This window comes from Monodelphis domestica, chromosome 3, assembly GCF_027887165.1.
Source record: "Monodelphis domestica isolate mMonDom1 chromosome 3, mMonDom1.pri, whole genome shotgun sequence".
In the NCBI taxonomy this organism is placed as follows: Eukaryota; Metazoa; Chordata; class Mammalia; order Didelphimorphia; family Didelphidae; genus Monodelphis; species Monodelphis domestica.
In genome coordinates this window covers 407,345,765-407,417,853 of record NC_077229.1, presented here as the reverse complement: position 1 = coordinate 407,417,853, position 72,089 = coordinate 407,345,765, and the positions used below count along the sequence as shown (strand labels likewise).

The 72,089-nt window shown below is 34.6% G+C and overlaps 1 long non-coding RNA gene across 1 annotated transcript; it reads left to right on the top strand.

Annotated features, from left to right (window-relative positions):
• The first annotated feature begins 31,399 nt into the window (after positions 1 to 31,399).
• LOC130458481 (uncharacterized) lies at positions 31,400 to 53,713 on the top strand. Its single transcript, XR_008917822.1, has 3 exons — positions 31,400 to 31,700; positions 42,913 to 43,086; positions 53,578 to 53,713. It is a non-coding gene; the product is annotated as an uncharacterized LOC130458481 (long non-coding RNA).
• The last annotated feature ends 18,376 nt before the right edge of the window (positions 53,714 to 72,089 follow it).

The window sequence follows — 72,089 nt, the reverse complement described above, 5'->3', positions numbered from 1 at the left end:
TCAGGAACGTAGTACACACTAACCATCAACTCTTTTCTGTTTATATTCACTAATCAATAGTTTTCATTTACCTCTGAGCATTCCTTGCTTAACTTAGGAGAAAATGTCTATTATTTAAGCCTTCCAAATAAAATTGAGAGGAAAGAAAAAAGAATAAAAAGAGAGGGGAAAATATTTTCATTCCCATTTTGGCAAATATCCAACTGGCAATAACCTGAAGATTTAATATTATTACATGCACAAAAAATAAAGCCTAATGCTCATCCAAGCATATTTCAATCAAGAACTCTCTCTGGGAACCTTCCTACTTACAATACAATTTTGAGTAAAATAAACAATAAGATGCAAAAACTACAGTAAGCAGTTTAGGAAATTACATATCAAATATCTTCCAAAGAGCCTGGGGGTCTTATGAGCAGAAGTTTTGCCTTACAGGTCTCATTGCATATGCAGATTTAAATAATTTACTTGTTGAAGAAATCTCCTATTCTCTATTTATTCAAGAATTTGCAGTGGTGGGCTGTCGCCAGCAGCCATGCCAGGAGTCAAGGGGGAAGGGGTTCTTTTTTCATTTAGAAAAATTGTGAAAATAAGTATCAGGGTCTAGAAGGGAGGAAGAGGTAAACAGGTAATGGTATCTTCTGTCTCAAACTGACCTCTGTAGTATGGACTCAGGAAAACAAAAATAAAATAAAATTATAAAAGGGTGCCTGTATGTCTAGATTTAAATTATTCACTCTTTGAATACAGTGAATAAATGTGTGGGCTCTCATGTATTCAAGGATTTTCTGTGATGATTTTGCAGGCAGTAATTTTTTTAAAAGGAAAAAACACTACAGGAAGATGGCAACAACAAACTAAGCCAGCTTCTTTTTAAAAAGAAGGAATTAGCCAATCAATGGCACACAGGTGCAAACCTTAGGTGTGGAAGTCCTTTCAGAAACAGCTTAATTGCTACAATAGACAGCCTTTTAAAAATCTATTTTATATTTCCATTCCCCAACCCCCACCCTCACCCAATGCTTTCATCAAATGCTCTTTCAGGGAGTTTATAACCACCTCCCTCTATTGGTCCCCCACCACCATTTCCCTCCTCTCTTCTAATCAAAGTGATAAGGCTTTGGAGCATCTGAGCATTATTTGTAAAATGAAAGCATTATATCAATAAGGGTTTTGGCAACTGTTGCCTCATTTAAGTGTTTTTTCTTTCTTTTTTTTTAATTTATGGTGGGGGGAGTCTTCATCAAGCCCCACTGATGATCAAATTGCTCCTTTATGTCACTTTATGGAGTTAACAATTTATATGTTCTTTTGCTTAAGTTTTTAGTCACTAGTATGAATTGTTTATGATGTTAAGTCTGTGGCAGTTATGAAAAAGACTTGACTTTTTCCTTGTATATGATCTAGTTGAAAAAAATATGTATAGCTGCAGAATCGCCGTATAATAAACAATAATTATTATAAATGTTTAGAATAAAAAAAGGCAATATGGGCTGAAGAAGTAAAGGAAGGTTTCTTAGAGATGATGTTTAGATGTTGAAAGAGGGACAGAATTTGGATAGATAAAGACACAAAAGCACAAAGGAGGCAGGAGAATGGCAGGAGCAAAGACTAAGAGGAAAGAATATACATGAAATGTAATTAACTCTGAGGGTAGCTATCTTTTCATCTAAGGGTATAAAGTGTTCCAGTTACATGGAATTTGTTCCTCAGTGACTTAGTGGATTTCTGAAGCCAAAGACAGTACCAAAGACAGACCCCTTACCCTAAATCTCTCTCTCTCTCTCTCTTTCTCTCTCTCTCTCTCTCTCTCTCTCTCTCTCTCTCTCTCTCTATATATATATATATATATATATATATATATATAAACATATATATGTACCCATATTTATGTTTATACATACATATGTGTGTAATATAAATGATGGATTAAGAAACTTGCTTAAACCCACATGGTCAGAAAATGTAAGCGCCAAGACTTCATCAGAGAGTCATCTAGAGGAATAGTGTATAGAATATTGGGCATAGAATCAAGAAGACCTGTATTTAAATACTATCTCAGACATTTGTTAACTGCAGGACTTTGGACAAGGTACATAACTTCTTATTGTATCACTTTTCCGTAACTGAAAAAATGCAGATAATTGTAATAACAAACTTGTAGGATTGTTATGAGCGTTAAATGTGATATTTTAAAAAACAATTAGTACAATGTCTTGTAAATAATAGGTACTGTTTAAATGTTTACTTCCTACCTTAAATTCCAGTTCTTTATTCATTATACTATTTACACCTTATTATTTATTCTGCCTTAGAAAGGCTTATATCTATATCTATCTATCTTCTATTGGTCTATCTTTCTATCTTGTCTCTCTAAGATTGTACAATTTTATACTTAACTAATCTCTCTAAGACTATATAATCTTTAAAGTTAAAAAAAAAATCTTTCTCTGTCTCCCAAAGAGATTTTAAAAAGGAAAGAGAACCCATTTGTCCAAAATTATTTATTGCAACTCTTTTTGGGGTAGCTAAGAATTAGAAATTCAGGGGTTGCTCATCAATTGGGAAATGGTTGATCAAGTTGTAAAATATTATTGTGATAGAATATTATTGTGTTATAGGAAATGTTAAGCAGTATGATATCAGAAGAATCTACAAAGACTTAGAGGAACTGATACAAATTGAAGTGAGCAGAACCAGAACATTGTACACAATGACAGAAATTTATAAACAACCCTGAATGGCAAGTTATTCTCAGCAATGCTAAAAATACAATCTCAGAGAGTAATGATAAATACTGCCATCTCCCTTCAGAATAAAAAGTGAAGAAGTCTGAAGACTATATTTTATATCAATATAAAGACTATATTTCATGAGCAGAACCAGGACAACACTGTACACAGAAACTGAAACATTGTGGGATGATCACATCTAATATACTTTGCTTCTAGTAGTAATGCAATGATCCGGGATAATCCTGAGAGATTTATGTGAAAGAATGCTGTGGTTGGGACACTAATGCATTGCTGGTGGAATTGTGAATTGATCCAACCATTTTGGAAGGTGTAAGGGGGAAAATGGGTTAATTTTTAAAGGGTTGGACTTGATTATTTAAGAGTGTAGTCACACTGAATTTAATTAATTCCAAAGATATTTTATTTACAATTTATTTTCAAAATGTAGAAAGAGTGAAGTAAGAAATCAGAGGGAGGATAAGGTAAATTATCTAGTCTGAGCACTAATTATTTATTCCGTGCCCCTCCGGGTAGGGAAAATTAGTTTCAGCTGGCCTCAGCAAAGCCGAGGACCTGGGAAGTGTCTCTCAAGTGTAGGTCTCTCCAGAGGAGAGATTTTTTTTAACATTATTTTATTTGGTCATTTTCTAACGTTATTCATTAGAAACAAAGATCACCTTTTTTTCCCCCTCTCCCTCACCCCACCCCTCCCATTGGCAAAGCTTGATTCCTCTGGGTGTCACATGCATCCTCAACCCAAGCCCATTTCCATGTTATTGGTTTCCTTAGTAGGGTGTTCATTCAGAGTCTCTCCTAGATCATATCCCCTCCACCCCTATAGTCAAGCTGTTGTCCTTCCTCGGTATTTTTACTCCCACTGTTTGTCCTCTGCTTGTGGGTAGTGTTTTTTTCTCCTTGGTACCTGCAGGTTGTTCAGGGACATTGCCTTGAGACTAATGGAGAAGTCCATTACGTTTGATTGTACCACAGTGTATCAGTCTCTGTGTACAATGTTTTCTTGGTTCTGCTCCTTTCGCTCTGCATCACTTCCTGGAGGTTGTTCCAGTCTCCATGGAATTCCTCCACTTTATTATTCCTTTGAGCACAATAGTATTCCATCACCAACATATACCACAATTTGTTCAGCCATTCCCCAATTGACGGGCATCCCCTCATTTTCCAATTTTTTGCCATCACAAAGAGCGCAGCTATGAATATTCTTGTACAAGTCTTTTTCCTTATTGTCTCTTTGGGGTACAAACCCAGCTGGATCAAACTATGGCTGGATCAAAGGGCAAACAGTCTTTTATCGCCCTTTGGGCAGTGTTCCAAATAGCCCTCCAGAATGGTTGGATCAATTCACAACTCCACCAGCAATGAATTAATGTCCCTACTTTGCCACATCCCCTCCAGCATTCATTACTTTCCTTTGCTATCATGTTAGCCAATCTGCTAGGTGTGAGGTGATACCTCAGAGTTGTTTTGATTTGCATCTCTGATTATCAGGGATTTAGAACACTTTTTCATGTGTGTATTAATAGTATTGATTTCTTTGGCTGAAAACTGCCTATTCATGTCCCTTGCCCATTTATCAATTGGAGAATGGCTTGATTTTTTGTACAATTGTTTTAGCTCTTTATAAATTTGAGTAATTAGACCTTTGTCTGAGGTTTTTGTTATGATGATTGATTCCCAATTTGTTGCTTCCCTTCTAATTTTGGTTACGTTGGTTTTGTTTGTACAAAAACTTTTAAATTTGATGTATTCCAGATTATTTATTTTGCATGTTGTGACTCTTTCTAAGTCTTGCTTGGTTTTAAAGTCTTTCCCTTCCCAAAGGTCTGACATGTATACTATTCTGTGTTCACCTAATTTACTTATAGTTTCTTTCTTTATGTTCAGGTCATTCACCCATTCTGAGTTTATCTTGGTGTAGGGTGTGAGGTGTTGATGCAGACCTAATCTCTCCCACACTGTCTTCCAATTTTCCCAGAAATTTTTGTCAAATAGTAGATTTTTGTCCCAAAAGCTGGGGTCTTTGGGTTTGTCATAGAATGTCTTGCTGAGGTCACTTATCCCAAGTCTATTCCACTGATCCTCCTTTCTGTCTCTTAGCCAGTACCAAATTGTTTTGATGACCACTGCTTTATAGTATAGTTTGAGATCTGGGACTGTAAGGCCACCTTCCTTTGTTTTTTTTTTCATTATTTCCCTGGATATCCTTGATCCTTTGTCCTTCCAAATGAACTTTGTTATGGATAGATTTTTTTTTTCAGAAAAATCCAAAAGTTAAGAGTCAGCCTTTCACTCACCACATGCCAGTTCAGTAAGCAGATTCTTCATCAGTCTCACCAGGAAAACAAGGGTTTTAGCTCTACTCAGGAGATCCTTCTGTCACTTCACCAGCCTTAACTCAAAAGCATGAAGAAGTCCTCCAGTCTCCACATCCAAAAAATGAAGAACTCCCCTCTCACAGGAGGCTCCACTCCAAGTGTCCCAGTTCCAAGGCAAACTCCACTTTCAAGACACTTTTTCTTGCATCACTTTCTTTAATTCCATGTCTACTGATCACAGCTGATGCTCTGCTCTAGGACTGCCCAGAAGGCAGTTAGTTGATTTGTTACCTACTATCTCTCACATGGGTCACAGATTTCCCACTTCATGATTAAGTGGTATATTTGCCCTTTTGGTGATTAAATTTGAATGGGCATATCTTCATACTTAACTTTTAAGTACTGTGTTTACACTTTTTTAATTGAATCTAAAAATAGGCAGATTTCCATACTTAATTTTTAAGTAGGGTATTTATACTTATGGGGATTGCAATCTAAAAATAGACATGAGTTACAAGTTAAATCTTCACAATCAGGGAAGAGCTAAGTAACTTCATTGTTAAAATCAGGGGAGAGCCAAATCCAAGCTTCACAAAGGCAGAGATGATAAGGAAAAAGACTTGTACAAAAAATTTATGGTTACACTCTTTGTGGTGGCAAAAAATTGGAAAATGAGGAGATGCCCTTAGATTAGGGAATGGCTGAACAAATTGTGGTATCTGTTGGTAATGGAATTCTATTGTGCTGAAAAGAATAATGAACTGGAGGAATTCCATGTGAACTGAAATGACTTCCAGAAATTGATGCAGAGTGAAAGGAGCAGAAGCAGGAGAACATTGTACACAGAGAAGGATACACTGTGGCACAACTGAATGTAATAGACTTCTCTACTAAAAGCAATGCAATGAACCTGGACAATTCTAAGGGACTTATAAGAAAGAACACTATCCACATCTAAAGAAAGAACTGTGGGAGTAGAAACACAGGAGAAAAACATTTGCTTGATCACATGGGTCAATGGGGATATGACTGGGGATGTAGACTCTAAATGTTCACTGTATTACAAATATTAATAATATAGAAATAGGTTTTGATCAGTGATACATGGAAAACACAGTGGAATTTTATGGGAAGGAGAGGGAGGGAAAGAACATGAGTCATGTGACCATGGAAAAATATTCTAAATTAATCAAATAAATAAATAAAAATTTAAAAAAGAAAGAACAGTGGGAATAGAAATGCCAAGGAAAAATATATAATTTGTCTCTTGCTTATATGAGTATATATTTTGGGGTTTTGGTTTTTAAAAAATACTTTAGTACAAAAATAAATAATATGGAAATATGTATCAAATGATAATACATGTATAACCCAGGGGAATTGCTTGTTAGCTCTGGGTGGGAGAGAGAAAAGGAGAGGGAGAGAACATGACTCATGTAACAATGGAAAAATATTTTTAAAATAAATAAATAATTTAAAAAACAAACCAAATTTTACTTTCTTCCTTTTTTTTTTGTTGTTTGAGATCTCTTCCACAAGATGATTAATATGGGAAAATGTCTTACATGATTGTACATGTAAAATCTATATCAGGTAACTTACAATTTCAGGCAAGGAGGAGGGTTTGGAAGGAAGGAAGTGTTGGGATTCAGGCCCATCCCACCTGGGTGAAAGGCCCAAAGTTAAATCTGCCAACTAGTATACATAGAGTCAGATTCCACAGATATATCTTTAAAAAGGGTAATGATCTTATGAATATTTCTTCTCAGAATGGGCAACCAGAGTTTTCATCTTTTAGAAGATCTCCTTCATTAGAAAATTCAGGTCTTTTTTTCTCTATTCTATAAAGTCCATTCCATACATGATAAAATCAAGGTCATTCTTATAGCTTCAAAGCCAACTGAGATACCATAATGTCTGGACACATTCCAGAACACTGGAGACATTAAAAATTCCCCTTGGCAAGAATGTTTTTGCAAGACACTTCAAGGAATTTTCCTTGTTATTTTATTCACAATTTTATGATTATTGTTTAACCTACATAGTCAATTAATTACTAATTGGGATTATTCCTTACATGTTGTCACCAAAATACTGATTTCAAAAGTATAAAATAATGAATATAAACTGAAACTGTTTAATTAAATTAACTTTAATAGTCCCCGACATCAAGGAGTTTACATTCTAGTAATAGAAGAAAACACATAGATAGAAATGTTCTGTGAGGATTATTTATTTTATTTATTTATTGAGTTGGTGATTTTATAAGGATTGTGATGAGTCGATTTTTATCACCTTTTCAAAAATAACATTTTGATTAGTTACTGTTTCCAAAATTAAAGGGATATTTTTGAGAGGAGGGGACCATAGAAAGAATCTACTGGTGTAGCTTGTCATGAAGATGGCTAGAGATCATCACGGTAGTTGATCTGGCTCAGGCTGTTTATTTGAAGAACTTTTACCATTTTGTGCACAGGGTAGTAGTGAGGAAGTTAGAGGCAGAAGGCTATTATGAAGTGTGAGAGAGGCTGGCATTAGAGAAAAAAGTTCCAGGCTGAAGAGTATGTGAAATTGGTAACCTCGACAGGGGAGGGGCCCCAGGAGTGAAATCAGGAGGAAGAGTAGAGTTGGACTGGGAGAGCAGTGAGGTCCCTCTGTCTTGAGAAGCTGAAGGGAGAAGTTGGGAAAAAGACTTTCTCCTGAGGGTTACCCACTTTTCCTGCTAGTGAATGGAAATCTTTCCCCCAACACTTCCCAATTGAAGGGACTTTCTGAAGAGAAAGCTGTGCAGACTTTACCTTGGCTCCTGTTGCCTAGGGGTGAGTCAACCTGACTTTCTCTCAGGGGGCTCAGGCTGCCAAGGCCTGGGTTCCCCTCAAACTGGAGGAGGGATGGGAAAGGGATTAGAGACAGGGACCCCTTTTCCCCACATTCCTTTTCCCATTCTTCCCTGCCCATTATTCCTTTTGTATTACCTGATTGAGTTAACATTAAAAGTTATCTGTTCTCCAAGGTGAATGTGAATGAATGGATCAAGGGTAGACCTTTTGGTCTCGAGTAGTGGAGGGGACAAGAGGAACAAGAGTGAATCTGGGAGAGTGGCTTTAGCTAAGGAGGGAAGGCAAAAGGGGGAAAACCTTCAAATTCTGTCTCTTGTCTCTGAGCCAACTCATTATATCTGCTTTCTCCCATGAACCCCACTTTAAGAAAGGAGTTCTCCTCTCTTTCCCCTTCTCCATACTGAAAGTACAAGCTTCCCTTGGGGCACAAACTTGCCCTCTTTTTAACTTTTTTTTAATACAGAAGATAGCAGAGAACACTTTGACTAGTTACAGAAAATTCTTACTAACTAGAGTATAGGACCAAAAGGCAGAAGTTGTAGAGCACTGCAGCTGGTAGGAAGCCCTCTATTATATTAGGAACAATAGTTCTAATTTTTTAGTTAATTACTGAGAGAGAACTTCACCAATCATTTTGGAAGACCTCCAAGAAAGACCTGGAATGTGGACTTTTGGAAAGGAAAAATCTCCAAAGATAGTAGTGGTCAAGAAAGGTTTCATGATAGAATTGAAACTTTACTTCAGTCTTACTTACAAAAAAAGAAGTACAATTTGAATAGTTAGAGGAAAGTGATGAGGAATTTCTAAAAAGAATAAATAGCAAGACCAAAGGTTTTGATGTTAGAAATAGTAGGGAATATTTGAGTAACATTCACTACCATGCATTAGTTAATTCATTTATTCAACAAATATTTACTGTGTATATACTAAATGCAAAGTTTTGTATTAGTTGTTAAAGGAGATTAAGGTGAAACAAACTGGAGAAAAAATTCTACATGGATTTAATGATCCACATTCCATGCAGCTTTATTTAACAACTAATAAATGTTTTATTGGAAAGTTACTATTCAATTAAATTAAAAAAGAATATGGGTAGGACAATATAGTAGATACTGAGGATACAAAGATAAAGTAAGGATCAGATATTACCCTCAAGGAACCAGACTCAGCTGCTTCACTACCATCCTATTATTCTATTCTCATTGACAGCTTATTTCATTGCTCACATCTTCCAAACTTTTTAGGCTCTTCTTAAATCTCTGTCCTTATCTTTTCTTTTCCCGTCTCTACACCTACCTCTAGCATAGTGTGTGAGTCATGGAGTAACTTTAAATCATTTTTTAAAGAGTAATTTTGCTTCTCTGGATGGACTTTTTTCTCCTCATCAGTAAAATGAGAGGTCTGGACTTGATGTGGAACATACGCCATTCTGTATGACATAGTTCTAGTTTAGTTTATTCCAGAGGCAAAAGTATAGACAAGAACCCCCCCCCCCCAAGTTTCTTCATAAGATTATGTTCAAGATAACTTGAAAAGCTTTAATTCATGGCTTTTATTTTAATAGTTTTTTTAATTCAACTGCTAAATTCTTTGAGTCTTGAACCTTACTTCTAATATATATATAGTTAAAACTGAATTGGTGATTGTTGTTGTTTATGCTCTATTTTCAAAGAGGATCAGTGACATCAAAGACTGGTTTTTCATGACTTGGATTTAAGTGAGGTAGAGTTGAGCTAAGTCATCAGCCTCCTCCTTTTCTCTTCCAGTCATTGAAGTCCAGTGGCAAAACAAAAGTCTAGACAATTGGTGATATTGCAGGATGAAGTGGATGACTTTGGATTCTTTGATGTCTGTCTGTCTGATGTAGGGTCTGCTTCTGCTCCTTCCATGACCCTTGGAATACACTGATATAATTTCCCAGACAATGGAATTAGCTTTGTGGTCCATTGGTTACCTGCAGGCTAATTTAGCCTATCTGCCAAAATAGTTTACCAGGGTGCAGCCACTGCATATGTTACAGCTAATTGGAGCCAGAGATAAGAGTTGAGATCTAGGTGGATGCCAAAGATTTATGAAAATCCCTAAGAAGCACTCAGCATGACTTCTCATCAGAAATGCTAATCTTTCTTGAATACTGTGAATTTTAAAATCTCCATCTTGCTTGGTCTAGCACCCAGGATTGTGCACACCTACACGACACAGGCATGTGCTAGTCAATGACAAATCAGAAATAACTAACTGCCCACCGGGGCTGTCCTAAGCCAAGCTTGAGCCACCATTGGCACTTGTGAGGCACAGGAAGTGAGGTAGGGAACAGCCTCTGGAATTCTCTCACTTCCTGTGGACAGAGCTAGGTGCCAGTTCATGCTAGGAGCTTGAACAGGGAGGAGGCCCACAGATAGCTTTTCTTCAGATTGGTCACATGAGTCAAGGACTGATTCTCTTCTCTACCTTGGCTTTTGGGCCTAAACTCCCTCTGGCTCTGCCAGAAGGTTGAGTTAACCTTTTTCCCTTTTCTCCTCTCTCCTTCTCTCCCTCTCCATTTTCCTACTCCCATTGTGATTAAACCACCATAAACTCCATTCTGACTTGAGTGTTTCATTTTAGGAATTTCACAAGTAAATTCCTTGGTGACCATAAATTAATATTATAACAATATTTAAAGGTGATTTTTACCATAACAATACCCATATAGCCCATAGATATGTATAGGGAATAATGGAAAATCAAATTTAATGAGAGAATGAATTACCACTAAGTAGACTGATTCTTCTTTCATTTGTTAACTGTACCATGGATGAATGAGATATTGAATTTTGACTCTGCAGATCATTCAGTGACTGCACTCTGAGGGATACTTTTGTTTTATGGCTCAGACTTGTCCCAAAACAACATTGTGGGAACTGTTATATTCCTCTGCTGTTAGAAGTCATAGGGCAGGATGTGGAACCAAAATGGCAGAAAGAGGTAGTTATTCACTATTATCCCTGAAAACCTTCTCCAATTAACCTTAAAATAATGCTTCAAAATGAATACCAGAGTGACAGAATCAACAAAGGGATGATATGACGCGATTTTCCCACAGAAGACCACTTGGAAGGTAGAAAGAAAAGGTCTTGTTCACTGAGTTGAAAGGTGATTGCAATATATAAGGCTGAACCAACAGCACAGGCCAATAGCCAGGCACTCCTCCAGTACCATTGCTAGAGGTTCTGAACCAAGGCACAAGGCAATGGCAAGAACCCGCTACCCTTTCTAAGTCAACAGCACAGAAACTTCATGCCACTCTATAAAGTTCCAAGAGTGAAACCCACCAGAAAGTCTGGCTGGAGCCCTAAAATATATCTGACTTTGCCAATTAACAGCATGCCCTGTGACAGCCTGAATCATCAGAGGGAGATTTCTTCCAGACTTCTCAAACCAAAAGCCATTTTACTACTAGAAATGAAACTTTCAGATACCCAGAACTAGACCTGAGGGTAGGTCTGGGAAGAAAATACTGAAGTTCAAGAGAGTACCCCCTTTACTTTAAGAATAGAGCTACCTTTGAAATAAAAAAGAAAGTCACAAAAATTGCTGGGAAAATGGGGAAATGTTAAAAAAGCATAACCAGAGAAAATTATTATGTTGACAGGATAGATCAAGACACAAATCTAGATCAAAACAGCTTTGTGCAAAATGTCAAAGAAAAATGAGAACTGATCTTATGATTCAGTAGAGCTCAAAATTTTTTCAAAAACCAAATAAGAAAGACAAAAGAAAAATAGGGAAGAGAAATTAAAGTGATGCAAGAAGAAAATAAACCTTTAAAAGGAAGAATTGACCAAATAGTATAGGACTCTCAAAAATCCACTGAAGAAAAGAATTATTTAAAAAGCATAATTGGTTAAATTGAAAAAGAGACAACCCCCCCCCCCACAATAAAAAAGAGCTTGTTAAAAAAGCAGAATTGGCCAAATGGAAAAGAAGGTATAAAGGCTTACTTAAGAAAATAATTACTTAAAAATTAGAACTTGACAAGTGGAAGCTAATGGCATCATGAGGCATCAGGAAATAATAAAACAAATTCAAATGAATGAAAAAAACTAGAAAAAAGCATGAAATATCTAATTAGAAAAACAATTGATTCAGAAAATATATCCAGAATAGATAATCTAAGAATTATTGGATTACCTAAAAATCATGAGAAAAAGGATAGACTTATTACAAGAAATTATAAAAAAACTGCCCTGATATTCTTGAAACAGAAGGCTAAATGCACATGTGAAGAATCCATCAATGATCTCCTAAAAGAGATCTACAAAGAAAAATTTCTATGAATATTATAACCAGGTAATGGAACTACTTGGTCAATGAGAAAATACAGTAAGCAGCGAGGAAAACAAAAACAAAAACAAGTCCAATATCATGGAACCACAGTTACAATTACTCAGGACTTAGAAGATTCTACCTGAAAGGATCAGGGGACTTGGAATATAGTATCCATCAAGGAAAAGAAGCTAGGTTTACAACCAAAAATCACCTATCCAACAAAACTGAGTATATCCTGTGAGGGATTAAATGGTCATTAAGTGAAATAGATGATATCCAAGAATTTCTGAAGAAAAGACCAGACCTGAACAGAAAATTTGATGTTCAAATGCAGGACTCAGGTAAAACACAAAAAGGTAAACAAATAATTGAAGGAGTTCAAACTTTTTACATTACTATTTGGAAAGATGATATTTGTAATTCTTAAGTATTTTATTACTATTAGTGCAATTAGAAGGAATACATACATGGGAATAAGTTTACTATGATGATATGATATGCAAAAGAAAAAAAATATCCAAGGGTGAAAAAGAGGGTTTCGCTGGAAAAAAAGGGAATGAAGAAGAGTTCAAGTGAGGTAAATTATCTCATGGATTGTATCCAATAGAACATAAGACAGTGTATATCCCTTGATGCAATAATGTCAGCCACTAGTAGTTGTATACACCAAATTTTTTTTTTATAAAGGAAAAAAATTGTACAAAAAAGGCTCATAGCAGCTCTTTTTGAGGTGACAAAAGAAATGTAAATTGAAGGGATGTCCATCAATTTGAAAATGGCTGGACAAATTATGGTATATGAATATTTTGGAATACTATTATGCTGTAAGAAATGATGAGCAGGATGATTTCAGAAAAACTAGAAAAAACTGCATGAACTGATGCAGAGTGAAGTGAGCAGAACTAGAAACATTGTACACAGTGTCACCAATATTGTTAGATGATCATCTGTGAATGAGTTAGCTATTCTGAGAAATACAATGATCCAAGACATTTCTGAAGAACTTATGAAAAAGAAAACTATTTACCTCCAGAGAAAGAACTGATGGAGTCTGAATGCAGAGTGAAATGTACTAATTGTTTTAATTTATTTGTGGGAGCTTTTATTTTTGGATATTGGTTTTATATGTTTTCTCTAACAGCATGACCAATATGGAAGAATGTTTTGTAATATCACACAATGTATATAACCCAGATCAAATTGCTTACCATGTCAGGAAGGGGGAAAGAAAGAAGAGATGGCCAAAATGTTGATATTGTAATTTTGGAAAATGTCTAAAATGTTGTTATTCTTTGTACTTGGGAAAACAAAATATTAAATTAAAATTTTGTAGTCTTAAGAGATCCTAGACTTAGTTTATTTTGTTAACTCCTGTGTTCCCTAAGAGGAGTTTCATAATTAATAGGTTGTTTTGTAGAAATAGGTCTCTATTAGGATGATTCCTTTGCTCCCTGTGCAAAGAATTTACTCTTAGTCATTAGTATTAATCAGGCATAGCTCTGATAAAGAATAATCTGTGAACATAACTAATATAGAGGTATGTTTTTCATGACTGCACATGCATAGCCTATATGAAATTGCTTACCAGCTTAGGAGAGGAATAAGGGAGAGAATTTGGAACTCAAAATTAAAAGAAATGAATGTTAGAAATAGCTTTTACATGAAATAGGAAAAAAAATCAAAAAGAATGTAAATCACAGATTCATCAGTGAGCAGCCTTGGTCCTGTGTAAAGAATCTGGCACCTGGCTTGGATGCCAGGCAATGTGGTAGGAAATAAAGACATACTCTTGTGAAATATAAGATAGAGCAGCTTTCCCTGACTCAAATGAAATAACAAGTGGGAGGAAGGGGTTCTAGCTTAGCTATTTTATAGGAATACAGTATCTACCACTGAGTTCTTATTTTTATATTTCCACCTGCAGAGCAGAACTGCTATGGGCTCAGCAGGGCTATGTATGCCTTTGGTGAGACACACTTAATTCCCTAGAAACTCTATTGCCCCTGCTCTCTGGACTATACTACACTCCTCACCTCAGCTTGCTTTTTTCCTTTAACCAGGATAAAGAATAATGTATAGTGATACACCCTTTCTTATACTTTTTCAATGATAGAGAACCATTGTCTGTCTCTTTAAGAGAGCTGGATGAGAAAGAAGCCTTATTTTCGGATTAGCAGGCATCTGAGACCACTAGTCCTCTCCTCTAAGACCAGAATCCGTGGTTCCTAAAAAATAGCTTATTTGCTATTAAATGTCATTAATGCTTGCATTTATGTTTATATTGGCGTGTTGATGTCAGGGTTCCAATGCTGAGGAAAAAAGGGAGGAAAAGAGAGAAAGAGAGTTACAAAAGTAGGACCAGATAGAGGCTATGCATAAACTCTGTTTATTATGACAAAGAGGTAAGATTTTATAGAAAGAGCTCTTTTAGGCAATTAGATCCATATGTCAAGATACACATATATTGGTGAGACATCTGCCTGTGAAATGACATAAAGATTTTTTGTTTATGGAGGGTTGGTACAAGAGGTCTAAAATTTCCCAGAGAGAGAACAAAAACATCTCTAGAGGCTTACAATAACACTTCAGTAGTCTTGAACATGTCCCAGATAAGACACTTGCAGCTCATCGTAACAGCTCATCTTTGTACATGATCTTTGGCAGAGAGTAGCAATGTTTCTCTCTGTGAGATTTGCTTATGGCTTCTTTTCTGGGTCAGACAGCCCCTTATGTTGGCTTAATTTGCTTTAACCTCCAGAGAGGTTTGAATGTAAAGAACCTACTAATCGTATCTAAGCATCATTGTGAGCGATAATTACTTATTGCTTCTTGAATTTTCTTCTCTTTTATATTCTCCTGTCTTTCCAATAGCCCTCTCTCTCCTTTCACCTACTCTTTTTCCTGCCCACTGATATGTACATGTTGCTCAAAATTCTATCCTTTGGTATTTTCTAGTTATCTTTTCTCCCAGGGATGTTTCTTATTGTTTCAACTGTTGGGTCTAAGTAGATAACTCTTAGATCTATCCCTACAATTCAAACTTTTTCCCCTGATCTTTCAGTCTATATTTTCATTTCTCTGTGGTACATGACCTTTTAGAATGACAAAGTCAAAATGTTAAAAATTGACTTTACCAATTTTTCCAGACCTACTTCCTGTTGACTCCTCCATTAATATTATTGTTACTGGAATTCTCCTTTTATACTCACTTTCTTCCTTGACCACAAGAAGTAATAATTTGTCAAGTCTCATTGACTCTGTGAAATCTCTCTCCAATTCTCCTTTTCCTTTTCACTTATTTCCATTTCTTTAGTTCCGTTCCTTTAACTATATTCAAGGCCACAGTTTTAATGGTCTTCTAATAGACTATAGGATCTTTAGTCTCTTCCCCTTCTAGTCTATTCTGCTTCAAAGTTAAACTTATAAACAAAGAACAGTGAGGCTTTTAGGACATCGAAGAGGGAAAAAAGTTGACATATAAGTAGATAGGGATATATAGATAGGGCATTTATTTCCCACAATGTGTTAGATATTGAGCTTAGATTTAGAGATTCAAATATAAGGAGAAAAAATATCTAGCAATCAAAACCAACAAAAAAAGGGTGTGTTTGAGGGAGGTAGGATCCCATTCACTGAACAACTTTAACTAAGTACTGTGTAATTGCTTATTGCAAGTGTAATATAATGAATTCTTATTTATATACAGATTGGACTAGATAGCTTCCAATATTATCTCTGGAGACATAGATGATTCCCTATGGATGGTTTCCCATATGATTGGAAGTTCTTTGGCTCAGTAAACAATTATGTTTTCAGTCCTTTTCAGTCCTTAAAATTGAGGATAATTAAGAGATGTGTTAACAAAGATAACATTTATATAGTACTTTAAGAATATAAGAACTTTCCATGTATTATCTCATCTGATTTTGACAATTGCCCTGTTAAGTAAGTTCTACAAATATTATCTCTGTTTTATAGATGGAGACTGGAAATGAGTGATATCCAGTGTCATAAAAAATTAAAAGTCTGAGAGAGTATTCAAATCTAGGTCTCCTGGTATGGTACTGTCCATTACCACAGAAAAACTGTCAGTTCTAAGTAAATTAATGAAGCTGACAATTAAAAAAAATTCCAGATTTCCATTTCTATATCTATTTCTCCTTCCTTAAATTACCCTTCTATTTACCCTTTATCTAGTCTTGGGAATATATTTTCTTTCTCTTAATTTGTTATCAAAACCTGATCTCTAAATAAACTCCAAAGTGAGTCAAACTAAATTTAAATAACTGAGCACATAAAAGATAAATGAAAATTGAATTTTAAAAGAGAGAAAACCCCACAAACTAAATATAAATTGCTAGATTTTAAGTTCCCTGTGGGCACAGCTTTAATTACGTTTCATCTTTAGTATCAAACATTCAACAAGTATTTATTAAGCACCTACTATATGACAGGGATAATTTTTACCCCTAGGGATACAAAAAGGGTCAAAGGACTGCCTGTGTAAGAGCTTACTATGTAATAAGGGAAAGAATATGCAAACAGATAGATAGAAAACAAGCTATATACATGACTAGGACCTAAATAGAGTGAATGCACCAGAAGTAAAAAGTATTGGGAAAGGGTTCCTATAGGAGGTGGAATTGTTTTTTTTTTCTTTTGAAAATTTTATTTAATTAGATGGTTTAGAATATTTTTACATGGAAAGAAAAACTCATGTTCTTTCCCTCCCCTCCCGTGACTCACTCCTGTATCTGATGCACAATTCCAGTGGGTTTAACATGTGTCATTGATCAAGACCTATTTACTATTATTGATATTTACACTAGGGTGATCTTTTAAAGTCTACTTCCCTAGTCACAACCCTATCGACCCATGTGATCAAGCAGTTGTTTTTCTTCTGTGTCTCTTTTTCCACAGATCTTCCTCTGGATGTGGATAGCTTTCTTTCTCATATGTCCCTCCAAATAGTTATGGGTCATTGCATTGCTACTAGTAGAGAAGTCCATTACATTTGATTGTACCACAGTGTATCAGTCTCTGTGTACAATATTCCCCTGGTTCTGCTCCTCTCGCTCTGCATCACTTCCTGGAGGTTGTTCCAGTCTCCATGGAATTCCTCCACTTCATTATTCCTTTGAGCACAATAGTATTCCATCACCAACATATACCACAATGTGTTCAGCCATTCCCCAATTGAAGGGCATCCCCTTGTTTTCCAATTTTTTGCCACCACAAACAGTGCAGCTATGAATATTCTTGTACAAGTCTTTTTGTCCATTATCTCTTTGGGATACAGACCCAGCAGTGCTATGGGTGGATTAAAGGGCAGACAGTCTTTTAGCGCCCTTTGGGCATAGTTCCAAATTGCCTTCCAGAATGGTTGGATCAATTCACAGCTCCACCAGCAATGAATTAATGTAGGAGGTGAAATTTAACTGGTACTTATGGAAGCCAGGGAGAACAGTAGTAAGGGCAGAGGAGGTAGAGCATTCTAGGCATGGGGAATAATTGAACAAAAAACTAATAAGTGAGAGGTGCAGTACCTGAGAGTGTCTTATTTGAGGGACAGTCAGGAGGCCAGGATCGTTGGATCAAAGAATACATGTGTTCCAGAACTTAAGATACTAGAAGACTGAGAAGGTAGGAGAAGACTAGGTTGTAAAAGACCTTGAAGGTCACAAAAAGCATTTTGTCTTTTCTCTTCAAGCTACTTGCATCTATAGAGATAAGAGATTCATGATCATATTGGTGCGTTGGAAAAATCACTTTATTGGTTGAATGGAGGATGGCTTAGAGAGGTGAGAGCCTGAAAAAAAGCTGACCTAGCAGGCTATTGCCATAGTGAAGTAATAGGGGACTATGCCACGTTGGTGACACTTAGAGAAGAGAATGGGGCATAGTTAAGAGATGTGGCAAAGGTGAAATTGATAGGTCTTAGCAACAAATTGAACATGAGGTGGGGGTGCCTGAGATTCTAGGTGAGGACTCTGGGATGACTCCTAGCCTGAGGGACCAGGAGAATGGTGTTGCTCTCTGCTGTAGTAGGGAAAGTAGCAGGGAGGGAGGGTTTAAGGATAGTTCAGTAATGAGAAATATCAAGTTTAAGATGTTTACTGGACATTCAGTTTGAAATATCTGAAAAGCAGGTGGAGATTGGAGATTGGAGTTTAGCTGAGAGTTCGAGAAAGACAGGGAGATTTGAAATTTGAGCACAGAGGTGGTAATTAAATCCACTGGAGGTTATGAGATTAGCAAGTTTTATAAAAGGAGAAGAGAAGCAATGCCAAGATTGAACCCTAAGGGATATCTATGTTTAGAGGACATGATCTGGAAGAGAATCTGGGAAAAGAAGCAGAAAGGCAATTTTCACATGTACAATGTCCCTCAAAGATTGAGTTAAGGGAAGCATTTACTGGTTTGAATATCCACCTTCATGTTTCATCACAACATAACTTCTCCATTTCATTTAGGTCCCCAGGTTTTCTCTGTGTTCTTAATATGCAATATTAAATCCTATTTTTTAGACTTTGTGATGTCATTGCATCCCTTTCCTCATTATCTATTCCCAATTATCTTTTGATTGCCCACTCATTGGTTATCTTCTCCATGTTTACCTCAGGCAGCTTACTTTGTTTTAGAGCTTATTTCTCATGCACCTTTTCCTAAAGGTTTGCAAGCAACAATATTTGTTAGAATTACTCAACCACCTGATGAGAGCTACTAACCAATAAAAAGCAAACATATTTTTTTCAGTAATATCTTGCATTTGTCCATTGAGGAAACCTTGGATTGTAAACTTCCTACTCTATCAAGAATTGAATTCTCCCAGTTTCATGATTAATACATTTTTTCCCCAAACAGGATGTTTAAGTGAGACTACAAGTTTCCCCATGAAATAATCAAATAAACCAACAAAGAAAATAGCATCGGTCTAATACCAATGTGCTTTTTTTTCTTGTGAAGCTTTATGGCTGTAATTGGAATGTTGCAATCTCCAAAAATTAAAAAGTTGAGGGAATCAGCAGGACAAAATAGAAACATGTTGAGACCATAAAGATATTTCAAACCCCAAAATAAAAAAATAAAAGAGAGAAAAGTGCACTAATATGGTATTCACTTTCAGATGAGATCACTAAAATATTAATTTTGATAAATGACCTTACTATGTTACAATATAACTCTCTGAAAGCGAGAATAATTTGTAAATATTTGTAATGTAAAACAAAGCATTAATAGAACAAATATAAATATTAAAAATAGAAAACAATATCATAACAGAAAAGTACAAAACTGTGAAAGGAGGTGGCAAGACCATATTGCACTGTGAGGGAAAATTGATGGGAAAGATATGAATACCTTTAGTGAAGTCTTCCAGAGAGTTGAATAAGTGGACTGAGAAAGATATAAAAAAATGGTAACATAAACAAGGATCACAGAGAATGAAAAGGTGTTGTTGAGTTACAATCTGTTCCCTTGAAATATCTGCCATTTTTGAGATCACAATTCTAAAACAAACAAAAGAAAAAAATGTCCTTTGCCTTGAAAATTTTGTTTGGAATAAAAATTCTTGAACCCAGATTTAATCCAGTCACCAGTGGACATCTGCTCAAACCAAATGACCATTGGGAGAAAATATAGCTACAGTATCTAGTATCAGCAATCTTCAAGTGTTTGAAGAGCTGTGATATAGAAGAGGAATTTAACTTGTTCTACTTATCCCCAGAGGGCAGAACTAGATGTATGCATCGGAGTGGAAGAAAGGCAAATTTATGCTTGATGTTAGAAGAAGCTTCCTGACAATTAGAGCCATTGTCAAGCAGAATGGGTTCCCCAAGGAAGTAGTGAGTTTGTCCCCCCTTATCAGAGGTCATTAATCAAAAGCTATATGCACAGAAAGCTTAGTGGCTATGATGACATGTAAGCCCTTTTCTTGGCATTTAAAGACCTTTACAATTTTACTATGATCAAAATTTCCATGTAAATGCCTCATTTATTAACCCTTCATTTACCATGACCATATATTTTGTGTTCAAATCAAATTGGTTTACTTGCTTCCCCCCATTAGAAGGCATTCTTTGCTGTTTCACAGGCTATATCCTGTGCCACAGTCTACTATGTTTCATGCACTGTGCTAAGAACTAAGAATAAAAGTAAAATAAAGGCAAAAATATAGTCTCTGTCCTCCAGGACTTCACTCCCTGATGGGGAGAGATAACATGCAAATAGCTATGCATAAACAAGATGAATACAGGATAAATCAGAGATATTTTAAGGGTTAGATACTAACATGAAGGCAGATGAGGGAAGGTTACTTTCAGAAAGTAGGATTTTAGCTGAGACACCAAGAAAGCCAGGGAAATCAGGAGAATAAAATGGGAGTATAAAACAATTCAGCCTTAGAGGTAAGCCAATGAAGATATATAGAGTTGAATTAAGGAGTGATCAAAAGATTGACACAGGATCTTAGAATATGAAGAGAGGAGAAAGGTTTAGCACTAGAAAGCTCTGACTGGCCATTTTATGAATGAATGTGAAAGCCAAACAGAGGATTTTGTCTTTGATCCTGGAGACATTAGATAATGCTGAATTTTTTTCTCTAGTCATCTCTTTCCCCTACCCCATTCTGCTTCCATATTTGTTCAAAGTTCAGCTGAAGTGCCACAACTTTAATAATGACTTTTCTAATTTCCCTCAGTATTTTAATGTCTCCTCTAATACTATTTTGTTTTTAAAATATATTAGATAAATATTAAATATACATTAATATGCATTTTAAACATATATATATATATATATATATATACATATATATATATATATATATATATACATGCACATGAATTTTTTTTCTCCAATAGAAGGTAAGCTTGTTGAGGGCTGAGTTTTGCCTTTGAAACTTTAGCACTGAACACAGAGCCTGTCATATAGTAGGTGAGATACTTAGTAAATCAAATGTTGTAGAGGGTATTTTTATCCATATTTGACCTACATAGACTTTAATGTGCTTTCTGTCATATCATCTGATTATAGAAATCTCATAAACCAACCAGTATTATGGAAATGTTGGCAAGCTCATAAAAATAGGACCGTTTGCTTTCATAGATGATATTGACACTTCCATGGCATGAATTGAAGAATATTGGGAATCTTTTTTTCTTCAGGACCTCTTTGCCCAGGCAACAGAAAGAATAAGACATCTTCCCACATACTGTGGTCTATAGATCTCCACCACTGTCAATGTATTCTTTTAAGTTACAAATTTTCAGGATCAAGAATCTCCTATTAAAAATGTCATCCTTTGGGGTAAAGTACATTAAGTGATCATCTATTAGCACTTTAAGAGAGAATAGTTTATTAAATGACTTTTAACATCATAATTATCATCATCATTATATCTGGTACTTATACATTGCCTTTCATATGCCAGACATTGCATTAAGTACTTCACTAGCATTATGTCATTTGATCTTAACAATAACCTTGTGAGGTAAATAATGCTATTTCCCCATTTTAGTAATGAAAAAAAAAAACTGACAAAAATAGTGTAAGTGACTTGTCCAAGATCATGCAGTCATTTTGAAGGCAAGTTTAGGTATTTCACAAGGATAGTTAGCTGAGAGGAATGAATGAACAAATGAATGAATGAATGAATGAATGACAAAGTATTTATTAAATACTTAGAGTGTTCCAAGCATTATTCCAAGGGAAAGATGAAGAAGTCCAAAGACAAAAGTGAGCTAATCCTTGCTCTCATGGAGTTTATTATTCTATTCTTTGCATTTAAAAAGATTAATAGTTTTCCCCAAATTACATTTTGATACAATTTTAATGTATTATGTATATATGTATGTTAGTTACATATATATACATATATATATTTGTTTTCTGACACTTTTCTATGCATGTTCTCTTTTTCCCTTCCACCCTTCTCTCCAACCCAAGACACCAGACAATATATTGTACATAGAATATGTGCTATCAAACAATGCATATTTTCATGTTCATCATGTTGTGAAAAAAGACACATTTCACTTACATTAGAGAAAAAAATCATAGAGGAAATAAAGTGAAGAATGGAATATTTATTATTTTTTAATTCAAAATTTACCAAATATCACATTAAATGGCATTTTTCACATACATAATAGAATAGTAAAAAGTGGATTATACATGACACTGTGCTTCTGTGTTGTGTACAGCTTGCTTTTCTCTTTAAATTTATAATAAATTCAAATCTGTCCTACTTATCTGTGCTTCTTTCTGGCTGGCTGTTCTCTTCTCTCTATGTGTGTGAGTATGTTTAATGCTTAATTGCTCTGCTCTGTTTTCTTTGCTTTTTCTTTCCTTTTTTTTCCCCAGCCATGCTACTCCTAGCCACTCTTTCCTTTCCACTAATCTTCCCCATTAAAACAAACAAAACAAAAGAAAAGCAACATGAACAATCAAGCAAAACTAATCTCTACATTAGCCGACTGGGAAACATATATTTTAACAGCCAAGACAAAATATAAAGCAAAGAGAGAGGCATTCAGGGAAGAGAGTTTCAGTCTACACTATTTAGGAGGAACAGAATGGTATAATAGTTTTCATCATATAAACCAGAAGGTCAAGGTTTAAGCCCTATCTTTGACCTACAGGGAATGTGTGACTGAGCAAGTCATTTAACTTCTCTAGGCTGTAGGCAGTCAGAACATAAGATGCAGAGAATATGCTGCCTTATGTTGGTATGTGTAGTTTTTTTTTAATCCTGGATTTCTTAGAACAATTATGTCATAAGAATATTATATAAAGACACATTATCAAGATTTGGGCACAGGGGATGAAGAGAAAGAAAGATATCTCAATGAAGGTCAGTTTTTGATGAAGTGTCAAAGTAGAAGCATATATAGAAGTTGTATCATATTCAAAAGGAAATGGAGTTATTATTCCTCATAAAAATCCTTACAGCCTACATATTAGTTTAGTTTTTTTAATGTAATATTATCTATGTTATATTGAATTTTTAATTTTATTCTATCAAACATTTCCCAGTTACATTTAGGATCTCTCAAATAAGACTTTTGAGCCTTATTCTGTCTGTTGCTTGATACCTGTTTTACACCCTTTGTGAATAGCACCCCATATAGTAAGGGAATGTCCAAGAAAAATAGACAACTGGAAAGAAAGTAGGCTCTATGAGATATCAAAAGCACCAAAGGCAAGAACTTCATCTTAACAATTTTGCTGAGTAGTCTGTGTATTGTTCTTTGTCTTTTTGGGTCTCTGACTTTCTGTTTCTAACTCAATCTCTGTCTTTTCCTTTTATCTCACTCTATTTCAAAAAAGACAGCCAGAGATGGCCAGCCAGAGAGAGAGAGAGAGAGAGAGAGAGAGAGAGAGAGAGAGACAGACAGACAGACAGACAGACAGACAGACAGACAGACAGAGAGAAAGAGAGAGAGAGAGAGAGAGAGAGAGAGAGAGAGAGAGACAGAGAGAGAGACAGAGAGAGAGACAGAGAGACAGAGAGAGAGACAGAGAGCTAAGCATATGCACACATCAAAGGATAATTTCAAGGAAACTTCTTTAGCTCATTGAAGTTTGAGTTTGAAGTTTGAATCCAGCAAGGTTCCTTCCTTTTTCCCCTGTAGTTAGGTTGGGGAAAATCTGATCTCTGCTGGATTCATGAATTTTCTTCCTTCCAGGAGGGAGCAAACACTGGGGAAGAGATGGGGTTTGAGGGACTTTTGTGGATTTGTTTTCATAGTTTCTTTGAGAATCAGATCTTTTGTTCTGCTTTAGAAAATATATATTTTTTTGAATTCTCTGTAAGTCAGCAGGCAACGTAGGGTGATGAGCTCAGGACTTGGATTTCAGCCTCAGGGCATAGCATCATAAGTCTTAAATTGTGTATTTTTTTTCCAGATTTTTATTTAAGGCATGTTGATATGTATAAGTTTTGCTCTCAGGTTGTTTTTTATTTTTTTTAAATCATTTCCATTGGTTTCTTTTCTTGGTATTTAAGTTTCTTCTTAGTCCTACTTACTACTCTCTCACATCCATCTCTTCTACCATTTTTTTGCTTTTGACCCTCCCCCTTGTTGTGTCTTCCTTCTTTTATCCCCAAATTTCCTTTGACAAAATAGATTGATGTGGGACCATTATACTGCATTTTCTTCTGTTTTAATGATCTTTTGGAGGGTAACAATCAAACTCACTCCTATTCAGTTTCCTTATGGATCAGTCTCAGAATAATTCTTAAACCTAATCAAATTAAATTATTAGAGTGAAAAGAGGGTAAAAAAGGTGACAGGATCACAAAAATTATCAGTGTAATAGAACTGAAAGTATCATATTGATACAACCAAATATACTTGAAAAATAATTGTCTAAGCTTCACAGATTGTTAGATGTATGGTTTGAATAAAGATTGTATAAATTCCCTGATCCTTTAAAGCTAAGAAAAAAAGATGAAGTTCCTAGGATGGTGAAAGTCAGAGACTATTTTTTGAAGCCAATCTATTCTAATATATCTTAGATTCTTGTTTACTTGTTATTCACTCATTCAGTCATTTGAAATAATTTATTAAGTGAGGACTTTGTGCACATTACGTTGAGAAATCTTTCAGCTCCTTCATGAAGAACAAGATAAAGGAATCATAAATGCAAACCTATTATGCTATAATGGCATAAAAGAGTATAAAATGTTAAAATATGGTGATTGAAGGACCCCCTCTTCTGAAGGACCACTTCTATCAGGAAGGATCAGGGAATCCTTTCCCTAGTTTACTGTACAATACTGACCCCCTACTCCAGATATTTGTGTACCTGTCCACCATATTATTGATTAAAGGTAGATGACACCGGGAATACTTTGAATGACTGAAGAAATAAGATCTGAACATCTATCTATCTATCTATCTATCTATCTATCTATCTATCTATCTATCTATCTATCAATGAGTAAGTCTGACAGTGGAAGAATTGAGGTCAGGCAATTGCACTCAGAAATTGAGTCAAGTCACTGAAAGGGAATAATGCTTGAAAAGAAAATATTTCTCTCACTCTTTACCCACTATTGTCACCCCAACTCCCCAGCAATTGGTATGTCATTAGAGAAACTGAAACACTAGTTTAAAATTCATTCTTACCTTTTTATCACAGAAATAGGAACAGTGGAAGAGAATACATTCATCTATAAGCTACAAATTACAGGAGGGTATGAGGAAGAAGTGGTAGATTCTATCTCCCACCCAAACATGGAGGTTGTGAGCTATAGCTTATAGCTACCTTTATCTCTGTGTTTATTGTTTCTTGTTAAATTAATATTTCATGATGGATGTGTTCAGGTTGACTTGGTGAATTCAAGAGATACCCAATTCCTTTGCAGAGTTACCATAGGTGACACTTCATTTGTTTAATGCTTGAATGACTACCATTTCTATGAATAGGTCCAGAGATACATCAGATTCTTTCAACCACTAACAAAATGTTTGCTGTGTGTATCATCTTCCTTCATCCAATGATCAAGGTAATATGATTCTCTCATATTGATTAATGATTCATTCACATGCAATCTACATTTTGTATTTATTGATTGAATATGAGGTTCCTCTGTCTTACTTAAATTCTTTGATCAGGCTGGGGATAGAATCTCACCTTTTTGTTGTTTAAGTTCAATGAGTATTTCTAAAAATTCCATTATACCCAGTAAGGCTCTAAAATTTGCTTTACCAACTAGCCCCATTTCCCCTGATTTTAATGTTATAGATAATTCATATATAAAGACATGCAATGATCCAGATTATAGAGACTCTAGTCTCATTTTTGACTGCCACTGTTTGGGATATAAGAAATACCTTATATTTGTATAGAATAATAGGATCTTTGAGGTAAAATGACCTATCATTTTTAAGATGAGGAACTTGTGGCTCCGAGAGGGAAAATGACTTCCCAAAGGTCACACAACTATCAAATGACAGAACTGGATCCATCACAATTTATCCTCATTTTCAACCTCTGTAAAGTCTATTCACTTATTCTAGCCACCACTGATGAATGTATCTCCCACTAACTTAAATGAAGTTAAAGAACTTAATTCTTAATATCATTGAATGTGGAAGAAAAAAAAAGACAGAAGAAGCCTGTGATTAAGTTTATTGTCTATACATCACAACCAAATACTAATGGTTTCCAAAACTATGGGAGAAGAAGCAGGAAATAAGAATGCCAAAACAAATGAAACCAGTTGAACTTCAAATCTAAGTTACATTATATGCCATTTCCCTGAGGTCTAGGGCTCTGGGGGACCTTGGAGATGAGGAATGTGATTTTTCTATATTTTTCTATTTATTTGAAGAAGCTAGGCTTTTTTTTAAGTTTTAAATTTTTCTTTATTGTTTTTTTCAGAAGGGAATATGAAGGAAAGTTACACATAAACAAGAACAGAATTCTATGTTGATAGATTTGTCACTACTGCAAAGGGCCTTTAGAAGAACATTATAATATGGTGTTAGCACAATTATGGAGGCAAGTTTTCTAGATGATGTCATGAGAAGAGAAAAGTAACAGTTGCTAACTGAGAGTATTCCTAAATTTAACATCCTCCTTCTTTTCTTAAATTTCTGTAGATTGTTAATGAAATCAATGACAGTTAAGGACTCTAAACTGGCTGATTTTCCTTAAATTTAACCTTTAAGTAAAGCCTGGAAAACTGAGTGTAATGGTAGGAAGGAAGTCAAGAGAGCTGAGTGAAGCTCAAGGTGGCAGAACAGTACAAGTTTAGTTGGGTTTAGTTAGCTTAGTGACTTTCTTTGTATGTATGTATTTATTAATGTTTTCCTGATCTTTATGGATTCTCTGCGGCTGGGGGGAGGCATGAAGGAGAGTGGAAGGGAATTGTATATCAGACTGTATTTAAAAATGTTGTGCTTTTAGTTACAGAATACATGAAGGACTGGGTTATTATGTCTTTTGTCCCAGGAAGAAGGTAAATGTGTCTTTGACAATACCTTATGAAACCTCTCCTTTGTAAGACCCTGCCAGTGAGCAAATACTGGAATATGGAACATATTATAATAGTGATGACTGGCTAGTGAAAAAGAAATCAGAAGTCTTGTATTCTCTTCTTGAGCCTGGTTGCTGGTGAAAGTATTTTAAATTCTGTAATTCGCTTCAGACTCTATTTACTGATTGAGAGTCTATTAAAGGATAATTCTTATACCACTCACTAATCAGTCTCATATAAATTTATTCATATTTTTGATGACCCACCTTTTGCAAGAAACTCTGTTAGACACTGTGGAGGACATAAAAGTAAGAGAAATGGTCCTTGAACTTATAATTTAGATGGATACTCAATACTTACCAGAAAAATTAACTAAGATTCTAAGGCAGTATAAGATAATCAGTCATTCAATCAGCAACAACAACGATAATGAATACTTGGATAGGCACTGGGAATATAAGCCCCCCCCCCAAAGGAATAATTTCTTTTTATAAGGAGCTTACCTGATAAGAATAGTAGATAAAAACAGAGCTCCTACTATACTGTTTTTCTTTATTTAAAAATATTTTAATGGCAAATATCTAATTGAGTTTTCCAAAATTACATAATCCAATTTGTCTCCTTCCCTTTTTCCTTCCTCCATTCCAGAAATGGCCAGCAATTCAATCTGGTTTATACATGTATTATCATGTTTCTATACTACTTATTTTTATAAGTGAATAATCTTATAAAACTCAAACCCTAAAATAGATACCCAAATAAACAAGTGATAAATCATATGCTTCCATCTGCATTCTTACTGCAACAGCTCTTTTTCTGGAGGTGAATAGTTTTCTTTTTCAAAAGTCCCTCAGAATTGTTCTGGATTACTGTATTGCTATTAGGAGGAAAGTCCATCACATTTAATTGTTCCACAATATTTCAGTTACTGTGTACAATGTTCTCCTGATTCTTATTTCACCCTGCATTAATTCACATAGGTCTTTCCAGTTCTTTCTGAAATGCTTGTGTTCATCATTCCTGAAAGCACAATAGTATTTCATCACTATCACGTACTACAATTTGTTTAGCCATTCCCCAATTGAGGGATATTCCTTTAGTTTCCAATATTTTGCCACCATAAAAAGAGCAGCTATGAATATTTTTGTATAAATAGACCCTTTCTCATTTTTTCCTTTGGGATATAAACCCAGTAATAATATTACTGTATCAAAGGGGATGCATTCCTTTATAACCCTTTGACCATAATTCTAAATCATGCTCCAGAATGTCCAGATCAGTTCCATCAGCAATTCATTGATGTCCCAATTTTGCCACATCCCCTCCAATATTTACCATTTTCCTTTACTGTCTCATTGTCCAATATGATAGGTGTGAAGTGGTACCTTGGAGAGGTTTTAATTTGCATTTTTCTAATCAAGAGAGATTTTGAACATTTTTCATATGATTACTAATAGCTTTGATTTCTTCATCTGAAAACTGTCTATTCATATCCTTTGACTATTTATCAATTGGTGAATGACTTGAATTCTTTATATTCTTTGACTTAGTTCTTCATATTTTTTGAGAAGTGAGACCTTTATCAGAGAAATTTGTTATAATTTTCTCCCAGTTTGTTGCTTCCCTTCTATCATTGGTTGCACTGGTTTTTAATTTAATGTAATCCAAATTATTCATTTTATATCTTGGAATGTTCTCTATCTCACTTGGTTCCTAACATAGTTTAATTGAATTTAACTCTTCTAATAGAAAATATTACATCCCAGGATATTGAAAAAATAAACCTTGTGTTTTTTAATGTTGAAGGATCCCTATTTTTCAAACAATGGAGAAATAGAAGTGTTCCAGGACTAGCCATAAGTAAATATTTTTCTAGTTTTCAAATGAAGGAAAGAAATTGTATTCATTAAACTATATGGTGATTATTTTATTTTCACTTTCTAGCAAAATCCTAGAATGGCTTATTGAAGGTATGTTGTATGAGGATTTAGAAAAGACAAAGATCACTAAAAATAAAAGAGGTTTGTTTGGGTTCTAACAGATTATTCTTTTTTCTGCTTGTGAATGAATATATGTGTATGTATATAAGTGTGTAGGTGTGTGTGTGTCTTAAGCTGAGACAATAGCATGACAGATTATGAAATTAATAAATACACAGTATAACTAAAAATCTTGCAACATATTCCATGAAGCTCCTTTTCATAATTGTTTTAACAAGTAGGCAATGTTTCAACATTGCCTAACTGACTTAATCCAATGAGTATTCATTAATTTTTTAATATTGTCCTAGAGATGTTAGAGGTGCAATGTCATGGGGCTGGGCCTCTTGCCATTGAGCACATTCTGCTGAAGTTATTGTAAATTAATTGGATGATAGCACAGGTAATATGTTCATAAGATTTGTAAAACTGGGAGAAATAACTAATATGTTTTATTATAGAGTCACTTTTCCTAGAAAACTATACATACTAGAGTCAAGGACCAACTCCAATGAGATGAAATTTAATAGAGGTGAATTTAAAATCCTTCTTTTAATTGATAAAAACAAAAAAAGAACAAATAAAACAAAATGACTATACAAGCAAAATATAGGAAATATGATTAAACAATAATTCATATGAATAACTTTTATTTTCAAATTTCAAGTGGAGCATTTAGAAAGAACATTATCAAAATTTCCAGAGGAGGAACAGATTACATTTTCATGACACTTGAAATTACACTGTATTAACATCAATTTAAGGAACTTGTATACACTTGTAAATATTAGATATACATTATTTCAATGGGAAACCATTCTTTATCCCTATACAATTTCTTTGTATTCTGAACTCCTAGGAAAGGGCCTGACAAATAATAGGTGCTTTGTGAATGCTTATTGATTGATTTACTGAACCTGGCAAAAAGAAGTTTTGGGAAGGAAATGATAAAAGTTTCAAAATCTTTGAAATATAAGAAGGTAAAAGACATGCTAAGATGTATTTTTCTTGGATTTATAAAGCAGAACAAGTCATAATGCTGGGAGTCAGAAGGAAGATTTCTGTTTTACATACAAAAAGAAATACTCAATAGAAATTCAACCTGTTCTTATTCCTGCTTTTTTGGTTTATTCTTAGAATTCAATTTAATTATTTTTTTCAATTAGTATTCATTTCCTCTCCTATTGACATTCTCTTTGAAATGAAATAATAAAGAAAAATTAAAAAGGACAATAAACACTGGTAAGAAATATACATAGTTAAGCAAGACAAATACCTCTATTGAACATGTCTAAAAATGTGTATTTTAGCTTGCATCTTGAGTCTAACACTTATCTATCAGAAGATAGATAGCGTACTTCATTTTCAGGCCTTTGGAATCAGGGTTTGTCCCTGTGGTTCTCAGAATTCTTAAGCCTTTCAAAACATTTTTTAACTTTGTAATGAAATTGTATAGACATTTTTTCCTGTTCCTGCTACCTTTGTTCTACATTGGTTTTGAAAGGCCTTCTCCATTATCTCTGAAATCATCTATTTCACCATTTCTTAAATTGAAGTAATATTACTTTAAATTCACATACCATAATGTTTACCCATTTTCAAATAGACAGGCACATTCTCCAATTTATCTCTCTCTTTTTTAAACTACAAAGAAAGGTATGCTTTTCTGTTTTGAGGAGAATACTTTCTGTTCCAAAAGTATAGAAATCCTGGTGATGTTTGAGTAGAATCTTGCAAAGAATAATAGAGATGAGGTTGATTCTCCTGTGATGATTGTACAATGTGTAGCTTTTGAAGACTCTTTCAATATTGAAATTATATTATTCTAGCACTAAATGAATGGTAAATGAGCCCTATAGGAATGAGGAGGGTGATGAGGTAATTTGTAAGAAGGAAGTGAAGTTTGATGCATTTTGAAAGAAAGGGATGGAAATTAATAGCTGAAGAGAAGAGGAAAACATTTTATCTAGGAAAAAAGGCATGCAAAAAGATGTGAAGATAAGTACATGTAAGGATTGAAGAATGAGTAAACATATGAACCAAGTACATTCTATAGCTCTGAATTATATATGGATTTATAAAGACATTTTTCATGTCTTATATCCCAGATAAATTGAAAGTTAATTAAATGATCAAAGGATATGAACAAGTATTTTCAAAAGAATAGAAAAGTATTCACAGCCAACCAAATAAAAATGCTCCAGGGTCTCTGATAATAATAATAAAGCAACAATAATGAGAAAATAATAATAATATAATTAATAATATGAGCAAGCCCTTTTTTAATGAGAGAAATTCAAATCAATATTACCTTAATGTTTTATGGCATATCCTGATAGATATGATAAAATCTGCTCATTCTCATTTCTCTTTTTTCTCTATTTTTTTAATTTTTAAGGTTTGTTATGTTTCTAAATTTTTAAATTAATACTTATCCTTTCTCTTTACAGTTTATTAAACATTTTTATGGATATCTTCTCTGACAACTGATGTAACTGCATTAAAAAATTTTGGTGAGTTGTTCCATTATCATTTTCTTTCACATAACTATTGAATCTATGCTTTGGTCTTCTATCCATTTATTATTGAAGATTTCCCTGTCATTTCCATTTAAGTTTGTGATTTTTATGTGTAGGCTCTGAAAGTGGGTATTTTTATTGTGTTATGATCTTTAAAGAATATGTCATTTGTTTATTCAACAATTTTCTCTTTACAATTATTTAAAATATCTCTGTGCCCTCATACATCATCTAGTTTTGTGAAAATTCCATGGAAGTCTGATAATTGTCCATATTCTATTGCAATCCCATTTAGAAGATGACATACTTAGTGTTAAGTAGTCTAAATCTAGTTAAGTAAACACTAGTGTCTCCAGAAAGTTGTTCTGTTCCACACTTTTCTTTTCTTTTTTATCCTTCTGTTAGAATTACACAAAACTAGGAGAGGGATATTGAAGTGTTCTTGTCTTTTTGTAGCTCACTTAATGTGTTCTTTATGAATTAAGATGTTAAAGCATTTTAGTATATTGTAATTATTATTGATTTTGGTCCAATGACTATGGTTCCTTTTAGTATGACATTTTTTTTGTTTATCCCCTTTTATTTTTAAAATACTTGCTCTTGCTTTGTTTGATTTCTTGGAATGATTTTGACTTTTGCTTTCCTAGATTCATTTGAAACATAGTAATTTTTTCATCATCTAAATTTTATTTTGCATATACCTTTGTTTTAAAGTGTTTATTTAAAGTATTTGAAGAACATCAAGGAGGCCAGTGTCACTAAATCATGGACACAAAATTTAAAGGGAGTACAGCATAAAAATAAATGAAAGGTGAGGAGTGCCTGGTTATAAAAGACTTTAGAAAGATATTTTTAGAAGCAATCTACTGTAAGGTGTTTTATTTTTTCTTATCCATGCTGTTGCAATAGCATTCTATTCAGTCTCCTTGCCTTAAATCCTAATTCTAATTCTTCATTCAGCAATCAAAATTATTTTCTTTGTGCATAGGTCTTACTATTTTACTTCCCTGCTCAAAATAGTCCATGAAATGCTTATTACTGCTGTGATCAAATATAAATTCTCTGTTAAGCTTTTAAAATCCTAAATCCAGGGCATATCCTCTAATCGTGGATATCTCCTTAAGACTCTGTCCTGGGCTTTGTTTTTGCTCCCTCAATGCCATTTACATTTATGATATTATTATCTCCTGTAAATTTTATTTTCATTTCTATGCAGATGAATCTCATATCTATTAAGTCCTAATCTTTCTCCCATCCTCCAATTTTAACTGATAGTAGTCCCTCATTATATCCATGTTCAAATATGATATGTTTCAAAGGCTTTTAAAACATGGCCTTCCCCACCTTTCATAAAGTCTTATACTTGACTCCCACATTTGATGATTCAGTGACACTGGACTCTTTTATGTTCAAAAAGGATTTTTCATCTCTTCACTCTGAATTTTCACTGATGGTTCCCATCCCTGGAATGTACTCCCTTCATATCACTTCCAGTTAGCTTCCTTCTTTTCTTTCTAGTCTCTGCTAAAGTACATCTTCTACAAGAAGCAAGTCCTCTTTATTCATCACTTTGACATTATTCCTTATATATCCTATATATATATATATATATGTATATATATATAATGTTGCTTACTCACAGTAATAAATAAATGCTTATTGATATCAAAACCTGACCCCTTACTGTTCTAGTCATCATAAACTTTATTACACATGGTGAACTCTACAAACCAGCTATAACCTATTTATTTTTCCTTGAACATTTCAACCCATCTCTTGGACTTTGCTCATGATTTTCTGCGGTTTTCCTTTATTACTGAAATTCTCACCTCAAATCCCATTTTGTTACCTCCTTACCTCACCATTAGTGCCTTCTCTTTGAGATCATGTTCCACCTAACTGGTAGAGAACATTTTTGTATATGGATTTACATATAATTTCTCCTTTGAGTATCAGCTTCTTGATGAAGGTACCACATTTTTGTCTTTCTTTGGGTCCTCAGTGCTTAACACAAGGCCTGGCACTGATAGAACAATTCATTGGATGAAATAACTAAGAATACTTAGTTTAGGGAAAAGATTATTTAAGCAATATATATGACTTTTACTGTTTAGAAAACTGTGATGTACAAAAAGAAGTACATTTGTAGTGCTTGATTTGGAGGGCAGAACTAAGAGTAATGATGACAAGTTTTAAAAATGCAGATTAACACTTAATGTAGGAACAGCAACATTAAAAAAACTCCTACTAAAAATTAGAGCTACCCTAAAGTGGAAAACTTGGGGAATAGTGGTTTTTCCTCTTAATTGAAGTAATTAAGAAAATGCTGTTATTTAGAAGCCACTTTTTTCCATATATGTGGTAAACTGGATGACTTGAAAGTCTCTTCCAAGATTGAAAGTCTGTGAATATCGTGATGATCTTATTAATGATAAGTTATATAATGCTATAGTGGATAAGCGTGCTTCTCTATTTGGACCCCCAAAATGTCATAGCAGCTTGTGTAGCTTCCTAGAAAGAGTTCCTGGGAATCACATCCTTTGTATTTCTGTATCCAGTATGTTCCTCTTCTACTTCCACTCCTTCCAGCTTACCTGGTATTCCTCAGGTAGGCAGGACAAGGGCAAATGTTTTTATTTAGCTTTTATATAAGAGATTTAGCTTTGAAATTCCCCATTTGCAAAAACAAAACAAAAAACAAACATGAAAATAAAAGTTAAGTGACTTACAGAATTTATTTATATATATATGCACTATACACATATTCATATTTTATAATATCTTTATATACATATGTATGTGTATGAAAAGAGCAAAATAATATCCGAGGTATGCCCTTTGAGATGGAAACCCACCTGGAAATTCCCTGGGAAGGAACCTATATAACACTATACCAAAGAACAGACTTATTCTTCCTATTGGTACTCAATAAACCATAGTTTGAGTAGAGATGTTCTAGAAATTCCTTCTTGAATAAAGCCAGACTTTGAAACAACATAGTTCCAGGTCTGAATTCAAAGGGGGGGGGGGAATGGTGTAGCTTAGGAATGGTTAGACAAAGCTTAATGGGAATTAAGAAGAGAAATCACAGCAGAATCAGACTGAAAGGCCAGTCTACAATGAAATCTAAAGTGACTGGAACAAACCAAAGAACGAAGAGAGATCCAATAGTACAAGAGTGGAGAAATCAGATTAGAGCACTTGGCTAAATCATTGCATGTAAGTACATATACTTAAATATATGTATAAATGTATATGCATATATGCTAAATGTGTGTGTTGTGAACAACTCTCTCCATCCCCTCATTTCTTTTCTCTTTAACAATTTAGCTTTATATACATGACCTCCTTTATATATATGACCTCCCTTCAGTATAGTCACAGCAGACATAAAGTCTTAGAGGTAGGAGGAGAGGATTCAGAACCACAAGGAATTTCAGACATTATTTTAATTCAAACCTTTTATTTACAGATGACAAAACCAATGTCCAGAGATGTAAAAAAAAAAGTCCTTTAAGGTCACAGAGCTATTAGGGGCATAGTCAGCTGTGGAACCCAGGTCTCTTGGCTCCTAGTCCACTATTTTTGCTACCACACCTCACACTGGCTCTTTAATAGATTTGGTGACTTCTCAAGGTTCTATTGCTTCTATGATCATTAAGAAAATGACTTTTCCCGCGGCACCTGTCCCATATTCCTTCTTTGCTCCATTGGACACTCAAGTTCTGCTAATAGCATGGCAGGCTGTGCATCCTATGGATCTGGAAATGACATTACCCTATCACAGTCACCTCCAGCCCCCTCTCCCCTGCCACAGGGCAGGCTTCATATCAGAGAAGCTGAGAAGAAATGAGTGGTTTGCTTGCCAGGTAGTATCAATGCTACACAGCTGCACAAATGGACAGGTTTTTGCTTGGATTATACCTAATGCAATCGTTAGTCACTCTCCCTCTATGCCTTATCTGTTTTAATTTGTTTATCTTGTTTTGGTCATTAGTTTTGTCTAGAGTTTTATATTCATTATTCTGGGTTGTATCTCTGACATTTCAGTTTAGAGGCGATTGTTTACTATATACATTGATCCTACCAGGACCTCAAATATTCTTCAATCGATGCTAACAAGATAGTAACTACAAATAGTCATTATTTGGCTATTTTGGGACACATTCTCTATCTCATTTTAATGCATTCTTATGTTTCCTGTCTCCTGGGGAATCTGGCATATTCTTTTGAAACTTTAGTCTTTAATACTGCCCAGACTGAGCCTTTGTACCTCCTTTGAATGAATAAATACAGCATAACTCTACTGATTTAAAGTCCCTTCTATTCTTTATTTTTTTCTCTCTGGCTTATTTTCCCTCTTCTCTCTGTTTTCTTTCTCATTCTTTCATTTAATCTCTGTGTTGTCTCTCCTCCTTTTAATTCTTCCCCTTTCTTTCTTCATCCCTTTCTCCTTTTTCTTTTCCCTCTCCTTTTTCCCCTTATACTCCTTGTTTTTCCTCTTTTCTCCTTTTTCTTCCACCTTCCCTCTTTCCATTCCAGTATCCTCATTTTGCGTACACCCCCTTATCACTGTCTTTCCTGTCTGTCTTCTCTCTCTTCCTTTTTCTCCTTTCTGCCCCTATTTTCCCTTCCCCTTACCCCTCTTTACTTCTCTCCCTCTCCAATAAGAAGGGACTGTTAAAACGATTTTTCACCAATCCTTTGCTTCGTAAAAGGAATATTTTTCATCATATAACAACTAAAAGTAGACTTGATTATAAGAGTATTCTAGGAGTGTGTATCTGGAACTGACTTTTTTTTGATTTCCTAACAAGATAATGAATAAATCTCTTGATTTGGACCCTTTACCTTGCTTTGCTGTGGTTTGGTGTGTTTATTTTGTCCACTTGCTCATCTAGTCCACTACCAATGAAATGAAAATACTTTTCTCTTATTCTCTGAATATTTCTACAATTATCCTTTGATTTCCTTTGATAGCAATGAAACCAAACCACTTCCATCTAGCTAAGCTTTAGGTTTCAATGTGTCATCATTCTCTCTCTCTCTCTCTCTCTCTCTCTCTCTCTCTCTCTCTCTCTCTCTTCTCTCTCTTTCTCTCTCTTTCTTTCTCACCTTATTTTCCACAAGTATGAGAGAGGAGAAAGAAACAGAGAGAGAAAATATAGACCTCAAAGTAGGATATAAGGATACAACACAGTGTATTAGGAATCCAGATTAACTCAGTTAGATGGCCCAGGAAAGAGAATATTCAACCTTTAAATAAATACACAATAAAAATAGCACACTCTTACTATAGGGTTACTGGACTGTAGCAGTAAATGAACTGAATAAAATTTTATGGCTTCTTAACATGCTGAGGTTTTTGCAGTGTCTTCCATCTTGTAGCCTAACAACATTTTGCAGCCTGCTATCAGTGAAACTAATAGTGCGGATGAAAATTTTATGAAAAATGGGAAATCTACATTGGTTTTATATTATGTCAGTGAAATGAATAAAGATCATATTTTGGCATTAACAGCTAATGGTGGGAAAAGGAAGGGGGGAAGGGAAATGGCCGCTACATTTTTGGCTTCAGGATTGATGTTTTCTAAAGAGTCAGCTGTAATTATGATATTTGAATGTCATTATCATTAAGCTGATGAATTATTTAGAAAGAAGGTGAACAAGGCTCAGAGTTCGTCGGTGTGTTCATGCATTTTAGTTGTATTCTGCCAGTCGAGGAGCTCCGCACAGACGGTGGCATTAATCACATGGATGGCATAGATATGTTGTGTTATTATCTTTCTCAGCAAGGTCAAAGTTTTCTACCAACAGAGCATTCGGGGGGAGAACAGAGAGGGTGGAAGAATTTCAAAATAATTAATCATATTACAAACAATGATAGCAAAGGTTCCTTCTTCTTTAAAATGCATTACTGAATATCTTCCCAATGGAATTTTCACAGTGACTTCCTCTTCCAAATCTAGCCTCTGTCTTTCATCCTGGTATCCTTCAGGAAGAAGGTGGGGGGAGAGAAAGAGAGAGAGAGAGAGAGAGAGAGAGAGAGAGAGAGAGAGAGAGAGAGAGAGAGAGAGAGAGAGAGAGAGAGAGAGAGAGAGATGGAAGGGGGAAGAAGGAAGAGATTAGGTGCATCTTGAATTAAAATTTAGCCTTATCCATTTTAAAACTGTTACACCAATGTCTACATTGGGAATCATTCTCTCTCTATCTCTGTTTCTCTCTCAAATGAACTTTTTGCCCTATAATTAATCCATCAAGATGTAGTGATGAGGAAATGTGATTTTACTCAATGGATTCATGCCTTGGGGAAAGAATCAGAGTAACCATCTACCCTAGAGAAATTTAAATATAGATTCTATCCTCATGTCTTCAAAAACAGATCTATGTCTACACTGACTTGCCCAGAAGTAGGGGCATAAAAGAGATAGACAAAGTCACTTGCCAGCTTAAGGCACTCTGAGGCATCTGTTGACTTGAATATATTGTATTTCATATATACATCACTCTATATCCTGGCCTAGACTCTCTCCTGAACTTGAGTCTCTATGTCATCAACTGTTAATTGGGGAGTTCCAACTAGATATCCCATTTGCATCTAAAATACAATATAGCCAAAATATCATATTTTCTTAATCCACAAATCCACTGATTACCAATTTACCTTACTCTGTGCCGGATAGCACCATATTTCCAATTCTGCAGATTTACAAACTGAGAGTCATCTTTAACTTCTCATTACCCTTCACTCAACAAATTTAGCAATTTGACATATATCTGTTCTCCCTCAACAATATCTATATTCCACTTTTCTCCTTTCATGATTTTATAGACTTTGATTATATCTTCTCTTAACATTGGTTTTTCCAAAAACAGCTAACATTTCATCTGTCCAAACACTATTTCTTTCAAGTGTTTCAAATTTCCCATATGTATGAGGGTTTGTGTTAGTGTTTGTGTGTTTGTACTGTGTGTGTGTGTGGACACTCAGAAACATGCATTAAATTAAGGGCCACAATAATAAGATTAATGCTGCAGAAATAGTTTACCCTTTTGTTTTAATCTCTGCTCCTCTGTTTGTTAATTGAAGTATGCTGGAGTTTACATATAAAAGTTTTTTTTTTAATTTCATGTGGTTGTCTTTAAAATGGGGACTCTATTTGGTTTATATTTTCTTACAGGAAAACAAAATCAAAGAACTAGGTCTTGCAACTATATTAACAGATAATTTTATTTCACAAAAGAATGGCAGATTGAACTATAACCTTGTTATTTGTATTTCGTCCTTCTAAGGCTGACCTTATATCATTTCATTACTGGTATGCACATTTTCTTTCTTGGGGTTTTCCAGTTCCAAAACATCACTATTATTCAAGATGTTTGGGGGAGCCCTTTGAAAGAAGAGGACTAAATGATGGCTTTGGGAAGAGAAAGAGTTCATTATTTTTTTAGATTATTCATGATTTTGATGATTTTTGCTCTTTCTACTTTGTCTTATTATTTGGTCGACTTCATAGAAGCAGACAATCTAGTTGGTTGCATGGTCAAACTGAAGCAAATCAAAAAAATGTTCAGTTTGTATTCTTTTTGAAATGACAGAATCAAGCTTATTCTAAAAAAAAAAAACATAAACAAATGAAGTATAAAAATAACAGGAGTAACATGAATCAAAAAGAAGTCCATTTATTAACAGCTTATGTGGACCATTATGAAAAAAGTATTAGATTTATTATTAGTCTGAAAATATTGAATAATCTAAAACCTTACAGTAATATTAGCCTCCTAAATTAAAAATAGCTAACAATTATTTACATGGCACTTTGAGGTTTACAAAACACTTGCCTAAAACTAATCCTGTGAATTTGACAATGAAAATATTACTGATTCCATTCTACAGATGTTGAAAAATAAACATGAAAATTGATATACCCAGAGTTACACAGGAAGTGACAAAGGACTGACATGTCTTTCCTTCATTTGTAGGGTCGGTATTCTAACTGAATCCTTCTTATCCACTTTTCTTGGACTATTTCAATACACTCTTGATTGGTTGCCTTGAGTCTACTCTCTAATCTCTCCTTCACAAGGATGACAAAGAGGTTCTTATAATGAACAGTGCCACTCCATCCTGTTCAATAACTCTATTGTCTTTCCTGTTACCTCTAAGATCAGATACAAATTCTTCTGTTTGTCTTCAAAAACTTGTCACAGCCTGTCTTCAACACACCTTTTTTGAATTTATTGTACTGTAAACCACTTCACATACTTTCAATTTTTTTCCAATTAAAGAAGACAAAACTTTTAATAATCATTGTCAGATATTTTTTGATTCATGTTCTTTAATTCCCTCCTTTTCCTTCATCCTCCCTTAGACAGTAGGTAATAAGTTATGGATTATATATGTGTTCTCAGGTAATACATATTTCCATGTTTGTCATGTTGTGAAAGAAGACACATATCACTTATATAAGAGAAAAACTTGGGGGCAGTGGGGTGGCTCAGTGGATTGAGAGCCAAGTGTAGAGAAAGGAGGTCCTGGGTTCAATTCTGGTCTTAGACACTTCCTAGCTGTGTGACCATGGACAAGTCAGTTACCCTCATTGCATATCCCTTACCGCTCTTCTGCCTTGGAACCAATACACAATATTTATTCTAAAATGTAAGGTAAGGGTTTAAAAAAAAGAGAAAACTCACAAAAGAAATAAAATGAAAAATGATATGTTTCAGTATGCAGTCAGTCTTTATGAATTCCTTCTGTGGTGATTGAATAGGCATTTTTCATCATGGATTCTTTGGAGTTGTCTTCAATCTTTGCATCGTTGATAATAGTTGTCATTCACAGATGATCATCATATTTATTACTGATACTTTGTACAGTATTCTCCTGGTTTTGCTCTCTTCCCTTTGCATCATCACTTCACATAAGTCTTTTCAAGTTGTTTGTTTGTCTTTTTTTTTGGTAATTATTCTATTCATCATTTCTTCTGGCACAATAGTATTCCTTTACAATCATATACCATAACTTGTTCAGTCATTCCTCAAATACTGGACATGGCTTTTGTTTCCATTTCCTTGGAGACATCACAAAAAGAACAGCTATAAACATTTTTGGACAAGTAGATCCTTTACTCCTATTTTTGATCTCTTTGGGGTACAGACCTAGTAGAGGAATGGCTAGGGCAAGGGTGTGCTCAATTTTATGCCCCTATTGGCATGATTTCAAATTATACTTTTCAGAATAATTGTATAAGTTCACAGCTCCACCAAAAGTGTATTAATATATTAGTGTCCCAATTTTACCACATTCCTTGCAATGTTTATCATATTTTTCTTTTTTGTCATATTAAGCAGTCTTATAGCTGTGAGGTAGTTTTTTACAGTTGTTTTTCTTTACATTTCTTGAGTTTGGAGCCTTTTTTCATATGACTCAAAATAATTTTAATTTCTTCATCTTAGAGATGCTTATTCTGATCTATTGACCATTTACCAATTGGGGAATGACTTGTTTTCTTATAAATTTGACTAAGCACTTGATATATTTTAGAAATGAGATCTTTGTCAGAGACACTGGATAAAATTTTCCCCCAGTTTTTTGTTTTTTCTAATCTTGTTTGCATTGGGTATTTTTGTGCAAATTTTAAAAAATTTAATGTAGTTAGATTCATATGTTTTATATCTTCTAATGTTCTTTATATCTTGTATTGTCATAAATTCTTCCTCATCTAATATGTAAATAATTTTGTGCTCCTCTAAATTGTTTATGGTAGCACCTTTTATTTCTAAATCATGTAACCACTGTGATTTTCTTTTGGCATATAGCATCATTTGTTGGTCACTGCCTAGTTTCTGCCATAGTTTTCCAGTTTTTGTAAAATACTGAGTTTTTTTTTTAAACTTGGATCTTTGGATTTGTCAACCTTTAGATTACTATGGTCATTTATTGCTTAATGTGTTGAGTGCCTAATGTATTACATTCATTGCTCTATTTCTTGGCCAGTACCAGATTGTTTTGATGGCTGCTACTTTATAACACAGTTTGATATCTGGTATAGCTAGGCCACCTTCATTCATATTTTTCCCATTAATTGCCTTCATTTTGTTTTCCTTTTGTTCTTGCATATTAATTTTATTTCTTCTAACTCTATGTAATTATTTTTGGGTAGTTTGATTGGTATGGACTGAATAACCACTTAACATACTCTTTGGTTTAATCAATTAGACCTTGCAATTTCTTACACGCTTCCTTTCTTCCAACTTTCTGCATAAGCTGTTACCTATACCTGGAATGTATTCCCACCTTACCCCTTTCACCTCTAATAATCCTTACATTGTGTTTTTTTTTCTTTCAAATTGTGCTTACTTGGTACCTTCTACATGAAATCTTTCCTGATTTCTCCATATTCTAATACTTTTGAAAGTAATTTTCTCTAATTTGTCATCCTGTAGATCTCACCCATTAACTGTAGGTGACCCTGAGGTTTTGGTCCTGATACCTATTCTTTTCTCCTTCTATATTACTATACTTGGTGATCTCTTGAGCTCCCATGAATTTAATTACCATATCTTTGCTGATCATTCTCAGATCTACTGATCCAACCATAACCTCTCTGCTGACCTCTAATCCCATATCTCCAAGTGCCTTTCATATATCTTGAACTGGATATGCAATAGACATTTTAAACTCTGAAAACGAAATTCATTATCATTCTCCCTAAACTTGCCCCACTTCTTATATTTTCAATTACTTAGAAGATAGCACCATTCTCCCTGTCCTTCAAGATCACCCCCTAGGAGTTATTCTTGGCCCCTCAATGTCTTTCATCTCATGTATAAAGACTTTTACCATGTCTGTCCATTTCCTCTCTACAATATTTTTCCTATACATGACCACCTTTGATATTATCCTTTGATATTGTCACTAGTTTAGTTTGAACCCTCATCATCTCATGCCTAGACTATTGAAATAACTTTTTTTTTGAGGAATGTGACTCTGAGCTTGTTAAAGAGTTTGTCCTAGGCAAGGGCTGCATGGCCAGGTCAAGACTGCATTCACAAACATCAGAGTATAACCTTGTGTCTGAAGACACAGTCATTGTACAATCACTTATATGAAATAACTTTTTGACAAATCTACTGCCTCAAGTCTCTTCTCACTTTAATACAATGTCCATTTATCTACTAAAGTTTTTTTTTTTCTAAAATATAGGTCCATGGAATTCCAGTTCAGGAGCCACAGTGGTGGAGTAGAAGGGAACTTTGATACCACCATGAAAATCTCCTCCAAAGAGTCTTAAAATAACACTATAAAACAAAGGCAGGAGAGAAAGAACAAACAAGGAGACAATGTGAAGCTACTTTTAAGGAGATAAAAACCTAAAAGGTAGGTAGAGAATGTATGGGGCACTGGAGTGAGAAGGAACACAGCCAACAAGAGGTTATAGCAAGGAGTGAGGATCAAGCCACACCCCCACACTTCACATCTTCTGTATCAGGTTCTGAAACTAAGCTCAAGGTAAAATACAGATCCTGAGACCACAGATGGAGGTTCAAACCAATGCATCCCCCCTGAGGCTGCAAGCAAACCTGCATTGGGGTACAGAATTCCAGTCTAGGACAGTCTGTGTTGAAGCAGACTGATCTGCATGGGGCAAGAGTGAGGTCAGAAATCTTAGCCAGGGCTTGTGGTGAGGACATATCTCTCAATTTGAAGTAGTCGGTGCATCCAAAATTGGGCTTCTGAGTCTCTCCACAATGTCTCAAGGACAGGGCTGTCTGATGTGTGAATGAGCTGTTCAAGCCCATAAGGAGACCTTCACTTAAACCTAAGACTAGAGTTTGAGCAGTGCCTGATTTTATCAAGCCCATGATGAGACCAAAAGCTTCTCTAAAGTCTGAGGTGAGAATATAAGCCATCAGTAATCTCAAGGGTTAATTGAATCAGCAGTTGGAGGTGACTTTTAGAGCTCTCAGCCCTTAGGCCATCATATCATCTTGGGAAAACTGAAACTGGCAAAACCCCAGAAATAAATCTAAAGGTAACATTAAGGAAGCACTGAAGCTTAATAGTGCACATCATCCTCCCAGAGAAGAAAGCCTATTTATAAAAAAGGTTGGAAAAATGAGCAAACCAAAAAAATCTCACCTAACTATAGATAATTTTTTTATGGAGATAAAGAGCAAGGCACGGACACAGAAAGGGACAGTGAAAGCAAAGCTAATATATGCAAAGTTCAAAAGAAAAATATGAATTGGATACGTATTCTGGAAGAGTTCAAAGAGGATTTCAAAAATCAATTGAGTGGCAGAGGAAAAATAGGGAAAAGAAAAATGAAAGCAATTCAAAAAGAAATGGGCCAAATGAAAAAGGAAGTTCAAAATTTGATGAAAGAAAATCATTTCTTAAAAAATTAGAATTGGTTAACTAGAAGCTAATGATTTCATGAGATATCAAGAAGCAATAAAACAAAATCAAAAGAATGAAAAAAATGAAAAATATGAAATATCTCACTGAAAAATCATTTGACCTGGAAAATAGATCCAGGAGAGACAATTTAAGAATTACTGGACAACCTAAACGTCATAATAAAAAAAAAAAACACAAATGAACTTTGGATATCATATTATAAGAAATTATCAAAGATAACTGCCCAGAGATACTAGAATAAGAAAATAAAATTGAAATTTAATTAATCCCCAAATCATCTCCAGAAAGAAATACTCAAATGACAACCTCCAGGAATATAATAGCTAAATTCAAGAGCACCCAAGCTAAGGAGAAAATACTGAAAACAGCCATAAAAATATAATTAAGATACCATGGAATGATAATTAAAATCACAAAAGGTCTTAGAGGCTTCCATATTATAGGATTGGAAGGCATGGAATATTGTATTCAGGAAGGTGAATGATCTAGGTTTACAACATAGAGTCATCTATATAGCAAAATTGAGTGCATTCTTTTAATGAAAAAATGGTCATTCAATAAGATAGAAGATTCCAAAACATTCCTGAGGAAAAAGCAAAACAAAACACACTTAAGCAAAAAATCTGAAATCCAAGCATGTGGCCCAAGAGAAGCCTAAAGAGATAAATAAGGAAGAGAAAATTTAAAGGATTCAATAATGTCAAACTATATGTATTTCTACACTGAAAGAGGATATCTGTTATTCTAAAATATTATTCTTTGTAGTAGAGCAGACAGAAGGAATATATGTAGGCATAAGTTATGGAAGAAAGCTGATTATCTGATTATGATAATATGATATGTGAAAATAAACCAAGGGGTGAAAAATAGGATATGAATGAGAAAAAAAGGGAAGGGAGAGATGGAATGGGGTAAATTGTATAACATAAAGAGGCATACAAATTATTACAGTGGAGGGGAGGATGAAGATAGTGATAGGCAGTGCTTAAACTTTATTCTCATCATAACTAGCTCAGAGAGGGAATAACAACTATATTCACTGGGGTATAGAATTATATCTTACCCTACAGATAAGTAGAAGGGGAATAAGACAAGGGAAGCAGAGAGAAAATGTAGGGAGGGGGAAATGAGGGTGTGATAAAAAGTAAAATACTGGTGAGGAGGAACAGAGTAAAAAGAAAAAAGCAGGATCAAAAGGGGAAAAGAAAATGTAGGGAAATATACAGTTCATAATCATAATTGTGAAAGTGAATGGAATGAACTCACCCATAAAATAGAAGCAGATAGCAGAATGGATTAAAACCAGAATCCTACTATATGCTGTTTACAAGAAACACCTTTGAGGCAGGATGACACTAACAGAGTAAAAGTCAAATGCTGGAACAGAATTTATTATGTATTATCTAAAAATTAAAAAAAAAATTAGTAATCATTATCTCAGACAAAGCTAAGTCAAAAATAGATATGATTAAAAGGGATAAGGAAGGAAATGACATCTTGCTAAAAGGCAATATAAACAATGAAATAATATAGCTACTAAACATATATGCACCAAATGATATATAGCAACCAGATTTTTAAAGGAAAAACTAAAGGAGCTTAAAGAGAAAAAAGATAATAAAACCATAATAGTGGGGCACCTCAACCTTCACCTACCACATCTAGATTAAAAAAAAAACAAATAAGAAAGAAGAAAAGTGAGTGAAATTTTAAAAAAAATTAGAGTTAACAGATATCTGGAGAAAATGAATAAGGATAAAAAGAAATACATCTTCTTTTCAGCAGCACATGGCACATATATACAAAGATTGACCATGCACTCTAAGGCATAAAGACATCACAAATAAAGAAAAGCAGAAATAATGAATGCAAGAATTTCAGATAATAATGTTATAAAAATATAGTTATTAAGGGTTCATGAAGAGGAAAATTAAAATTTAATTGGAAATTAAATAATCTAATTCTTCAAAACTGGTGGTTTAAAGAACAAATCATAGAAATGATTGCTGATTTTATTGAAAAGAATGACAATGAGTAGACAACAAAAACATAATTTATTGGATACAACGAGAGCAGTACTCAGAGGAAAATTAGTAACCCTGAGTGCCTGAACAAAATACCTAAAGCGAAGATCAAATGAAAAATCCTCAGAGAAAGATTAAATTGGAAATCCTAACAGTGAAAGAAAAAATTAATAAAACTGAAACTAAAAGAAACTTTGAACTAATAAATAAGACTAGGAGTTAGATCTTTGAAAAAAAAACAAATAAAACAAATAAAGCACTGGTTAAGCTAATTTTAAAAAAGAAAGAAGAGAATCAAATTAACAGTATTACAACTGAAAAGGGGTATTTATTTAGAACTATTTTGCCAAATTATATGACAATAAATAGGACAATCTAGGTGAAATGGATGAATATTTAGAAAAAAATGTTTTGCCTAGATTAACAAAAAAAGGAAATAGAATACTTAAATAATCCCATCTCAGAGAAATAAATTGAACAAGCAATCAATTAACTCACCAGGGAAAAATTCACAGGGACAGATGGATTCTCAATTGAATTCTATTAAACATTTAAAGAACAACCAATCCCAATATTATATGAACTATTTGACAAATAAACAAAGAAGTCTTACCAAATGCTTTTTATGACACAGATATGGTACTGAGACCTAAGCCAGGAAGAGCAAAAACAGAGAAAGAAAACTGCAGAGCAATCTCCTTAATGAACATAGACCCAAATATCTTAAATAAAACACTAGCAAAAAGACTACAGCAAGTTATCACAAGGATTATTCACTATGACCAGGTGGAATTTATACCAGGAATGCAAGCCTAGTTTAATATTAGGAAAACCATCCATATATTTGACCATATTAATAATCAAACTAACAGGAATCACATGATTATCTCAATTGATGAACAAAGTGACCTTTGAAAAAATACAACACCCATTCCTATTGAAACCACTAGAAAGTATAGGAATAGAATGGTCTTTCCTTAAGAATAATAAACAATATATATTTAAAACCATCAGCAAGTAGCATCTGCAAGTGGGATGTTAGAAACCTTTCCAATATAGGGATTATATTTATGGTTGGACTGAATATAAGAGAATGTGGTCATTGATTAAAAAAATAATGAAGTTCAAGTCAAAATGACTCTTTAGCAGCTTTATTTACAAAATGAGATGAGTGAAAGTAGAAAAATATGAAAGAAGGTAGAGTACAATATCTAACCTAACACACTAAATAATTTGCCCCAACCCCTGGCTCAAACCAGGCAGGGCTAATTATCTCTTAGCTGGAGGACCCTCAACCAGAGGGTCTAGTGGTGAAGAATCACAAGGCCTCCTCTAAGATGGGAAGGCCTCTCAGGAAACTAATCTCTCCAGAAGCCAGGTAAGGAATCAACCTTTCACTTACCCAAGTAATGGCTCCAAAAGGAGAAGGTCCAAGAGCAGTCTTACCAGAGTCCCCTGTCCTCCATGCTCCAGATTCAGCCTGAAGACCTTTTGACAGGAAGTTTCGGCCACTTTTAAAGACCTTTATTTAACGTCACTTCCTGTCCCTTCCTCCACTTTATGGGGACCAATTGCAGTCTTTAAATTTGCTTAGCACTGCCCAGGGGGCAGTCAGTTGATTCTGGAGGTATAAACCACTTTAGTAAGTGGTCTGTGGACTTCCCCTACTTAATGTTAAGTTTTCAGTGTCTTCCTTTTTTTGTTGATTAAATTTACAAGAAGGGGAGAGTTAATCCCATCTCCACCCCAATAAGGTCAGGAGTGAAGCAAGGATGCCTATTATAACCACTGTTATTTAATATTGTACTAGAAATGCTAGCTGTAGCAATTATAGAAGGAAAATAAATTAAAGGAATTAAAGTAGGCAATGAAGAAACTAAACTATCACTCTTTGTACATGGTATGATGATGTACTTAGAGAATCTTAGAAAATCAACTAAAAAGCTTATGGAAATAATCAATAACTTTAGCAAAGAGGCAGGATATAAATAAACCCACAGAAATCATCAGCATTTCTATATATTTCTGAAAAACTCAGCAGCAGGAGTTAGAAAGAAAAACTCCATTTATATTCACTTCAGACGGTATAAAATATTTGAGAATCTATTAGACTTGACAGAGGAATTATCTGAATACAATTACAAAACACTTTACACACAAATAAAACTAGATCTAAACAATTTGAAAAACATTAATTTTTCATGGATAGGAAAAGCTTATATAATAAAAATGATGATCCTACCTAAATTAATTTATTCATTCAGTGCCTTACCTACCAAACTATGAAATAACTATTTTAAAGAATTAGAAAAAAATAATAACAAAATTCATCTGGAAGAACAAATATTCAGAATATCAAGGGATATTCTTATGAATGATGGTGGCCTAGCAGTACCAAATCTTCAAGTGTACTATAAAGCAGTGATCATCAAAACAATTTGCTACTGGCTAAGAGACAGAAGGTAGGGTAAATGGAATAGACTAGGTACTCAGATACCAGCTTTTGGAATAAGAATCCACTATTTGACAAAAACTGATGGGACAATTGGAAAGCAATATGACAAAAATTTGATATGGATCAGTATCTCACACCCTGTGCCAAGATAGGTTTAAAAATTAAATTAAAATTTAATCATAAAATATATGATTTAAACATAAATGGCAAAATAATAAATAAATTAGGTGAACATGGAATGGTATACCTGTCAGATCTATGGAGAAAGAAAACATTTAATACCAGGCAAGAAAAAGAAGACATTACAACATGCAAAATGAATAATTTGGATTACATTAAATTTAAAAAGCCTGTGCACAAATATAATCCATTCAACCAAGACTGGAAGGGAAGCGAAAAACTGGGCAACAAATTTACAATAAATTTCTCTGACAAAGGTCTAATTTCTCAAATTTGCAAAGAACTAAGTCAAGTTTTTAAGAAATCACAATATTCCCCAATTGATAAATGGTCAAGTGATATGAATAGGCAGTTTTCAAATGAAGAAATCAGAACTATCAATAAATGTTGGAGGTGATATGGCAAATTTGGGACACAAATGCACTGCTGGTAGAGTTGTGGATTCATCTCACCATTCTGTAAGACAATTTGGAATTATGTCCAAAGGGTTTTAAAAGAATGTATGTCCTTTGATCTAGCAATACCACTACTAGATTTGCATCCCAAAGAGATAAAAAAAAATGGAAAAGTTACTCTTTTTAAAAAATATTTATAACTGTTCTTTTTGTGGTGGCAAAAAATTTGAAAATAAGGTTTTGAAACTCAACTGGGGAGTGGCTGAACAAATTGTGGTATATGATGGTGGTGGAATACTATTGAGCTGTAAGGAATGATGAAGTCCTTAATATCTATGAGAACTGGAAAGATCTGAACTGATGTGGAGTCAGATGAACATTATACACAGAAATTGAAACATTGTGTGATCAAATGTGATTGTTTTTGCTACTAAAAGCAATGAAATGATCCAGGACAACTCTGAGAAATGAAAAAGAATGTTATTCACATTTAGAGAAAGAACTAAGGGAGTAGAAATTCAGAAGAAAACATATGATTTTCACTTATCCATATGGATATATGATTTGGGGTTTGGGCTTTAAAAGATTATTACAAAAATGAATAATATGAAAATAGGATTTAGGATTTAAGTGATTATATGTATATAATATAAATATTAACAAGTGAAATTGCTTTTCTACTCTGGTGGCAGGGAGGGAAGAGGGGAGGTAGACAAAAAGAATCATGTAACCATGGAAAACAACTAAAATAAGGTAAAAAAAATAAAATAAATGTAACAAAAATTAAAAAAAAAACTTTAAAAAAATAAATGAATGAAATCTATATCCAACGATGGAACTCTCCCCAGTGATAATGATAGCTATTGATATTTTCTTGATATTCGCCTTTCAATAATATTCTCTCCTAAACTTTGCATACTGATTCCTGGCTTCCTTTAAATTATAATACAAATCCCATCTTTTATTGGAACCACTTCCAAACCATCTTAATGCTAATGTCTTCCCTCTAGTAATTGTTTCCTATTTATTCTGTATATAGCATGCTTTGTATATATTTGCTTATATTATATGTTTCCCGTATTAGAATGGAAGCTCCTTAAAAGCAAGGACTATCTTTTGCCTTTTTTATATCCCCATAACTTGGCATAGTATCTGGAAAATAGTTGGTGCTTAAAATATATTGATAGATTAATATCTGCTGAATATTCTGTATTATTTATATACACTTATTTCTATGTGTTTGTGTTGTCTTACATTAAAGCATATAAGTTCCTTAACTTTATTTTGCTTTTTCTTTCCTTAAGTAGGCTTTAGGGCCGTGTCTTACATATAATAATCACTTAATAAATGATTCTTTCCATTGACAATTCATCAATTAAAATGTACTGAAGTGCCCATCTGAAGTGCTCTATAATATGGAATGAACAAAATGATGCACTAATTGATTAAAAATCATTGTCATTTCCACAGTCATGATATAAGATTTCATTAAGAGTTTAACCCTTTAAATGTCCCACAATACAATTATAGTTTGGTTTCAAAATTACTGATCTTTTGTTTGTCTTCATATAATTCTAACTTTCTATTTAGATTCTGAAAAATTTTCTAATTTGACAAGAATAAGAAGTTTAGTAAGTTCACTAGGAAGACTAAAGTTTTTCATGTAGTATACCCCCGTTTTCTTTTTTTTTTAATGATAAATTGGCAATGGTACAAATTCTCATTCTTTGAAAGTAGTAATAAATTTTAACAGATACTTATAAAGCTCCTGCTATGTTCCCAAAGTTATGCACAATGGTGAGGCAGTAACAGAAGTTGTTCTTGTAGAGCAGTCCCATTGGGTAGATATGAAAATGTGACTTGGTTTAAAAACAATCATGGAAGTCTCTCTTACCTTTATTTCTTTGCACATGCTGTCCCTGGGGTGTGGGTTAGAGTACTTTTTCCTTTCCACTTAGAATCACTGACTTCCTAACAAGATTAGTTTAGCTTGTGTTCTAACTGATTTAAGAATATGTTCCTAATCTCTTTAATAGTTAGTGCCCCTCCCTTCATGTTATCTTATATTTTTCTATTTAGATACCATATCCCTGCTCCACTTAGAATAAAATGTGCACTTTTTTGGTTCTGGGACTCTGTTTTCTCTTCTTTTTGCATCCCTAGGGCTTCTTAATTGAGTACCTTGGACATGGCAGATGCTTAACAGATGTCTGTTGGATTGAAAACTCATTGAGTTTTTTCAAGAATTTGATTTCTTCTTCTGAAAACTGCTTATTCATATCATTTGACCATTTATCAATTGGAAAATGGTTTCAGTTTTTTTAAATAAAATTGACTCAGATCCATGTATATATTTTTAGAAATGAGGGCTTTATCAGAGAAGCTTTCTATATGTTTTTTTTTTAATTTTATATTGCTTAGATATTTAGCTTACATTTTAGAAAAAAAAAGTTTTTACGATATTCTCTTTTATTTAGGTCTATTTTTTCCCCTTTTTGTTTTGTCTGAGAGCAGGATTACTACCCTTGCTATTTTACTTCGGCTAAAGCATAATAGATTCTGCTCCAACCCTTTATTTTAATTCTCTATGCATCCTTCTGCTCTAGGAAAGTCTCTTGTAAACAACATCTTGTGGGATTGTGGTTTCTAATCTGTTCTGCTATCTGCTTCTGTTTTGTTGGTGAACTCATCCCATTTACATTCAATGTTATTTTTATTATTTATTACCTTCTGTTTTCTTTGCTTATCTTTCTCTCCCTTTTAAAATCTAGTCCTAAAAAATAATAATAAAAAAATAAATAAAATCTAATCCTTCCTCAAAAGTCTATTTTCCTTCTGATCATTTTCTCCCTTTATCCATCCCTCCTTTTATCAGTTCTCACTTTCATATACCTAACCAAATTCCCCTTCTATTTTCTTAGTGAGTAGGATTCATTTCTATAACCAACTCTTTGTATATGTTATTTAGTCTTTGAATCAGTTTTAATGAGAGTGAGATTCAAGCTTTGCTCACTCTCCCATTTTCCCCTCCACTGCAAGAGCTCTTCGTTACATGAATATTTTTGATAAAAAAATATCCCTATTCTACTTCTTTCTTCCCCCTTCTCCCAGTATATCACTATTCTTTCTTTCTTTCTTTCTTCCTTCCTTCCTTCCTTCCTTTCTTTCTTTCTTCCTTCCTTCCTTCCTTCCTTCCTTCCTTTCTTTCTTTCTTTCTTTCTTTCTTTCTTTCTTTCTTTCTTTCTTTCTTTCTTTCTTTCTTTCTTTCTTTCTTTCTTTCTTTCTTTCTTTCTTTCTTTCTTTCTTTCTTTCTTTCTTTCTTTCTTTCTTTCTTTCTTTCTTTCTTCTTTCTTTCTTTCTTTCTTTCTTTCTTTCTTTCTTTCTTTCTTCCTTCCTTCCTTCCTTCCTTCCTTCCTTCCTTCCTTCCTTCCTTCCTTCCTTCCTTCCTTCCTTTCTTTCTTTCTTTCTTTCTTTCTTTCTTTCTTTCTTTCTTTCTTTCTTTCTTTCTTTCTTTCTTTCTTTCTTTCTTTCTTTCTTTCTTTCTTTCTTTCTTTCTTTCTTTCTTTCTTTCTTTCTTTCTTTCTTTCTTTCTTTCTTTCTTTCTTCCTTTCTTCCTTTCTTCCTTTCTTCCTTTCTTTCTTCCTTTCTTTCTTTCTTTCTTCCTTCCTTCCTTCCTTCCTTCCTTCCTTCCTTCCTTCCTTCCTTCCTTCCTTCCTTCCTTCCTTCCTTCCTTCCTTCCTTCCTTCCTTCCTTCCTTCCTTCCTTCCTTCTTTCCTTGCTTCTTCATTTACTCCCTCCCTCCCTCCCTTCCTTCCTTCCTTCCTTCCTTCCTTCCTTCCTTCCTTCCTTCCTTCCTTCCTTCCTTCCTTCCTTCCTTCCTTTTCCAACATCCTTATTGTTTTGGGGAGCTCCAGAAACTACTACTGTTGCTGCTGCTCCTTGTTTGCTGTCCCTAAGACCATATGCTGTTGTTTCAATCACATATCATACAGGCTTCCTTCCTGATGTCAGACTTCTCCTGGTGACCTTATAAGTTAAGTCATCTTAGTCAAGAAAATGTCTCAACTTGACCTTTATTTGGTCTGTCACTCCAAAATTTGATTTGAAGCACTATTTAAAAGTTGTTTGGAAAGGAATGTTATTAGAGTTCCACTGGGATGCTGCCTATATTCTGTCAGCTTGACTGTTCTAAATATGCATTTTCTAGATATCTTCATGAAAAAGAGAGGTTGACTAATATTTAGGGAAAAATATTTTTTTGATTTTTGTTTTTCTGGTGAAACTATAGTACTATGAGTAACTTTGGTTTAAAATATATTGTTAGCTTTCATCTTAATATTTTGTAAGTCCTTTGACTTATACAACCAGATTGACCTTATTTTTTTCTTTTCAGTGGTCATATTGTACTTTGTTATGCCGTAGAATTAAAAAAAAATATGGAATCTCTGAATTGGAAAGGAAGGAGCCTCAGAAGGTAATCTAATCTAAACTCTACTTGAAGAAGAAATTCTTCTACTATAACCCCAAAATGGAAATCTTGCTTCTGTCTGAAGTGGCAGAGATTTGACTTTCTGAATAGTCAAAGCTTTGAATGTATAATTCTGTCCCTAAGGTGAACAAAATGGAAATATGCAAAATAATAAAGTTAATATTTTTAAAAAGATATTATATAGCTTAAGGCTATTTGCCTGATTCCAAACATCCAATTTGAAACTGAAGAAACTAATCCCAAGATTTAGATGTTTTGTGATTGTGATGACAAGCACTCATTGACTGAGAAACATTTGAATCTCTGAGTTTTTGTCCCCCCCCCCCATTTTATTCTGCATGGTTGATACTAAAATAGAGAAGAATGAGGCAAACTGTCTCATTGATTGTCCATGAATATATTAATGTGACTAAGATTACTTTGGACCCATTGCTGTATTTGGAATGGGCCTAACTCACTTAAAGGTTAATTATATGGCAGACTAGTTTCATTTCAGAACTTGGAATAAGGGATATTTCCATTTGATGCAGAAATCTACAGCCAGAGTTTCAGTTGTAACCAATCACCCTCATCCTTGGATAGGAAGTGTGTAGAAAGAATACAGGGTTCAGATCTCTCTTGACAGAGCATTTCAGACTCACAGTTTGAAGGAGGATTTCATTGGGAATTCATCAATCAATATTTACAAGATTTCCATGAAATGGATAAGGCCTTAGATACAACGGGCAAGGCTATGTCGAACAAGCCAAATGTGGCTGAAATTCACCCAGGGACGAATGTTGTAGGTATTAAATTATCCATGGGCTCCAGTCAAGCAATTCAATACTCAATCTGCTCAAAGCCCAAGGAAATAAAAATCACATACAGAATTCCAGTCTGAAAGAATATTTTCTTTTTAATTTCTGACGTACCGTGGCAGGTCATCTGACATCATGTCACATCAGCTTAACACTGCAGCTGCAACAGACCTGTTGTGCCGTATCACGGGGAAAAAAAATAAGAAAGTACAAAGAGAAACTTGTCTTCAATCAGATCTCCCTACTATTGGCCTGGACAGTGAGCAGTCAATCCCAATTTAGCAGGCAGATAGAGATAGAGCAGATTAATAAGTGGATCCTCTTTATCTAAAGAGCTGGCAGGAACCATGGCTTGCCAAGCAAACGAGTGATATTTTTAAATAGGCCAACATGTTGAGCATTTGCAAAGAGGAAAATGAAATTAGCCCAGTGAAGATGGGCCAAGGTGGGTAACCACAAACATAGAGTTTCAAAGAGGGAGGCAAAGAATACTCTGACAGAGCTTGAAGAGCTAAGGAAACATCTAGTGTCCTCTCTATAATAGAAAGAAACATAGTTCTATAGATAAAGGAGTTTCTTTAGCACTTATGAAAACCTAGACAATTCAGTTTTCTTCTAAACCTAACATTTGCATAGGACTTGCGATGTGCCAGGTACTGTGTTAAGTGCTTTATAATTTACAACTTTACAAAGATCTTCGAAACAATTCTAGGAGGTAGACGCTAATATCACTCCAATTTTATAGATGAGGAAACTGAAGCAAAAATAAAAGATATTAAGTGAGCTGCCAAGTGTCACATAACCAGTAACTTTCTGACATCAGATTTGAGCAAAGTTCTTCAATTCTGTTTCTGCGATTGCACCACTGAGCTGCCCTACATGTTTTAGTTCCATCATGTAGAAAATAAGGGAGATGGATTATATGACCATGAGCATCCTTAACTGTTAACTTCAGTAATCCTAATATAATCAACAATTCTAGAGCAACAAATTCTCTCCTTCCTTAATCTAGAGAAATATAAAAAATATCTTTAAAAAGTCAGTATTTGTCAAACAAGTGCATTATGCATAGCCATCTCCATTCTAGATACTTTTAGGGGTTGAAAAGAAAGTAGAAAGCATGATTCTATCCTCTCCCTACTGAGAGAAAAGTGGTGTTTACAATCTACCTTGCAAGAGAGAATATAAGAGCATTAACTGTAAAAGGAGACTTGGTGCATTCAGTGGTTCAAAACCAGCTTCTTGATGTATTTCCCAAAGAAAACCTAATGGAAATTTCAGTTACTTAGAGTTCAACTTCCTTCTAGTGATCTTTTCATTTCAATTTCATAGTTATGAAGTGTAATGCTATTCAAATATGTTAATTTCATTCTTCATCAGTTCATCTAATTTTTTATGTTTCCTTGAAGTATTTTTATGCATTTATCACTTCCTACCACACTATGCTGCTCCACTTATTTAAATAATACATTTTTTCCTTTTTAACAATTCTCCAAATTTTAAACATCACAAATCAGAGTGTTTCCAATAGTTTGCTGCCTCTCAGTGCTTTTATAAATATCATTCTTCTTAAAGTCTCTGTAGTCTTTGACTATGACACTTCCAAACTAGTGTGTCAGGTGTATTGATTCAACCTTAAAATCTCTTCTGACCTATTGAACACATGAAATAGATATTTCATTGATGAGACATATCAAACTCAGAATTTTGGAACATAACATCATCTTTACTCTCAAAACTTTGCCTTCTTAATTTTCCTATTACTCTAGCAGATAAAAAAAAATCTTTGTAATCACCTAGGTTCAAATTTCCTGTATTATGTTTGACTCTTCTTTCTTGTCCATCCCACATTTCTAATCTGTTGCCAAATCTTATAATTTTAGCCTTTATAACAACTCTTGCAAACCATGTTATCTCAGATCAGGCCCTCATCAATTCTTATGTGTACTATTATAATAACCTTCTATTAAATTCTTTGCCTCAGATCTTTGTTTATTCTAACAATCCTCCAAAGAGTTTGGATATGAGAGTGGGCTCCAAATAGCTGCCAAAATGATCTTTGGAAAGTGTAAGTCTGACTATGGCGTCATCTCTGGAATATGGAGCCCTATTACCTATCGTATAGGTTCAAAAATAAATTCTTATGTCTGAAATTTAAAGCTCTTTATAACCTGACAACTTCCTACTTTCAGGTCTTTTATACATTATTCCCCTTATACATTCTTTTAAAAAATAATTTTTCTTTTTTCAAAATTAATTGTCAATACAATTTTAATAATAATTTTCTTACATTTTGTAATCCATTCTCTCTCCTTTCTTCCCACGTTTCTCCCCTCCTGAAGATGACAGGTAATATGATATAGATGGTATGTGTGTAATCATGTAAGACATAGTTCCATGTTTGTCACATTTTAAAAGAAGACACTTATTGCTTATGTTTGAGAAAAATTCATATATTCTTTGGCCTAGTCATGTTGACTTCCTTGGCTTTCATAAAAGATCTGTACAGAGTAGGTGAAGACAGTCTTAAACCTAGGTTGCTAACATCTAGATTATATATATATATATATATATATATGTATATATATATATATATATATATATATACATTAATTTCCCACCCCTCATTCAAATGTAATCACCTTGTGAACAGAGACAGTTTTTGCTTGTTATTTATATCTCTTTTCATAACTGAGCACAGTGCCTGGTCAATAATCCATACTTATCGATTGATTGATTAGGATAGAAAAATACAAAGAAGTAATTAGGGAATAGTAAGTATTGAAGTTGATGTAAGAAATGTAGTAGAATATTGGGAGATAAAATAAAACATTAAGGTTGGAATCAAAGCACAGAATTGAAGACTACAGATTATGGTGGAAGGACTGTTATCTTGACTGGTGCCTTTATTTTACTAATGAGAAAATTGAAGCCCAGAGAAGAGAACTTGTTCTCCTAAAGATACATAGATTGGTGCAATCTGGGTCTAAACCTACAACCCCCAATACAAGTCTTTAAATCATTCTATATTCCATTGTCTTGGCTGAAGAGTCTGGGCTTCATTTGAAAGCCTATAGGGAACCATTAAGGGATTTTGACCTCTGAAATGCCATAGTTAACATTGTGTTTTAGCAAAGTTGATCTTGTAGAACTTTGTATGGTTGTGGCCACTTAAGAGGCAGGAATTAAGAAGAGGGGTAATGAAGGTCTGAACAAGCACATTGGTTAAATAAAGTATATGCAGAATGGACAAGACTTGATAAAGGATTTATATGCAGGACAGGAGAGGAATGAAGAAAATCAAAGATAATCCAAAGGTTTAAATGAGGAATACTTCAATAATAAGAGTTATATTAATAGAAAGACAGAAGTCTGGAGAAAGATTTGGTGTCAAGTCCAAGGTGAAGGATTTGGTTTTGAACATGCTCTTTTTATCCACTTTCTAGAGAACAGCTCTCTACTCACCTTTCAAAATAAATTTTTTTTATAATTCTATGAAAAAATTTCTTGGTATTTTGATAGGTATGGCAATTAATAAGTAAATTAATTTGGGTAGGATTGTAATTTTTGTTATATTAGTTTGTCCTATCCATGAGCAATTAATATGTTTCTAATTATTTAGATCTAGTTTTAATTGTGTGGAAAGTGTTCTGTAGTTGTGTTCATATAATTCCTATGTTTGTCTTGGTAGATAGATTGCTAAATATTTTAGATGGTCTAGGGTGATTTTAAATGGAATTTCTCTTTCTAACTCTTGCTGGGGAGAAGTGTTGGAAATATATTAAAATGCTGATGATTTATGAAGGTTTATTTTGTATCCTACAATTTTGTTAAATTTGTTGATTATTTACACTACCTTTTAGTTCATTTTCTAGGATTCTTTAAGTAGACCATCATATCATCTGCAAAGACTTATAGTTTAGTCTCCTCATTGACTACTTTAATCCTTTCAATTTCTTTTCCTACTCTAATTGCTACCACTAGAGTTTCTGGTACAATATTAAGTAATAGAAGGGATAATAGGCATCCTTGCTTCACTCTGTAAAGATTAAAATTTAGGGGAGACGGGGAGACTGAGGCAGGTAGAAATTAGTTTCTCTCTGCAAGGAGTATTATATTTTTTAAAGGTTTATTAAAGGATAAAGATTAAAGAATATACAAGTAAGAAACATGTGCCTAGGCCAGAGGCCTAGACAAAATAACCTCACATCACGCAAGAGACCGCCTGCTCCAAAACGGAAGTCCAAAAAGAGCCAAGAGCGAGAGCCCCATTTCTCATATATTGTTGTTGTTCATTATCATTATAATTTTCTTCAATTGGAGCATTGTCATTAATTTCCCAATTCCTATTTCTATAATTCTGGTTTCTAAAGTTCTTATTTCTATATTCATTATAGTTATTTCCATAGTCATTATTATAATTTCTAGAATTCTGGTTTCTATAACCATTATCATCATTTCTATAGTTATTATTTCTAAAGCTATTATTAAACTGTGTATTCCTTCCAAACATCTTAAGAAAGGTTCTACATTCCATCATTTTGTGGCCCTTCTTCTCACAGAAGTGGCAAGTAATGGATTGATAATTGGATTTCTGGAGAGGGGCAATTGTCATTGGTTCATTATCATGCCCACTTTCTAATTTAGTCATCCTATCTATTAAATATCTCATTTTTTTCTTCATTTCCTCCATGTCATCATTATTTTCTTCCTCCTTTTCTTTGTTTCCCTTTAAAACATATATAGCTGTTTTTCTCAATTCTTCAAGGTCCATATCTGACCATCTTGGGCATTGTGTTATAAAATAATTTTTAATTTCTTTGCAAGAGTTATTTACAGGGGGCAGCTGGGTAGCTCAGTGGATTAAGAGTCAGCCCTAGAGACGGGAGGTCCTAGGTTCAAATCTGGCCTCAGCCACTTCCTAGCTGTGTGACCCTGGGCAAGTCACTTGACCCCCATTGCCTAGCCCTTACCACTCTTCTGCCTTGGAGCCAATACACAGTATTGACTCCAAGATGGAAGGTAAGGGTTTAAAAAAAAAAAGAGTTATTTACAAAGATTCTTCTAACTTGTCTTAAACTACTCTCTTTAGTTAAGTCCCAATCTAAGTATCTGTCCCCAAACTAGATAATTCTTTTTTTTAATCTTATAGTATTTTATTTGATCATTTCCATGCATTATTCATTAAAGACAAAGATCATTTTCTTTTCCTCCCTCCCACCCCCCGTAGCCGACGCATGATTCCACTGGGTATCACATGTTAAACTCGATAATTCTATCCATAAATCTGGAGGGTGATTCTTCTTCCTTTTGCTTAATTTTTTCCAGTTCCATCCACTTATCTGTACTGTCTGCACATTCCTTCATTGCCGTGAGGATGGCCTCTCTACAACTCCTAATCTTATTAGGATAGGTTCTAAGTTATCACCATTGCAGGTGATGCTTATTGATGATTTTAAATATATACAGTTTATTATTTCTAGGAAAGGCCCTTTTTCGTCACATCATCTCTGGTGTTTTCAAAAGGAATGGGTGTTGTATTTTATCAAATAATTTTCCTACATCTATTAAGATGATCATGTGATTTTTGTTGGTTTGATTATTGTTATTGTCAGTTATGTGGATGGTTTTTCTAATATTAAACCATTCTTACATTCCTGGTATAAATCCAAATTTATCATAGGGAATAATCCCCATGATAACTTACTGGAATCTTTTTGCTAGTATTCTATTTAAGATTTTTACATCTATGTTCATTAAGGGTATTTGTCTGTAGTTTTCTTTCTCTGGTTTTGACCTGCTTGGCTTTGGAATTGGTACCATATTTCTGTCATAAAAGGAATTTGGTAACACTCCTTCTTTGCTTATTTTGTCAAACAATTTGTATGGTATCGGGATTAGTTTTTCTTTAAACATTTGATAGAAATCACTTGTGAATCCATGTGGCCCTGGAACATTTTAAGTCAATTTATTTTTCTGAGATGGTATTATTTAGGTATTCTATTTCTTCTTCTGTTAATCTAGGCAATTTGTATTTTTGTAAATATTCACCCATTTCACTTGGATTGTCATATTTTATTGTCATGTAGTTGGGCAATAGCTCATAATTATAACTTAATTTCTTCTTTATTAGAGGTCAGGGCATCCCTTTCATCTTTTATACTCTCAATTTGATTTTCTTCTTTCTTTTTTATTGGATTAATGGCTATTTCATTTTATTTGTTTTTTTTCAAAGTATCAGTTTAATCATTCTTTTATTTTCAATTTTATTAATTTCTCCTTTAATTTTTAGGATTTCCAATTAAATTTTTATTTGGGGATTTTAAATTTTTTCTCTTTCTAGTTTTTTAAGTTTCATGCCCAATTCATTGAACTCTTCCCTCTCTGATTTGTTGATATATGCCCTATGAGATAGATATATTCCCCCCTCCCCAAATCACCCCCTGTACTGTTTTGGCTGCATCCCATAGATTTTGATATGTTTCTTCATTGTCACTCTCTCTTATATGAAATAGTTAAGTCTCTTTGATTTATTCTTTGACCCACTACTTTTGAAGAATTAGATTATATAGGTGCCAATTAATTTTAAATTTGCCTTTCCATAAACCCTTTTTGATTATTATTTTTATGACATTATGGTCTAAAAATGGCATTTATTATTTCTGATTTCCTCTATTTATTTGCAATATTTTTACATCCTAGTACATAGTAAATCTTTGCATACATGACATGTGCTGCTGAAAATAACACATACTCCTTTTTATCTCTATTTTTATCCAGATATCTATTAGCTCTAATTTTTTCTATCATTTCTTTCATGTCCCTTACTTCTATCTTATTTTTTTTCTTTTTTTTGGGGGGGGGTTCATTTATCTAGTTCTGGTAGAGCAGGATTTAGGTCCCCTACTAGTATGGTCTTACTCTCTATTTCCTGCTTAATCTCCTTTATTTTCTCCTTTAGAAATCTGAATGCTATACTATTTGGTGCATATATGTTGAGTACTGATATTCTTCATTATGTATGTTGTCTTTCACCAAGATTTAATTACTTTCCTTATCTCTTTTAATCAGATCTATTTTTTCATTAGCTTTGTATTAAATCATAATTGCATTCCTGCCTTCTTTGTCTTAGCTGTATTCCAGTAAATTCTGATCCACCCTCTTACCTTTACCCTGTGTATGCCTACTTTTTTCAAGTTTTTGTTTCTTGTAGATAACATATGGTAGTATTCAGTTTTTTAATCTATTTTGCTGTTTCCTTTTTATGGGTGTTAATCCCATTCACATTCATAGTGATGATTACTGTCTGTGTATTCCCCTCTATTTTGACTTCTCCTTTGATTCTGCTTTTACTCTTATCCCTCTTACCCTCCTCTCCAAATTTTCACTTTTAGTCAGTCTCTCCTTTGCCTTCCTTAATGTTACTCCCCTTCTTATCCCCTCCCTTCTTATTATTCCCTTCTTAGTATTGTGTCTTTTAAATGACCCCCCAACCTTTCTCTCCCTGGTATTGCTCCCCTCCCCATCAGCCTGTTTATTACCCTTCTACTTCTTTATAGGGCATGATATAATTCCCTGCCCCAATGGATCTGACTGTTCTCTCTCTGAGCCAGTTACAATGAGCATAAGATTTAAGTATGACCTGTCACCAACCTCTTTTTCCCTTCAATTGCATTGGTCTTTCCCCCTTGTCTGTCAGGCACTTCTTCTTGAAATATACATACATACATATATATATAATCCCATTTTATCCCTTCTCTGGTTTTTAAATTTTTTTTGACATTCTATACAGTTCAATCAATATAACCTCTAGGTATACTTCTTCTAGCTACTCTGATGAAAATAACAATGTTTAAGAGTTATCAATGTCCTGTTTTCTTGTATGGACATGAATCATTTTAATTCACTGTGTCTCTTATTATTTTTCCTTTCTTAATTATCTTTTGGTGATTCTCTTGAATTCTGTACTTGGGCATCAAATTTTCTGTTTAACTCTGGTGTTTTCTTCAGGAATGCTTGTAAATCTATTTTATTAAGTTACCAAACTTTTCCCTAAAAGAATATAGTCAATTTTGCTGGGTAGTTGATTTTTGTTTGTAGTGTCTTTTCCTTGGTCTGGAAGTTCTTGAACTTGACTGTAATATCCCTAGGGGTTATCAAATGGGGATTTAATGCTGGAAGTTATCTGTGAATTCTTTCAGACTCTATTTTACCTTCGTGTTCAAGAATATCAGATAAATTTTCCTGTATAATTTCCTTTAGAATGATGTCCAGGCTTTTTCTTTGGTCATGATTTTCAGGTAGTCCAATAATCCTTAAATTGTCTCTACTGGATTTATTTTCCAAGTCACTTGTTTTATCAATGTGCTGTTTCATATTTTCCTCAATTTTTTTATTCTTTTGGTTTTGTTTTATAAATTCTTGCCACCTTATGAAGCCATCCACTTCTAATTGTTGGATTCTAATTTTTAAAGACTGAATTTTACCCCTGACTTTTTGATCCTCCTTTTCCTTTTGGTCTATTTTTCTTTGTCAGTCATTTTTTTTAATCTTTTACTTTCTTTACCTCGTTTTTGAGCTGGTAAATTTTGGCTTTTAAAACACTATTTTCATGTTTTAGTTCATGTGACTCTGTTTCCAGTCAACCTATTTTTCATTTTAAGTTCATTTCCCAATTGTCTTCAACCTCTCATAATTTTTTTTTAATTGTGTTTTGGGTTCTTTCAAAGCCTGAGTCCACTTTGCTGGACTTTCTGAGTTTTTGCTTGATGTTTCTTTGTTTTCCTCTGTTCCATTTGTTCTTTGTTCATTACCAAAATAAAAGCTGTTGATTGTAATTTTTTTCCTTTTTCTGTTGTTTACTCCTCCCCCCCCCTTCTTTCCTCCTCCTTATTGGCTGTTTTATTGCTCCTCTGTTTATTTGCGGGATCTGTGAGTTTGCCCTTTTTTGAGTTGAAGGGGCTTCTTCTCTGCTCTGTGGATCAACTGGATTAGGCTGATGGAGCTGATCTGTTGTATTAATGTGCCCTGAGGACAGGTCTTCCCAAACTTTCAGCAGAGGCTGAAGGCAAAAGTGAATGTGTGGAGACTGAAACTAGTTTCCATTGGTCCTCCTCTCTACTCCTTTCTTCTAGCCACCTCACTGCCATCTACCTGGTCGAAACCCTGAGGTTCCTGTGGTGGTACCAGGGTATTCTGCCTAGGTTGCTGCCTTCTCCCAGGGTTCCTAGTTAGCTGGATTCCTGTTGTGGGTTTCAGAGCAGTAGGTAGGGGAGGGGCGTTGGATCTTTTCCTTATACCTGAGAATTCAACTTTTTAAGCATACCTTTTCTGTTTGAATGAGTAGGAGAAACCTGTGGCTCTGTCTTGTTGAGTTTGGCTTTTTGTCTGTTTTGTACACACTTGCTCTTCTGGTTTTTTACTAGTTCTGAGCTTGGGCTTTTCTATCCTCTAGAGGCTTCTTCTCTACCCTATTGATAAACTGGATTAAATCAGTTGATCTCTTCTGCAAAGCTGAATGTGCCCTGAGAACAAAACTTCAAGAGGCAGAGGCCTAAGATGGAAATGTTGTGGCTGAAAGCTGTGACTAGCCTTCCCTCTTCTCTGCTTCCAGTTGCCTCCTTGCCAGCTCTGGTCAGACCCCTGAGCTTTGCAGAGTTGTGTAGCAAGGCACTCTGTCCCAATTAGAACCCTCATCCTGAGATCCCACCAACCACCCAAATCTCAACACAGTAGGTGGGGAAGGGGCACTGGGACCTTCCTTCTTTCTTTTCCTTAGACCCAAGAATTCAGCCTTTTTTGCATACCTTTCATGTTGAATCGAGCAGGAGGGTACCATAGCTCTGTCTTGTTGTTGGATTTGTTTTTCTGTTCCCCTTCAGGTTCTTTGTTTTTCATTGGTGTGAAAGGGTTTTCACAGAGGAATCTATTTTTGCTGCTTCTAAGCCACCATCTTGACTCCACCACCAATAACTGTCATGTTTTCAAGACTCAAAAGTATACTGTCATGAATATAATGCAGTCTCACTATATCTCACTGCAAAAGCCAAAATATGGGATAAGACATATCTTGGCCTGCTCAAAGAAGTTGAATAAACTGGGAAAAGGTGGTTCCAAAGAATAAGTTCCTAAGGATCCTCTACAGTAAGTTTACTTTAGGGAATAGGGACAGGATCTATGATTTCATCGTCATGGAGGAGTATCAAATCAGAAAATTCCTTCTACCAATGCAGGTTGCACTGTGACTACAACTTATACTTTTAAAGACTTTCCTAGATAACCAAGAAGTTAAATGATGACTCCTCATGACCCTGTGGACCAAAATTCTGTGGGTTTTTCTTGGCAGAGATACTAGAGTGGTTTGCCATTTTTTTCTCCAGTTTTAGGAGGGAGATAGGTGAGTTGTCCCAAGGTTACACAACTAGTAAGTATATGAGTTCAGATTTGAATGCTGGTATTTTCACTGTATCCTGTCTTTATCCACTATGCTACCTAGCTGCCTTTGTTAAGTGACTTACTCAGGGTCATATAATCAGTATGTATAAGAGGTAGAACTTGAACCCAGGTGTGGCTGAAGCTAACTTTTATTTATATGTCATGCCTGCCTTTCAGTAAAAGCAAAAGGTTTTCCAATGAAAATATTTTTTATTTCTCCTCCCCTCACCTCTCCACCAATACACACACACACACACACACACACACACACACACACACACACACACACACACAATTAGGAAGCTTTCTTTCTCACTGAATAGTGCCATCAGACAGCATGTGAGCATAAAGTATGCACCTAATGGCTTATTATAGTGATAGTATCTGTAGTATATATGTGTGTGCTGGAGGGTGGGAGGAGGTAGGTAAGAAGATTGACAATGATCTGTACATTAAATCACTCCCAAGGGAGTTTTACCACATTTACCCTCTCAGGAATAAAGATGGTGACACACCATCCTGGTTTCAATTGAATGAGTCAAGATTGACTGATGGAAGCTATGAGGGCCTGCCTCAACCCTCGAAGTGACAGCTAGAAGTCAAACCCCATTTGCTTGTGTTGTTTCTGAGGGTTGCTTAAAATAAAAAGAAAAAAGTAGTATAAAAGACATTTGGAGGGAAGAATTTGGGGCCTCTGGGGAGAAATGATTATTGATTGAGATGAAGTATACTTGGCTAGTGAAGAAATTTGCTCCTAAAAAGAGACTCAGAGAAATTAAGTTGCAAGGGAGCAATGAAATAACAATAACTGCTTAAGTTAAGGTATTTTCCCCTGTTCCTGAGAGTCCTTTTATTCTCTAATCTGTGTTTTTGTTGTTGTTGTTGTTGTTTAGTAGCAGCAGATATTTCTTTATCTTTGGCTGTGATATATATATATATATATATATATATATATATATATACATGTATATATATATATATATATATATATATATATCTTTTTTTTTGTATGTATGTCTTCCCTATCTCTTTCTTTGATGGAGGTTAAACTTGTGGTTTATTGTCACTTTATGTGTAAGGTAATTTTATATAATGTACCTAAAAGTACAGCATTTTATGAGATTACTTGCTTTGATTATGAAGGACAGAAAAAGCCTGATAGATACTGCATTAAAAGGGATTTAGAAAATTACCTCACTCAAAAGACCTTTAGGGCTCAGAAAGTCTGAAGAAAACATGACAAGTTCATGGTGGCAAAATGATAATAATAATTAATAATATCATTATTTTCTAATGATGACTTTTATTTCAGGGATTAAATTATATCTTTTGAGACTTTCAGTAACCCTCTGAGATCAATAGAACAGGTACTGGTGAGCTCATTGGACAAATGATGCACTTTGAACTCAGGTACATGAACTGCCTGCTAGTAAATAGCCTAAACAAATTTTGCATCTGAAGGTTTTGACCACAAGCTTCATACTCTTGATGCCACATTGTGTCACTTTCTCAGGTGTCAAGTAAAGTACCAAGGAAGACCTTATCCTTTTTTCCTTCTCGGGGATCAGAATCAAGAAATAAATTTCCAGTGTTCTCTGAGGGTTTCATGAGACATAGAGGATGTCCCACCCTTTATCTATATGTAGTCAAAAACAGTAGTAATTTGGTGTAGCATAAATTTTCTTAATATAGGATCAAAGCTCTCTTTCTCTAGGTTATTTACTCCTTCAGATTAGATAAACTCCCTTTGTGCTTCCTTTTGCCACTGTCTAAGGCCAGTGGTTCCCAAAAGACAGAATGCCACATAGGACTAGAACTCTTAATTCTTACAGTTTGACTGACTTGGCTCTGAATTAAAGATAACTATGTACTTTCAGGTAGGAAAAAAAAAAGAAGGAAGTGATTTCTAAAAGGAAATTAGAACACAAGGGAAAAATCTTTTTTTTTTTTTTCAAAACCCTTACCTTCTGCCTGGAATATTGGTTCCAAGGCAGAAAAGTGATACATTCTAGGCAATAAGGGTTAAATGAGTTGCCCAGGGCACACATCTAAGAAGTATTTGAGGCCAAATCTGAATGTAGGCCCTCCTATCTCTAGGCCTGGTTCATAATTCGCTGAGCCAACTTGCTTACTCCAAAGGAACACATTTTTCAAAAAATGAAAATTTAGTTGCTTTTCTACCTAATCAAATCCCAGGCATTTAAGACTCATCTCTCTTTACTATCTTTACTCCTCTAGTTAATCTTTTCTTAGTACACTCCAATATAGAGAATACTCTCTTCTTTGATATTTTGTAGCACCTTTCTGCTTATTTTCTTATTAATGTAATAACCTCATGCCATTTCATGCTCCGTTTTAATAGATTATCTAATATTACTATTCATTTCATTTTCTGTATCTTGTGATCTTTCCTATATTGAATTCTAAGTTCTTCAGGGGCAGGAAAAAGTTATTTTGAGATATCCCAATGTCTAATACAATGCTGAGCCTACAGTAGGCATTCAACAAATAATCACTATGGAGGAATCTTAGCTGTTGAAATAATGACTGAAACAGCTTTCAGTCTGCTCTCGTTCCATAGTCTGTTCTCAATTTGTAGAATTCCAATGACTATATTTCCACTGTTGTCCCAGCAGAGAGGTAGCTACCAGGAGAAGTCTCCTTCTTCATTATATTAAAGCCAACAATAACAACAAATAATATCTATAGGAGAACAGAGGAGAAGGATCTATATAAGGAGTTCTAGAAGACCTGGTAAGGGAAGCTATGGTCAGTCTTACTGAGGAAGAATAGGAGGAAACAAGCATTTATTAACCATTTAATATTACTGAAGATAAAATGTTAAAAAATATCAATCCTCTTCCTCTGTCATCTCTTTTAATGAATACACAAGGAGAATTTAATCTAGGGTATGCAGCAGTTTCTCCTTCTCCCTAGATACTCTTCTAAATCTATTTCCCAGTAGAGTGGACTGCTTCATGATTTTTGCCCCTTTCTCTTAATAAATAATTCCCTTTCCTTTCCTTTCCGTTCCTTTTCTTCTCTTTTTTTTTCTTCATTCATTGTTGTTGTTGCCCACTTGGTCAGCAGACTGGTAAACATTAAATGTTCATTTGTTTAAGCTAACAGAGTATAGTCAACTGGTTCCCCAGGGAGGATAGGAAGCCAAACAGGTCTAAAATGGCATCATTTAGGGACACAATCAATTCATTATCTTTTTCATAAAGTTCACATATGCACACATTAATCATCATGGCTTGGTGCTGGGCAGAAAGTTCCTACCTAAGCAAGTTCCACACTGCAGCATCTCTTTAGCATTTAATGGCCTTCTGCAGCTTGGCTTTTACTGTCTGCTCACTCAACTGTTGTTTTATGAGAACTCCTGCACATCTTGGAGATGCCCCAGTTGAGCATCCTATAGAGAACTGTCAAATCCAGATGTTGGCACCTTTCCAAAGATATATTGACAAGCAAGTCAACACTCCATATGGGTCAACCATTGCAAAATGTATGGAATTCTGAGTTATCCTGAGGGATCATTTAAAAACTTATCCCACTCACCCATCCTCTATAGCATTTCTCTGTTTGAAGGGAAAAAGAGTATTTGTAGAGCTTTGGCTAAATATAATTATTCTTTTTACAGTATTATTTATATTATCTTTAGGAATATGAGGCATAGGCAGTCTGAGACCTGAAAGTTATTGTTCTCTTCTCCTATTACCCATCTGTAGACTTCTTTTCCATTCTCTGATAAATATCCATGTTTCTCAGTCGTTCTGTATCTGGTACAATAATAGATCACCCAAATCATGAGGGTTCAAATTCCATTTTATTAAAACAAATACAAGTATCCACAGATAAAAGCAATCATTGATATGTTAAAAACAAACAGACAAGCAAAAAACAATTCCCATGAAGATAGATGCAGAGAAAGAATGTTACCTTGCGTGTTGAGCCCTGTCACCAATGATCTTACCCAAAAGGCACATAATTGTGTCCCAGATCCAACCATTTGGGGGCAAAGTTAACTTCCCAGGCCTCTTCCATAGTTTCTTAACTCAAAACAATCCTCCCTGGTTATAGGAATTTGGAGATTAATTCAATCTCCCTATAGTGGCCAGATCTATGATACCTTTGTATTCTGTGAAGCCTTCTGGACCTCTGCCACCCAACTGTCTCCCCTCTGTTAGATGGTTAGATTTTTTGATGGTGTGAGGCACTGACTTTTGCTCTTTTTTGAACCCTCAATTCCCAGGAAAGTACCTGGCATATAGTTATTGTTGCTTATTAATAAATGTTTAGTCATTGATTAATATCCAGAAGGTCTGACTCCAGCAATCACTGATCCATCTTCACTGATAAATCTCTCATCTCCAATCTTCTGTGGCAAATTTAGCAAGACAGGTTTTTCACAAGAAAGTAAAAGAAAGGAGTCAACTTTTCCACTCCTTGTGCAACTGATCCCCTTGCTGCTTTCTGGTTTGTGGAATGTATTCATCAGTAAAGTTCTTAAATTCATAATCAATGAAGTGGGAGTATTGGTGGAAATGGCAGTCTGTTTCTATTAAATTTTGCAAGGTTTTATTATTGTCATTTTTGTTATCTCAAAAAACAAATTCTTGGCCTGTTTCATTTTTGTCTTTGCATTTCTAGCACTTAGCTTGTGCACAGAAAATAGTCACCAAAACACCACCCTTAAATATAACCATAGTCATAATATCTAGCATTTATGTAGTGATATGTATGTGCCAAACTCTGTGCTAAGCACTTTACATTATAAGTATTATTCTATTTGATTTTTTGGGAGTTAGATGATATTATTATCAATTTACAGGTGAGGAAACTATGGCAACTAGATATGAAATGACTTTCTCAGGGTCACACAGCTATTAAGTATAGTAAGTATCTAAGATAAGATTTGAACTCAGGTCTTCTGAACTTGGGGGACTACAATCTAACTTTTAATGAGTGATTTTTGTTTGATTGCTTGATGGATAGTGTAATATTTATTGGGAAAGGATGAGGGGATTGAAAAAATAGTGAATAAAAATATGAGGTCTGTGGTAGGGTATGGGGGAGTTGAGGGGAGAGAGGGCATATTGCTTGGTGAGTCAAAGGAGAGAGATGCCCCCTGCCGAGAGAAAGCAACAGGGGTCAGATAAGGACTGTTTGTCATTGAACGACTGAACTGATGTTCAGCTCCCTCTATGCCCTAGAAAAGATTCCACCTATCTGACTGTGAATTCAAATAATATAAAGTTTAATAACCAGTTGGTATTGGAGAGATATCAGAAAGTAGGGGCAAGGGAGGTCTCTAAATAAGGTAAAAGTCTGTCTCAGCTTTTGAAGCTGAGGCCAGGCCCCAGATGCTGGCTGAGAGTTTCTCCCACTCCCATCCTGTCCTCTGTGCTAGTTTTATCAATTTCAGAATCTTAGCAGTAGACAGAAAGCAAACAAGAATAGTTCTAACCTTCAGAAGCCTGTGTCTTTGGACTGAACCAAGAAGAGGCACACCACACCAGACTGGGCTGAACAAGCTTCACCCTCCTCCAACACTAGGAAGGAAGTAAAGCCCGGCAGGAAGGAAGTGCTAGTCACAAGACCCAACTGCCACTCCCAGTTGCCTCTTCCCCACCCAACTGTCAGTCTTGTTTCCTTTCCACAATAGATTAATCTGATAGTCCCATAGTCTGATCTTCATATACCTCTTGTGAGAACAAAGGATCATAGATCTGGAGATTAAAGACTAGAAAAGGTCTCTCAGACTATCTAGTAAAATTCTGTAATGGAGGCACAGAAAGGTTAGTTGACTTACCTTAGGTCACAGAAGAAGGGACAGAGCTGGAGTTTGAACTCATGTCCTCCCATTTCAGATTCTAAATTTGATATTCAGCACTCATTGCTCCCTGCCATGCTGCCTCCCAGGACTTCAAATGAATCAACAATCTAAAGAGGGAGCTCTTTAGAACTACAAACAAGCACGTCCTAGTTAGTCACAGGCCTCTGGGAACAAATACTCCTTCCAGACAGTAGTCTGCTGCCTAAGAATGTAGGTCTGGCTAAACAAGATGGGAGAAGGCACCAGAACCAATGTATATGACCCAATGTAGTGACCTCTCCAGGACAGGAAGCAGAAGTCCTAGCCCTTGCTTAAAGCAGCCTTTTTGATCTCATGTGAGAACATTATAAAAAGAATACAGGCAGATAGAAACATCTAATCCAGTGGATAATTTAGTATTAAAGCATTCATCCAAAGAATAGTTAGGTAGCTAAGTGGATAGAGCCAGACCTAGAGATTGGTTCTGGGTTTGAATTTGGCCTCAGATACTTCCTAGCTCTAGGACCCTGAGTAAGTGACCCTGAGTGAATCACTTGATCCCTATTGCTTAGCCCTTACTGCTCTTTTACCTTGAAACTGAGACTTAATACTGATTCAAAGCAGAAAATAAGGTTTAAAACAAAAGGTATACATAATAGGGCCAGAATTGCTATATGTATGTCTACAAGGTAAAAATTCACTTTCCACATTACTTTGTTCATAAATGAACCACGTAAAATGCAAACCTCATATTTTAGGAGATAAATCACCTTTATTTTTAGGTTTACATAGATTATAATAGAATATGAAAGCTAGAGAAAAATTTCAGACATCTTTTTTCAGTCCCACTCCTGCTATATCAATACAAATTTATTTTTCTTAAATTTAAAACTCCTCATGAAAACTGATTCTGAAAATTTTTAAGGTCCTTATAAAGGAAAGATTTTTTTCCCCATGGAACTAAAAATCTACACTGCTTGGTACATAGTAGACAATTTTCATGAATTATTTTTCATTCATTTATTCCTTTTATTGCTATGTCTTTTATCTACCTCTGTCATCTATTGAAATGGACAAAAAATGCTTTTTTGCATTCCATTTAATGACTGATTAAAATCCTAAATGCTTGTAGGTAGCCTGTTACCTCTCAATCTTTTCTTTTCCATTATAAAACAAATGATAACTTTATTCTTTCTCCCATACTTATCTATTCCAAACCTGTAAGAATGGATTGTGGTGTTTCCTTCTGAGCCTTTCCTCAAAATAAGTTCTCTGCTAAAGTGGTTTGAGAACTCTAGCAAGGTATGAATGCACACTAAGGCTTAGGCAGTCCTTCTAAGATTGATGTATATCATCTGCGTTTTGAA